The 61,704-nt window shown below is 45.3% G+C and overlaps 3 protein-coding genes across 4 annotated transcripts; 1 reads left to right on the forward strand and 2 right to left on the reverse strand.

The window, feature by feature from the left end:
- Positions 1-7,748: 7,748 nt before the first annotated feature.
- KDELR3 (KDEL endoplasmic reticulum protein retention receptor 3) lies at positions 7,749-14,923 on the forward strand. The gene is made up of 5 exons (XM_062012541.1): positions 7,749-8,236; positions 9,208-9,308; positions 9,849-10,007; positions 10,557-10,809; positions 14,079-14,923. The coding sequence occupies exons 1-5, from the start codon at positions 8,146-8,148 to the stop codon at positions 14,117-14,119; spliced, it is 645 nt and encodes a 214-aa protein (XP_061868525.1). The 5' UTR covers positions 7,749-8,145; the 3' UTR covers positions 14,120-14,923.
- On the reverse strand, positions 14,913-36,388 carry DDX17 (DEAD-box helicase 17). Of its 2 annotated transcripts, none has more exons than XM_062012525.1 (13): positions 35,910-36,388; positions 31,488-31,638; positions 29,398-29,497; positions 28,889-29,022; positions 28,031-28,096; positions 27,595-27,736; positions 25,476-25,636; positions 25,216-25,388; positions 24,778-24,888; positions 24,204-24,265; positions 23,282-23,341; positions 18,727-18,966; positions 14,913-18,045 (listed from the first exon to the last, which is right to left on the reverse strand). In XM_062012525.1, exons 1-13 carry the CDS (start codon positions 35,951-35,953, stop codon positions 17,522-17,524), a joined length of 1,968 nt encoding a protein of 655 aa, XP_061868509.1. In that variant the 5' UTR covers positions 35,954-36,388; the 3' UTR covers positions 14,913-17,521. The 2 variants fall into 2 exon arrangements, with proteins under 2 accessions (XP_061868509.1, XP_061868515.1); XM_062012531.1 differs by lacking the exon at positions 35,910-36,388 and adding an exon at positions 31,883-32,044.
- A 3,025-nt stretch (positions 36,389-39,413) lies between these two features.
- Positions 39,414-51,797, reverse strand: DMC1 (DNA meiotic recombinase 1). Its single transcript, XM_010198061.2, has 13 exons — positions 51,741-51,797; positions 51,070-51,114; positions 47,948-48,094; positions 46,644-46,726; positions 45,983-46,035; positions 45,083-45,124; positions 43,824-43,896; positions 43,101-43,192; positions 42,064-42,137; positions 41,841-41,955; positions 40,830-40,890; positions 40,166-40,282; positions 39,414-39,483 (listed from the first exon to the last, which is right to left on the reverse strand). The coding sequence occupies exons 1-13, from the start codon at positions 51,795-51,797 to the stop codon at positions 39,414-39,416; spliced, it is 1,029 nt and encodes a 342-aa protein (XP_010196363.2).
- Between the last annotated feature and the right edge of the window lie 9,907 nt (positions 51,798-61,704).

Below are 61,704 nucleotides of genomic sequence, written 5' to 3' on the forward strand. Positions count from 1 at the left end.
CCTCCCTCATTTTCACACAGCACCAGGCTTCCTCTGAAGTGTTTCAGGAGAAATGTTGCCATAGAAATAAAACAGCCGTCCAGATTGCGAGGGACAGGCCCGCCACCATGGTGGCAGGGGCTGGCGCAGGGGCCGGCAGCGTGGGGCTGTGCCGGGCCGGACAGTACCTCGTCCCCATCCTCCACTCCCTCATCTGCGGTGAGAGTGGCAGTGGCGCTGCCATGCCAGCGTGGCTGGTGCCAGTCCCGAGTGGCATCTCCTCCCCAGACACACCAGTGAGGGAATGCCAAAACCATCCCTCCAATCCGGCAGCCTGCCAGCAGGCTCCCCTGAGGACAGGCACAGAGGTGCACGGAGCTCTGCGGCGGTCGAGACAGGGTCGCACTGTATCCAGCTCCCATCCCTCCTCTGCCCAGGCCACATCATCCCCTTCACTGCTGGAGAATGAGCCTGAGAGGTCTGAGAACCTCTCCCTATCCCAAGCCCCTCAATGCTGGAGGATCAGCATCTCTCCTGAGGAGGTGCTTCAAGACCAATCATCTCCATTAAAGCCACCTAGTTTGTGGAGGAAAACCAGTACGGGTCCCTCCAGGGGTTCCACGTGAAGCTCCTCTGCTCTGGTGAGGGTCACAAGAGCAGCATCATCAAGGAACACAACTTTAGCCTGGCGGGGTTCCATGGCACCGCGAGGGAAGCGCAGGCAGCTTCGCTCCCTCCTCGCCATCCCCAGACAGGCGAGCGTCAGCGGGAGGGTGGGCATCGATCGCTGGGGCACGAGCATCCACCTATTGATCCCTGGCTGCGCTGCCGGCTGAAGCCAAGCCGGCACAATAATGAGGCAGGACAATGGGGACTAGCTGAGGGCAGATGGCCATTAAGCGCTCCGCTCTGCGTCTGCACTGATGTCAGCACACGGCAGGCGCAGGTGTCCAGCACCGTGTCCTCTCCCCTTTGCTGGCACCCTCCCGCCAGCAACACCTGCCCAGGATTGCAGCTGCTCCCAGCCCGATGGGGTGGCCGGAGGGGCCAGTAAGGATCCCATCCTGCCAGGTAGCTCCACCTTCTCACTTCCCAGCTTTCCGTGCAAACCATGGTGAGGGGGCACGAGGGGCAAGGACCGCACATTGCACTTCACACTCAAGGAGGGGGGGAGATGGGAGAAGAAAAAGGTGGAGGAGAGGGAGCCCGATTCCGTCTGGATCAGCCCTTTCCAGCTGGACATCCTCACCATCCCTGCTTTTCCCCACCACTCCCTGTTCCCACCAGGCTCACGTTTCCCTCCTAAGGCACGTTTTACTCCTGTACTTATAGTCAGCGGCTACAAACAAGGGTGACCACGAGCCATGGTGACTCAGGCATCTGTAGGCGCCACTTCCAATGGTGAATGGAGAGGGAGTACGTCCCCACGCACTTTCCTGTCTCCTCCTAAGCCCCAGGCCCCTCTCCACACCTTCCACAGATACCTCCTCTCAAAAAGCCAAGGAGGGCAAAGAGCAAGAGTCAAGGGTAGTCCTGGGGCCGTGTCACATCCCGCCACACGTCCCCGTCACCATCAGCCCTTTGCAGCCCATCTCCCAGAGGGAAGAGGCCCTGGAGCCACCGTTCACTTTGCCATGGGTGGATCTGGTGCTGGGCTGTGGGGACAGGAGACTCCAGGCTCTTGGCAGAGGGATTTGGTTGTCTGCAGGTGATTTGCCCGGGAGAGAGGGCATCAGGGGCTGAAGTGGCACCAGGGATGACCCGCCTATATCGTGCAAACCTATCTGCCTGTTCCTGCCCTGGCAGGGATGCCGGCCTTGCCTACAGTGAGCCAAAGCAGAGTTCCTCTGGTGTTTTGCTCATGGCTTCCTCTTGAGCTCCTTCACCTAAGCCCAATATCCAGAAGGCCCTTTGCACGGTGCCCATCAAGAGGATGTTAGACTACCAGTGGCAGCATCAGCTACGCTGGGAATGGAAAGCAAAGGAGAAGTAGGCAGGTCTGGAACCCGAAAACCTCTGTGGACAGCGGGAGAGCCAACATGACCACTTCAGCCCTGGCTGTGCCCAAGTGTTTGAAGAACAGGTCTCCAGCCCTGTTCTTCTCTGGAAACTGTCTGAGACCGTCACTCTTGTGGAGCAGGATAAATGAAAGATGCGTGAGACCCAGCCCTGGGCAAGAAAACACTAAGGTAACATAGGGAGCCAAAAAAAATGAAGGAGCTACCAAAGTCAGCGTGGCGAGGGGTGGGGAGGGAAGCTGGGGAGGTTTACAGGCAGGTGCCCACCCCTGCCCCTCGGCCCACAGCCGCCCCAGTAGCTGTGTGTGGACACACCGTGCACACGGGCAACTTTATTATTCGCTGGCACGCTCGCTCCCTAAGTTATATTTATAGCTGCTCCTCAGAGCGAGCGCACATGAAACAATACATAATTTTCCTAAGGGGAAAAAAAAAAAAAACCCCACCAAACCAAACCAGACCCAAAGCCAGAACGGCTTCCCGGTGTGATGCCTGCGAGGGGAGCAGCGCGCCCCGGCACCGCCTCTTACCCGGGTCCTGCCGCCTGCTCCAGCCGTGCCGAGCCAACATCAGAGGAAGGGGAAAGCGGACGGCTTCTCCATCTCACCATGAAACGTCTCAGCCGGACTGGAGGAATCAGGGAAGTCTCTCTGCAGCCCTCACTCGCTTCTGGCTTATATTTTTTTTTTCCAACCCCCTTCCAAGGAGCTACTTCTCTGCCACGACCTGCTTCTCTCCTAACTCTGCCCTGCCCACGCCAGTGCTCTCCTCCTGCCTCTGCCTCTCCTCACAATTTTTTGCTCCCGGGAGCGTCCATCCCACGGAGCGCTGATGTGCCTTCGTGGCTCGGCGATGGGTTCAGGTCTCCCCCTTCCTGCCCGGCTCCCTCCTTCCCTGGAATTATTCCCTGCCTTGCCCCTCACCGGCCCCCCGCTCCGCTCCCCAAATCCCCCCTCTCCCTTCCACTCTCCCTCCCTTTGCGCTCCGCTCCCTTTCCCTGGCTGCCTCTCCCCCTCGCTGATTGCTATGCAGTCTGTAGCTGAGAAGTCAGTAACTCTGTGGTAGGATCCAACAGCTTTTCCGCTACTTTAGCCCATCCTCGCGTGTGAGCTCAGAGCCGCGGAGGCACCGCTGCAGAGCCGCCATGGGGGAGACGAGAGCAAAACCGTCGCCAGCGGGAAGGGGCTGGCCGGGCCAGCCGGCCCCCGGGGAGGGGAATCCCCCCGCGGGCTGCTGCCAGGGCCTGGAACGGTTTTTGTTCTCACCTGGATTTGGGGCACTGGGCTGACACCTTGTCCTAAGGAAGGACCGGGCCGCCCCAGCTCCTGCAGAGCGTTTGCCGCTGGGCATCGCCTCCCCGCATCCGCAGCCCGGCCTCCCTGCCCCGCAGTGCTGGGGAAGCCCTGCTGCCTCGAAAAACGACAGCGGCAGGAGTAAGGGCAAGCACGGACCGGCCCTTTGGTCTCCTGGATGGTGCACAGCTGCCCTGATGGGAAACCTGTCCCAGAAACCTTCCCGAAGTCTCCATGGCCAGCAGCATCTGCGGGGCTTTGAGGAGGTCTCTTCTTGGTGGCAAGGTGAGGGGCCAGGAGACCCTGCAGCAGCAAAGCCTGAGGCTTGCAGAGACCCCAGACCCCACAGGCAGCGGCAGTGGGCACAGGCTCCCAGAGACAGCCCGGCGCCAGGCCAGCAGGGTCCAGGGGCATGACTTCCATCTCCCTGTTTCATCTGCTGTCCCCAGCATTAAATGTGTGCTGGAAAGTAAAAAAAAAGATCCAAACCTCACTTTTTTAGTGCCCCTTAGGTCCTAATCCTGCAATGATCATGACTCTCCCTCCCAAAACCACCCCAGGATCCCCTGGCACACGGGATGCTCCCTCACACAACGCGCTGTGGGGATCACCATCAGCATTGGTGAGCACCACCACAGCGAGCACAGCCTGCTCTCACCTGGCAAAGCCACTCCAAGGGAAGGACAGTGTATTTTTAGTAGCTCTCCATGCAGATAAGCAGCTGCAAACGGGGAGCATGTCAGCCCCCTGCACGGGTTGGCTCAACCCAGATCTCCACAGCTGGGGAGCTGCAGTGCCTGAACAGAGCGGGGCCAGCCCGCTGCCTCCGTACTCTCCACAGCTGTCCCCATGGGGACCTCATTCAGGTTCAGGGGGAAACTGCTTTCCCAAAAGCCTTGTCCCCGTGGCCTGTGGGGCTGTTTCCCAAGAGCTACCAGCTGGAAGCTGTGCGGGTGCCCCGTGGCAAAGCATGTCAGCACTCTGGCACTGCAACAGGCCTTTCCCCTCCATACAGCAAAGGGATGAAGATGCTGCTGGGGCACCTTGCTCCTTCCCCAGGGTGGACAAAGGACAAGCATTCATGTACGCTTCAAGTTGGGTTTCACCCACTCTGCCTTCTGCTTCTCATGGCCAGCCATGTTTCCCTCCACCCGGGCAGCAAGAAGATGAATAGCTGCAACTGCAATACCAGCACAGCCAAGAGGCAGCCATCATGGCTGAGGCCAGCAGGAGGAGCATGGAGACCTTGCACCAAGGACACCAGCAGCCCCTCGCTGCTCTCGTGCCCCGTGGGGTACGTGGCTTGGCCGCCCCAGGCCCACCGGCCCCGGCAGCGGGGTGGCTCACACTCGCCACCCCCGGCCGTCTCCACCAGCACTGTCTTTAATAAGAAGCGTGGAATATTTTAGCACCTATGGAAAAGCCACCACAGACGGTGGTGGCAGCCGTTGCCAGGGAGACGCTCCCAAAAATAGCCCCACTCCGCCAACCTTTCCTGATGCTGCTGTGGGGATGAGGGAGGCAGAGGGATGGAAAGGTGGAGGGATGGATGGAGGGATGGAGGAAAGGAGGGAGAGAGAGAGAGATGGATGGAGGAATGTTTGGAGGGATGGATGGATGGATGGATGGAGATGGAAGAGTGGTTGGAGGGAGAAACAGGAGCTCCTGGGAAGGTGAGCAAGTGCCAGCTGACCCCTCTCCTGCCTAGGGATGAAGACAAGCACTGTGCCAGCCGCTCTGGTTTGGGCACCTACAGTCCTGCTTTCCTGTGATACCAAGTCAGCACAAACCCTCAAGTGTTCTCTGCCCTGGGCAAATCTGACTTTGAGTGCTTAAACTAGACAACAGTTTTGGACTCCTTATGACCTGCCAGGCTCCTTCTGCCATTCAACCGTCTCAACTCTGTCCCCAGTGCTCCAGGACTGCTCCAGCTGAGCTGTCCTGGTCACAGGGGCAAAGGGAGTGAGAGATGGAGGTGGCCTATGGTGCTCAACCTTACCATGTTCCCCAGTGCCTCCAGGAATGCCAAATCAATTTCCTCTCTGGGACCATTCAGGGATGAACTCTGGAGATTGCCAGGCCTGCAGCAGAAATGGAGCACAGAAGCCTTCTTGGAGGCAGAGAACAAATGCTTTCAAGAGAAACTCCCTTCACCCTTCTTCTCATGCCATTGCCTCATAGGACAGGCAGAAGAGGCCCTCGCTGGAGCTTCTGCCACCTGGCCTCAGGGGCTCTGCAGTAGAAGCCTCCCAAACCAGTGAAGGCAGAGATGGTAACCCCAAAATAGAACTAAGGGGGGAGTGGGGGGAGGGGAAGAAAAAGAAGCCCAACAACCCCAATTCTCGGTTTTTAATGCCAAATCCAAGCTCGCTCGCCTCCCTGTCACCCTGGCGACATCCCTTGCGGTCGCCATGGGAACGGGAGGCATGGAGAGAGCATCACCGCGCGGGGCGGTGGCAGCACCCGGCATTATTTTGGGAGGCAGGGAGACACCCAGTGCAAAGCGCTTCGTGTTGTGGCAGGGAGGGAGGAGGGAAGGTTTATTTTTACTTGCTCCCACTCCATGTGCCAGTTTTTCCTTCCTTCCTTCCTTCCTTCCTTCCTTCCTTCCTTCCTTCCTTCCTTCCTTCCTTCCTTCCTTCCTTCCTTCCTTCCTTCCCTAAGTGCCTGGGTGCCCCTCGCCCTCCCGGCAGCTTTCCCAGGGCCCTCCTGCACAGGGATGTCCCACAGGGAGACCCCAGCCCCACCACGATGTCCCAGCTGGCTGAGCTTGGTTGGGCTGCTCCCACGAAGTCCCTCTGATGGTCACTTCAGCCAGCGGTGCCACAGCAGGAGATAATGTCATGGCTTGGGGCCCAATAGCTCTTCTTGGGAAGGTGCAAGATGAAGAGAATAAACCTTTAACAGTCTTACCCTTCCGCCGGAGGCTTCATCGCCTGGGTGGAACAAGACAATGCGAAGAGGAGCAGAAGGACAAGAGGATGACAGGGGCTCTCAGATGTTGTGCCCCAGGGGCTTGGAAGGGGATCTGTCAGAAGAGACAGCTCAAAATCTCTTCCTTCCCCTGAAATCTCCCATCCCCACTCCACGGCTCAAACTCCGCTCTGATGGCTGGAAACACAATTTCAGCCAGACTGTGTACCCCCACTCTTTTGCCAACGTGCTCCTTTGGTCTCACCTGCTCTTCTCCCTCCGTATCCTCTGCCTCAGTGTCCTGGACAGGGAGAGGCAGGGCCCTCCCCTGTTTCATGGGTGTTTTCCATCCTGGCCTGGAAACGTGACTGGAAAAGCCCCGGTGCAGCAGGTGCTGGAGCAGCAAAGAGGGAAAACGCGACAGCCAGCCTAATGGGCAGGGAGGAAATGCATGCAAATGTATTCAGAAAGGAATCTGGTGATGTTAATAGACTTCTTAGTCCTCTCAGTAAGCACCAGGAATAATACTTTTACACTTTAATCATTAAGGATTTTACTCCCCACGAGCCCATGGGATGGAAGGTGACAGCTGGGGACAGGGAGGGTGGCAGCCAGGGCTGCCCCTGGGGCAAGAGCTGGTGGGGGTCACACAGCCCTTGAGTAACCAAATTAGATCCTCAGCCAGATGCAATTTGCTCGGGGTCGAGGTGACAAATTGAAACATCCATTTGGTTGCATTAAAGCAAATGTATATTAGCAATTAGATAACGAATATCTAACGGCCCTGTCTCGACGCAGAGGTTGCCCCGACGCTGCCCTGAGAGCTCCCTGCATAACTGCTGCTCCAAGGGTGAGGTTTGCTCCAACCAGGGCTCTTTCTAAATATATTAAAACTTGATAACAGTTACTACTAAGCTCCTTTCTGTTAAATCTACAAAACCAGTAGCACCTACAAGCTTCTTTCCCTTAACATGTGTATTACATTGTTTGCAATCCACTTGTAGAAATCAAGGATTAATGTTTTCAGCAAAGTTTGTTTCAAACCAGCCCTTGGGAGAATCTTTTCTCCCCTCTGGGTCTGGGCCCCAGCCATGAGGGTGATGGGGTGAGTGAGGAGTGCTCTGGGAAGGGTTGAGCATCACCCGCTGCAGAAGTGGGGTAGGACACAGCCTCAGCAGCGCAATGATTCCAATCTCTTTCCCCCTTTTTCATTTGCTCCAAGAGACAAGGCGGAGCAGTGGGGAGAGGGTGCTGGTGGCGGGATGGGAGCAGGAAGGGCAGAGGGCAGGAGGCTGCTGACTGGGAGCGGAACAGAGGTTAATGCAACCACAGGGTGCATCCCAGGACTTTGCAGGAGGGTGTTCCCCAAGGCCAGAAGAGGGGGAAGGCTTTCTCCCTGCCTTTTCCCCTTTAATGACACTTCCGCGTGTAACTTGAGACAAGTCAGAGAAGAAAAAAAAAGAGAGGAAGGGAAAAAAAAGAGAAAGGGAAAAATCTCTCAGCTATTCCCGCCTCCTCCTCTCTTCCCTCCCTGGCCAGCCAGGAGCCACGTCACCCTCACCCAGCGCTGACTTCAGGGCTGCTCAGCAGGCTCAGCCTGGGGCTCTCCAGGGGATAAACCCCAACTTTTGGCCTGGGGCAGGGAGAGGAAGGCCTGGGGTGGAGGGAGAGAGAAAAAACACACCTTGGGGGAAAAGTAAGCAAAGAGGACGTTCAGCTTGAGCGCCTGGCAGGAAAAAGACACTCACAGCCACGGAAGAGGAGAGGCTGAACTTTCCTCTGCCAGAAGAGAGGGCTCCGTACTCGGTGGGAAAAGAAAAGCTGAGCCGGAGGAGAGCGTTTGCTCTGCTGAGGCTCAGGGCAGGAAAAGCCTCTCTGCCCTGGTCCTCCCTGCTGACAGAAAGCACTCACTCCCTTTGTCCCAGAGGAGCTCCCCCGGCACCATGAACGTCTTCCGCATCCTGGGGGACATCTCCCACTTGCTGGCCATCATCATCCTCCTGCTGAAGATCTTCAAGTCCAAGTCCTGTGCCGGTGAGTACTCCCAGGAAAGGAAAGGGGCAGTTTTTGGAGAGCGGCTTGGTGAAGGGTGCAAGAGAGATGAGAGACAAAAAGGCTAGTGAAGGCTCACACAAGCTGGCAGCCCTCCCCAGTGGGCTCTTCAAGGGAAGTCATCTTCCTCCTCCTCCTCTGGGCAGAAGGAGAGGGCTGCGTTGAAAGGATGTGATGTGGCAAGGCGCATGGCCTCAGGCAGGTGTTGGTCTTGTGGTGGTGAAGCAAAGGAGAGGACAGCAAGGACAGGGGGAGGTGGGAAATGAGCACAAGAGGTTGTGGCAGCACCAAAACCAACACCCTGGAGAGAACACTGCTTTAGGTCGGAGATCCTGCCAGAAGATAGGCAGGTACCAGAGGCTGCCCCATCCCAGGGTGAGGAAACCAGGACAGCAGCTTCTCACAGGAGGATTTGGTCCAAGTTCATGGTTTCCTCCCCAAGAGACTTTGGGGCTGGGCTGCAGCACCATGGCCATGATCACAGGTAGAAAAGTGGGTACATCTGGCTGCACGTCCCTGCGAGTGATGGCTGAGCTCCATCAGCATCCCTGGGCTGGTCCCTGATCCCAAAGCTTCCCCCTCGTGTGGCAGATGGCACATCACAAAACCCCTGGCGAGGTGGGCAGGTGAAGGGAGCAAGGGTGGCAAAAGAAAGGCGTTTTGATGACAATAAGGACTGAATTGGCCAAAGCAGTGATTGTGCTCACCGAGCGTCAGTCCCTACAACCCAAGGCTGGGCGCAGGGGCAGCAGCAGGAGCCTGCCCTGTCACTTGGGAGACTCAAAGCCTTTCTGGGATCCCCAGAGCTACCACAGCACCTCCACAGCAGACCTGGCTTATAAAGCAACATGCATGTGTACAACCGCTTCCAAATGTGGCCTAAGGGGAAACCACCATCCTAAGGGTCCTTCTTCTCAGCCACTCTACCGTCTTTTCTTCTCTCTGCCATTCAGGTATCTCTGGGAAGAGCCAGATTCTTTTTGCCCTCGTCTTCACAACCCGCTATCTGGACCTGTTCACGACCTTCATCTCTGTCTATAACACCGTGATGAAGGTAAGGAGAGGGCAGCGCAGGGGCAGAAGTTCCTCTGAGCTCGCTGTGGTTTCTCAGGGAGATGAGGGTACATGGTCACTAAGTTCTTCAGCCAGGAAGGGTGGATTAAGATGCTTCCTCTGGTGGCACTGGCTCTCCATTGACCAAAAACCTCCCACTATGGTCAGTGAGTGAGCTGAGCTCACCACAGCTGGTACTATCTAAACCAGAACAAGACACCAGGAGTCAAGCCTGGGTGTCCTTGCACAGCAGGAGGCTTAACAGACAGCTGCCAGCAAGTCAACCTCTTCACACAGAGCCCCAGAGGGCTCAAACAAGTGCAGTCCTCATGGAGGGGCAATCCTTAGTCGACTGCTGGTGTATCCCCAGCAGGAGCCAGTTCACACACCAGCACAGAAAAAGCATTCACCACTCTCTCGCCCTGCAACAGTCCCACCAGAACCAGCTTAACAGATTGAGACTTTGGCAAAGATGCCTTCTCCTCAAGCACAGAAAGCACAAGTACAGGTAAGGTCTTGCTGTCTCCCTTCCCTCCCCCAGGTCGTTTTTTTGCTGTGTGCCTATGTCACCGTGTACATGATCTACGTGAAATTCCGGAAGACGTTCGACAGCGAAAACGACTCCTTTCGCCTGGAGTTCCTGCTGGTCCCTGTCACAGGCCTGTCCTTTCTGGAGAACCACAGCTTCACTCCCTTGGAGGTAAGGAAAAGCTGAGGTAGGAAAGGGGAGGGGGAAGCAGCAGCCTGACGCCAGGCAGCAGACTGAGCCGCGGCTTGAGTAGCTGAGACTTTTAACAGCAAAAGCAGACAGGAAAGGCAAGGCTGGGGGTACCTTGAAGACTGTACCAAGGTCGGTTTAGGTTGGAGATGAGGAAGAATTTTTTCACCAAGGTTGCCAGACATTGGCCCAGGCTGCCCAGGGAGGTGGTGGAGTCCCCATCCCTGGAGGTGTTTAAAAGCTGTGTAGCTGAGACGCTGAGGGACGTGGTTTAGTGACAGGTTTGGCAGTGTGAGGTGAGTGGTTGGACTTGATAGTCTTACAGGTTTTTTCCAACCAAAGTGATTCTGTGACCTATGGAGCAGCTCAGTCTCCTCTCAGTGCCAGCACAAGCAGGCTCATTTCCCCCAGCTCCAGCGGTGCTACTCATCCCGCTCACACAACAGTGCTCTGCTGAAGGAAAAACTTTGGGCCTTAATGTGTATTAACTGGCGCCCAGACTCTCCACTGCCTTCACTTTGCATCTCACAGATACTCTGGACCTTCTCCATCTACCTGGAGTCCGTGGCTATCCTTCCTCAGCTCTTCATGATCAGCAAGACGGGGGAAGCAGAGACCATCACGACTCACTACCTTTTCTTCCTGGGCCTCTACCGCGCTCTCTACATCGGCAACTGGATCTGGCGCTACCACACCGAGAATTTCTACGACCAGATCGCCGTAGTTTCGGGGGTGGTCCAAACCATCTTCTACTGTGACTTCTTCTATCTCTACGTTACCAAAGGTAGGTAAATAGGTTGGTATGAATCAGAATCATTCACTCTGCGTTCTTACAACATACAGTGAAGCTGCATTTTGCCATGTGTTAACCCTTACCTGACTGACTTTCTTGCTGCATTTGTGATGAACGTTGTCCACCTAAAATCCAGTTGATCACCGTACCTGTTAAATGCAAGCGGGCATCTCTGCTCACGAGGTTCCAGCTGTGCACGTGAAACAAAGCAGAAATTAAACCAGAGCTAAGCCTGCCCAGGGAGGGTGTGAAGTCTCCTGCTCTGGAGGTTTCCAAACTCACCTGGACACGTTCCAGTGTGACCTGAGCGAGGGGAACCTGCTTTAGCAGGAGGTTGGGCTGGATGATCTCTAGAGGCCTCTTCCAATCCCTGCCATTCTGCGATTCTGCAATCCCACCTTGGCAAGTTAACAACCGAGGCGTGATCAATTCGTTTTGAAAGATTATGAATCATGAAAGCAAACCTTAGAGGGGGCAAAAAAATAGCTGTAGACAGGCAATGTACCTGAGAAAGCAACGGCAGAATTAAGCAGATATTATTAAGCCCACTTTTGATGGAAAAGAAGTAACGTTCTCAAGAACTGATGCTGTAGGAAGATGAATATCTGCACGGACACAACACTCCTTTCTGTTTCCTCAAATCGGATGCCCCTTGCCCTTGAGTGCCGTGCTTCAGTAAATAGCGAAGTGCCAGAGCACACATGGGCATCAAGGGCATAAATTCTGGTAGGAGATGCTACAGCTCGCTGAGGCTCAGCACTTTTCCGTTGAGGAGGATGAATTGGATGAAACCTGACTCAGTAAACAAGTATTTTCCTCCTTCTTCACATTCCCAAGCCAGACAACTTTCCAGCCTGCGTTTGGCGTTTCAAGGGTTGGATCATTGGAGGTTTCATGCAATATACCTGCTGACAGAGAGGTGACAGGAGTGCTGAGCAGGTGGCTGGTCTTGGCAGATTAAGACTTCCTTCTGTCATTAAAACATTTCTGCAGCCAGAAAAGCACTTTGTGAAACTGCCATCAAGGTGCTTCACGTCAAATCCTATTTTTCTAAAGCACTCAATCCCATTTTAGCTTCACTCAATTCCCGTGTCCCGTGTCCCTCTGTATTCTGTGAGGGATCCGTACCTTTTGTAGTTGCGGAGGGTGGAACAAAAGGGGTGAAAAAAACCACAACTGCTGGCTTTCAGTCTCACATGGCTAGTGCTAGAGCTTCCAAATTTAGATGATACAGGAGGCAGAAGAAAAAGAAAACATTTGTCCCTGGGACATCACAGCAGGATGAGAATTGCCTCCCCCCCACACACCCCTTTTTTCTTTTTACACAAACGTTCTGGATCATGGGAGGAAAAAAAGGTGCCTGAAGATATGCAAATGCTTTGCAGGCATTTATGAAAAGCAGCGATATCATAGCAGGTTGCACCTCTCTCACAAAAAAAAAACCTCATCTTTTCAAAACATTTCTAACACTGGAGAGCTCAGACAAAAGGGCACCAAGGCTGCGAAAGGAAAAAATAAAGCAAGCAAAGACATGTTATATAAAGAAATGTATTTAATAACACTTCAGAGCCTATGCCAAAGCACTGCAAAGGGATTTTTATAGAAGGCTACTTCTCTTTATCTTGTTTTCAAAACTAGATGAGAACCTTTCTATTTAGCATGAGGATCTGAAAGATACTCTGAGGAAGTTTTCAACTCCCAGAAGCTTCTATTTTGCAGGACAGCCGAGGTATGGAGCAACTGCCGAGGGGCAATCAGCTAATCCAGCCCTCTGCTCACAGCAGGGTCACTTAGAGCACGGTGCCCTAGGTCCTATCCTGTCAGGTTTGGAGTACCTCCAGAACGGAGGCACCAGAGCCTCTCAGGGCAATCTGTGCCAGTGTAAACAGATTTCCCTGTGCTTCAGGGGATTTTCCTCTTGCCCTGGCACTGGGCATCCTAAGCAGAATCTGGGTTTGTCTCCTTTATGTCTCCTATCATGCATTTACACATGCAGGCCAAGATCTCCCTCAGCCTTCTCCAGACTGAGCAGTCATAGAATCACAGAATGGTAGGGGCTGGAAGGGACCTTTAGGGATCATCCAGTCCAATCCCCTAGACCAGCAACACAGCCAGACAGGTCTTGAAGACCTCCAAGGAAGGAGACTCCACACTCTCCCTGGGCAGCCTGTGCCAGGGCTCCAGAACCCTCACAGTAAAATAGTCTTTTCTTATGTTTAAATGGAACTTTTTGTGTTCCAGCTTCATTCCATTGCCCCTTGTCCTGTTGCTCAGCCTACTCTCTCATAGAGGATGCTCTCATCCCTTAACCAGCCTCACAGTCTTTCTGGGCTTGCTCCCATATATCCCCCTCTCTTGTACTGGGAGCTTAAGAGCTGGACCCATGTCCTCAGCTGCAGCCTCACCACAGCTGAGTAGAGGAAGGACCACCTCTTGGACCAGCTGGCAATGCAGCTCAGACCATCCGCATTCATTGCCATGAGGGCACAGTGGTGGCCACTAGCGCAGCCAGGGCTGTTTGTGGCAAGTTGCTTTCCAGCTGGGCAGCTCCCAGCACACAGGCTTGTCCCATCCCAGGGGCAGGATGCGATATTCCCCTTTGCTGACCTTCATAAGGTTCCCGTCTGACAGTCTCTCTGACCCAACCTGATTCCTCCCTGTTGTGCACCACCAGCAAATCACTGAGGGTGTGACAAGAGTAGCGGTGTAAGAGGACACAGGAGCCTTTTCCTTAGCAGAAATAGGTTGTGGAGATTTCCCCCTTACAATTTTGTAGCACCTCCCACCCATCACGGACAACTTCTCCCCAAATGCAGTGTGAGATTCCTTCCTCTTACTCTTCTCACCAAATCCTCCTGGATGCTCCTTCCACAAAGAACAGGATTGTCTGGAGCTGTCAGCACTGGGTCCTAACCAAGGGCAAGCAGCTGCATTACCTGAAAGCAGGATAGCTCCATCCTTACCAGCCTGCAGTGGCACACGGAGGCTGCTCAAGAACCACCCCTGGGGATATTTAAAAGTTGAGGGACATGGTTCAATGGTGGGCTTCGCAGGGTGAGGTTATCCTAAATGTCTTTTCCAACCAAACAATTCCATGATTCTAAGGCCTATTGGACAGCCACCATCTTGCTGCCATTTGCTGACCTGGCAATTCGCTCTCTAGCACTCTGAACAGCAAGTTAAAAACAAGTTGCTGAAACAATGAAAAGAGTTTAATTCCTCTAAGTTCCTTCATGCCCTTCTCCTTTTCTTTTGCACAGTCCTAAAAGGAAAGAAGCTAAGTCTCCCCTTGCCTGTTTGAAGACATTTCGACAGAGAATGTAAGAAATCCTGAAGATGAAGCTCTTAAGATGACAGCTTTCCTTTCCAGGCCCTTTTTTGAGTAGCGGAGGGCTTGCTCGAGTTTCACTCCAGCGCCAGGAAGACCACGAGGCCTGGAAAGCTTTTCATTCTATGAGACTTTCCCTCAATCGTTGTTTTTTTTAAAGAAATTTCTCCTTACTTGAATTTGGTGCTAGTAAGTAGCACTGGCCAATACTCAAGTAGCGCGAGTTCTTCTCTCCCGGCTCTTCCCAGCATCTACCTTCAAAACACGCCTCTACCTTGACCCCGAGGCAGCACAAGGTGTTCGAGGGGAACTGTCCCTATCCTTAGTCCTTTGGTCCTTTAGCAAGTGCCTATGGAAAAGGGAACATGGTATCAATCCCCAAAAAACACCTCTCCAGAGGCCACTGACCCATTTTGCACAGGCTGACTCCGATGTAGCATACGATACAAATTTACTCCTAACTCTGGATGAACTAACATCCTCCTCAAAGTTGCCTCTGCTCAACTCTCCTTCCAGTCCTAGTGTTCAGGAAAAGCCACACTCCCTTTTAATGACACAAACCTTCCAGTTTCACAGGTATTCAAACATCCTCCTCCCCTCACTCACTCTCACTGGCAGTTCCTCCTACCCTACAGACAGGGTCTGTTTCCATTAAAAATGCCCACAGGTGTTTCCAACTCCTTGTATTCAACCTTTTTCTTAGGAACTGGGAAGAACAGGGGCAAAGACAGCTCTTGTACTCCAAAAATAAAGACAAAGTTCACAATTTATTGACAACAGTGTTTTTTATTTATACCTACAAAAGAAAACAAGATGGTATCAAAAGGACAATTTACAAACTAAGAACAGTAACATAGCTCTTCGTATCCTGTGTCTGAACACCACAGATCTATGAATCTCTCAATTCAAGTCTTCATTAATACAACAGGAATGTGTTCAGAGACCAGCAGGCGTGTGAAACGAGATGCTGATCCCCCAACAAAGCCACTGACCCTTCCATCCTTCAGAGAAGTCCAAACAGTAAATCGCTTCAGGAAGTGGGAGGGGAGGAGACACCCAACAACTCCCACTAACTTGTTACAGATCGGAAAACAACGCAAACAATACTAGATGCTAATGCTTTTATATCAACAAGGGCCCTCCAGCTGGGATATGGAACAGAGCAGCGAGCACCAGGTGGGACGGGGGCCGCACGTGCTGCGGTGCGTTGATAACTTCTGGAACTGAACCATGACCCTGGACTTCAGCTGACCTCAATGGCAGAATAAAGCACTGTGAGACTTGGCAGGGATCTTTACATGTGCACAAGTCCCGTCTTCCCCCAAAAAACGAAAAGAACTGAAAGCCAGAGCTGGCTGTAAGGCAGCTGGGGTGGTCCAGAGACCCTTTTCAACACCAGTCAGTGAGATGTCCTAACTCCTACACCCCTCAAACACATTTCTGCAGTCAACTCACATATTTTGAAAGGAAAAAAACCCACCAAAACCCAAACCAAATTAAAGCTCTGTATTTGCTTGTGAGAGAGGCCAAAGACACACCAGTCAGTGCCTGGGTAAAGGAAATGTTTCTGGCTTTCACTTAACACAAGCAAAGGAACTTCCCGCCCAAGCACTGAAATGAGTAGACAGGAGTAGTTATGGAAGATCTCTCCCTGTCCCCAATGTGTCAGCAACCTACCTGTGTACTGCACCAAGAAAAAAGAAAAACAAAAAAAGCAAAGCACATTCACCTCCCCAGATTTTACTTGGGAAGAAACTCAATTTAAAGGAGACGTAACTTCTGCATGAGCAAGCTCTTTCCCCAGGCTCTAAGAAATCCCACTCTGCTCCAAGAGCAGGAGGCTGCCTTGTCCATGCAACAGAAAAAGCCCCAACCCAAGATTCCACCTCACAGCCCACGAGACGTCTCCATTCTCTTGTCCCATTATCAGCTCAAGAGCAGCCAACTCCTGTTACCATCTACTGTCTTCTGAACCGTCTGGTATGAGAAATAACAAGTCAACAACATGCTTTACTAAAGGGGAAACCCCCTCACACCCACCTCAGCCTGTAAAATAAACAAGTTTTATTTAAGTATTGACTAAAATGTCACTCTTCTCTAACATTTTCTAAAATGCTACCTACCTGCGAGAGCTCAGCTCAGAGGGACCAGTGGAGCAGGGAAATGCACTCAAAAGCCAGAAAGAGCAGCAGTCAGAGCAAGGTATAAAAGAAAGCAAGCTTCAGAATTGAGATGTGCTAACCAGCTCACCGCTTACCTCATGGAGAGGAGATTTCAGGCAATCTCCTCCTTCCTTCTCCCTTCCTTCCCTTGCCCTCCCCCCACCACCCCCTGCCCCAAACCTCTTAAGTGTTGAAAACTCCGTCACATTTTATTCAGCGTAGCGGCGTTCAGAACATCCCCTGTGGCAACAGGTACCTCGTTGGTGATGAAACGAGACACGTTCCCCCATCATCTCAGCTCCATTTAGTTTCTGGGCTCACAAAGACTCCTCCCACTAAACCCAACAATGGCAATTTGAGAGCAGAAACTAAGTGATGAGTAACCGCGGCTCCGCGTGTTTGCCACGCTGCAACTGAACCACGGTAGGGAAAGGACTTGCTTGGCTGGTTCCAGCAGCAGGACCTGCAGCAGCTACCTGCTTTTCAGGTACTGAATCCAAGAGAGGTTTGGTCTCTGACACTGGGGGGGTTTGGTTTAACCCCAACTTCCTTACTGCGGGCTGCTGAGGGTACCAGAAGATAGAGCTGTACCTGGGGCATTACTCTGAACACCGCCCAGCTCAGGCAAAGGAGCAGAGTTTTCCTACAGAAGCCACCTACGACAGACTACAAGTGGTAAAAGTGAGCTATTTAATCAAAAAAGAAATTAAGATTAGGAGAAGTGAGCATTGCTCCCTTGCATTTATCATTTTCAATGAAGTGCTTTTTGGCTCCCCAGTTTCCCACCTCTCTCAATAACTTCCTGAAATTAAGTTCACATGTTACAGAATGGAAACTTTCTCCCCTCAAAAGCCAAGTTGTTTTCTTCCCCCGCCCCCTACAAACCTTTGACATCAAGACGATGGAGCTGGGACCTATCTGCCTTATACCCTTTAAGAGAAAATAAAATTTCCAATTTCCTCAACATGCAAGACAAAAAATAATACATTTTCCAGTCAACTATATATATCTCTTAAAAAAAAAAAAAGAAAGAACAGCAACAAAAAAAATGAAGAGGACAGGGTGAGTCATGTGGACTGGGGGCCGTTTTTTGATGGGCTCAAGGGATCTGAATGGTGAATTCTAAGTCTAACCTGCGTGAGAGAGACATCACAATGGGAAAGAAGAGAAAGAAAAGGTTCCTTTAAATGCAAGAGGTCTACACTGAGTGGTTTCATTTGCGGGTGGGGGGAGGGGGTGGAGGAGGGGGCGGGTACTGGTAGGTGGCAGTCTGTCCCATATAGCCCATCACATTAGTGGCAGGGGGCTGAGGAAACTGTTGTGACATGAGGGGCTGGGGCTGCTGGCCCGTGCGCCCCACCATCCCTGCATACTGCTGTTGGGTAGTGCTCTGTGAGGTTCTCCCAGCTGTGGCAGCTGTGGTGCTGGCACCATAGCCGCTAGCACTGTACTCTGCAGTGCCATAGCCACTCGTGCCATAGGCAGCTGCTCCATAGCTCCCTTGAGCGTAACCATACTGGCTCTGCGCCGCCCCAAAAGCAGAATTTGGGCTCCCGTAGGCACTGCCATAGGTCTTGTTGGCTCCGTTGGCGTAACTGTCACCACGCTCACGGTCTCTGAAGCCACCTGAGTCTCTCCGGCCCTCTTTCACTCCCCGGAGCCTCCTGTCACACTCTTCCTGGTACATCAGGTTAGGGTTGTTTACTGAACTGCTCGTTCGGTAACGAGAGCGACCTCCTGGCGATGGACACGTTAAAAGATTTAGTTCCCGGAACACGGCTCAGACAACCAACTCTGGTACAATTCCACCACCCTTCGACCCCCTCCTACAGCCACAATCCTGCCCAGGAAGAGCAAGCTCCTTTGACCAAACCCTAACTTCTCCACATAGCTTCTGCAAGGGCCTCTTCATTTTGCTCAAGGTGTCATTGCAAAGTTTGATTAAGTGTTCTTAATGCACGTGCTTGGAGACAAAGAGACTGAAGAAATTCGGGACTGACTTGGAGATATAAAGGAAACTCGTTATTACTTCAAGGAAGGGGAGGAAAATAGACCCTGAAGGTAAAGTCAGTGTATCCCCTTTGCCTGTTTTCAGTTTTGCACGTGCGTGCACATACATCCTCCTGCCTAAGAGCTGCAAACAATTAATCTGAGTAAAATTAGGTCTGTGATGACCTTATGAGGAGGAAAAAAATTCTACAGCTAAAGTGAAACAGTGGACTGCTGTCAGGCAGCAATACTAACAACAGTAACGGTATCAGTACTACTAATGGGTTGAGACCTAAGGTGCAAATCAGCTCTGTTACTAACCTGTTACCTCAGACCTGCAGTTACTACTTCTCTACCCTCCTCTACTCTTCCCTCCCTCAAAACCAAGGAACCTATTCCCTGCACAGCCCTTTTCCCATGTGCCTTTACCTCCACCGCCACCACCTCCTCCTCTGTGGTCCACAAGCTGCATCAGCTTTGGATTGATGGCTTGATTGGCTTCTTCCAACACCTTGATAAGCTCCCTGGCTTGTTTCAGGTTTCCTGGGGTGAAGAAGGTGTAGGCAGTACCTTTGTTGGTACTACGTGCGGTACGGCCAATACGGTGCACATAATCTTCAGAGCTGTTCGGATAGTCGTAGTTTATCACAAATTTAACGTCTTCCACGTCTTGTCAAGTGCCCAGGTGCGAAGCACAGTGAAGGGGGAGGGTTGAGGAAAGGGGAGAAGAAGAGAGGACGTGCCAACGAAAGGTGGGGAGCACGAATGCAGGTGACAGTAATAAGAAAAAAAAATACCAAGTTAGTAATCGCACAGAATAAATCCAAGACAGACTCATCCCAAAGGAGTACAAGACTTCAATTCCAGATCCTCAGGAACAAAGATCAGTGTCCTGAATAACAGTGGCAATTTTAAAGCAGTTTTGCCCTGCGTTCAAATCCATTCCTCCCCGGAATGCATTTCTCTGTCTCCCTGTGTCAAAGACACCGATGTTTGTCAACAAGCTGATCCAATTGCATACTTTTTTGGGGGTTTTTTTTCAGTTTTAAATAAACTACAATCTGGAAAGTGAAAATGTCACAGACAGAGCAAACTGGGGTGGAAAAAGGGCAGAACTGCCACAGCAAAGCTTTTACTCTGTTGGGAGAAGTCTAACAAGTAGTAACGGTAATGAGATCACTTACCTTCCACTCGGTAACATGAAATAAAAGGCAATCTTAAAAATATTTACTTTTACAGTCCTAATAAATTACAGTCAACTACTTTTCCCTAGCCTAAAGCTTAAGACACTCCAATTACATTAATCTTAATTCATTAAAAATTACTCATACCTAGCGTATCTCAACTCAGCTTGGTAGTTAATCACCAGAAGGCGTTGCACTAACACTTCACCGTGCTGTCCCATCCACTTCTGGCAAGCTTTTGTAATTTGGACCACCTTGAATTCCATTGGCGACTCCCTACTTCCCGTATCAGATGGAAGCAGGAAATTAAATGATTAGAAGATGCTTCGTATGCAAAAGAGGGTTAAAATTTAGGAGAGGAGAGCCGAGGGAAAACACTGCTTTGTAAAGGTACGGGACAGAAACAAAGTAAATGTTAGTGTAACGCTTCAGTGAAAGCGCCTCGAGTAGCAAAAGCACCTGTTTACTACAGTAGACAAGATTTCTTAAGTGCCCTGACAGCTCATTAAAAAAAACAAAAAGCATTAAAAAAAAAATCTGCGTTTTAGGAAGAATATTCTGAAAATATCCAAGATAAAACACAGATTTTTTTTCTTTGCTATTTCTTTTCATTGTTGGGTTTTTTTGTGGTGTTGTTTTTAAAGAGAGAAACATTCTCTGTTTGTTACCAGACCGATGCACACTCCCTCCTCCTGTGGGAAACCGCTGCAGCCGATCCCGTCTCTTTGCCTTTTATTTTTGGCGGCCTCCTTTCGAAAACTCCGCCCTCTGACACGGGACCACTGGAGCGCGGGGAGCATGCATCAAGGGTCCGTGGCAGTGAGAAGTCCCCACACACGCTCGCTCTGTGAACTGGCTTTAAGACGCTTCTCTGTAGCCCCATTTGGGTTGGGAAGCGCCGGAGAACCTGGCTTCTGGTATAAAAAGTTTCAGGTCCTCCAACGCTTTATTTTTTTTTTTGGCCCCTATTTGGGGGTTTCTTAGGGGCAATTGTTCAAAAAAAAATAAAACCAAAAATAAAGGAAGGTAGGAAAATGCCATCCAAAGGGTCAGACTGCATCTATTGCCCAGACTGCGTCAATTTCAAAGGGGTCGGAAGAAAAATAAAAACAAGGAGGTGGTGGTGACCAAGAGGGGGGCTTTATGTCTGTTTCTTATTACAGCAAAGGGGGGGCTCCTCAGTCTTTGCTGACTCCAAAGTCCTGAATCACACCAAAAAAAGGGAGTGAGAAGGCAGGTTTCACAGGGGGCTGCGCGAGTCTCCAGCTAGGGGTCCTTGGTGCAACAGTTTGGGGGCAGGTTGTTTTGGAAAAGGGAAAGTGAAGTAAAGAGAGGAGTATGTTATGACAGATTGCATCTTCACAGCCAGGGTGTGACTAGTCTGACAAGCTGCAGAGGCTACATGGCTCTCAGTCAGTCCCGTTTGGCACATCCGTCGGTAGCAAAGCGACGTGAATTACCACAGAGGACACAAAGACGTGCTTTCCCGGCAGAAAGCGCAGGGAATCACAGCTACCGACACGGGAGGAACTGACTCGGCTGGGGAGGAGCAGCAAGAATGGGAAGGCAGGAAGAGGAAAAGGCAAAGGTGTTTTTCAGATTAGAAAGTGGTCCTGGGTAGAGCACGCAGCTCGCTGAAGGAAAAGACCAGAGCGAGCACAAGACCCGGCTTTGTCCGGGCCGGCACGCTCCAGAGCAGCTGCGCGCACTCGCAATCCTCCTGCGCTTCCACAGGAGCAAGAATTGAAGCCGTCAACCACTCCTGACAGCTACCTGGGAAACATTCCCTTTGTCAGACCATCACAACACCCCATGGCACAGTCAGTCTCCCATCATTAATCAGGAGAGAGAGATAAAACTAGCAAACGTGCTAGTCTAGAGAGCTGTTTAGACCATCGAAATGTAGATGTGTCCCCACCCCTGCACTGAGAATGATCTGCAGCCGACACAAAAGCTTCCGTTAAACAAAACCAAAACAAACAAGTTCCATGTTTTCAGTTTAATCGACTGAACCAAAGTTTAAAAAAAAATAATTAAAAAAAAAAAAAAAGGATCAGTGCAGAGAGAGGACCTCACTCCAGGGAATCATCACAAAGAAGCCATTACGGGACTGAGAACTTACCTGGAAGAAGCTTTTTTGAAACCAATGTTCCATTAGGAAGAGGGAAAGCCCTGGTGACTCAGCCAAAAGGCGCGCGCCCCTGTTTTATGTTATTTAGGTAGAAGCCTTCACTTTCCAGGATCTTGGAGGAAGTCGTCCAGAAGTTTGCCAGTTAAGGGACTTATTTTAAGAAGCAGCAAACTCAGGGCCCCAAAACAAGCAGAGATGTTGTTCAGTAACAAGAAACAGACTCTGGCACCCTTCCCCCTCAGTTGAGGTGAAGTGGAGGATGGGAAGCGGGGAGACTGTTTTCTGAAGTGTTATCCAATTGAGTAGTTTTGGGGGGAGTGGGTTTGGTTGGGTTTTTTTTGAGTGGCGTGAGGCTGTTTTAAATGTCTAGGCAAGATGCACAAAGAAGCTACCAGCACATAGCAAGCCTGTTTAAAAAAATGCTGCTAGAGAAAGCAGCTCTCTTTCATACAAACTGGTTTCAGGCCTCAGTCCCTTCTCCCAACAGGCCCAAGTTCTAACTGCACAGGTCCAGACATGACCCTAGAGGGCAGAGACTCAAGTCCATATAATCACCTCTCTGAGGAAGTGTTGGACATTTTTTGAGGGGGGAGGGGAAGGAGGGGTGCAGGTTGTGTGAACAAAGGCTGCTGAGTCTATTGATGGTCTACGTGTATTAAAGTGACCATACGATGCACAGCACAGCCACCTTTTCAGCATTAGCAGAAAAAGAGAGAGCTCAGACAACTGAAAGATTTGTTAAAAAACTGGTTTGTTAAACCAGCAGTTTCTGAGCTCCTTTGCAGCAATTTTGTCTAAAATTTACTGCAATAACCCCCAAGTAGTTTAACTTCTATCAAACTCAGGGAGGGTAGAGTATTCAATGTCTGTTATTAAACTCAGAGCACTTCAGAAGCCCTCCTCCTCTTCTAGAGTGGGCAGCTGTGCCAGGAGTGCGCTCAGCACACTGTGTCTCACCAGACAGATCTGCTCGTTAAAATAGGGGGTACGACTGATGCATCCAGATAGATCATTCTCATTCCACCAGAACACAGCTGTGAGACTTTGGATTCAATTAGGCGTTTGGGTAAGACAATGTTAAAGGCCATATATCGTCTCAGTGGTCCTGCCTAGAAGGAACACAGAGGAGGGAAGGTTACATGTCAAAACCAAAGATCTGGAGCAGTGGGCTCTTCCTCAGATGCGAATACATCTGTGGGGGAAACATGCGTGTACACTGGGGTTGGTACGTTCAAATCTGTGGCGTGTCATACAGGGAGAATATTAGCTATTGGCTGCTGAAATGCTCTCCGACTACACCCTACTTGAACATTTATCTGACAGGCTCTGAACTGAGAGCAATCCATCCCTATCATCCAGCAAACAAAAGCTGGATTTGGGCAAGAAGTGAGTGTGGTGGAAGGGTTGGGTTGCATAATTGGACGTCTCTTCTCCCTCTTGGCGATCGATTGGTCATGCCTAGGCCTTGCTGCAGACCAAAGCCTGTTCATTAGGAGCAGGAAGAGACTTTGAATATGAAAGAAAAAAAAAAGATTAATGTTAAAAAACGTATTTCACATGTGGGGGAAAATCACGCTTTGAATTTTTTTTTTCTTTAAATAAAACATATTTCAGACCAAAGAAGAAAAAAATATGCAGCAGTAGGCAAGAGTGGTCTTTGTGTACAAACCTAGCCCACGAGATGCAACGTCGGTAGCAATGAGGATAGGAGCCTTTCCAGAACGAAACTCTGTAAAACAAAGCATGCTATGAAGCAAGACTCTTCACAAAGATTGTTACCTGAACTTGATTTACACTAAATGTTCATGTGGTAGAACCTAGGCATGATGGGCCCATTTCAGAAACCCCAGGACTCTGCTTCAGAAACCCCAGCGCCATCATGATCATCAGGGGACTGGAACATTTTTCACACGAGGAAAGGCCATGGGAACTGGGGCTGTTTAGTTGGGAGGAGACTGAGGGCGGGATCTCATTAATATCTACAAGTATCTAAATGGTGGGTCTCAGGAGGTTGGGGCATCACTTTTTTTGATGGTAGCTAGCAACAGGACAAGGGGTAACGGGATGAAGCTGGAACACAAAAAGTTCCACTTAAACACAGGAAAAAACTATTTCACTGTTCAGGTGAGGGAGCCCTGGCACAGGCTGCCCAGGGAGGGTGTGGAGGCTCCTTCCTTGGAGGTCTTCAAGACCCACCTGGACACATTCCTATGTGACCTGATCTAGGTGAGTCTGCTTTTGCAGGGGGGTTGGACTAGATGATCTCTAAAGGTCCCTTCTAACCCCTACCATTCTCTGATTCTGTGGTTCCAGCAAGTCAGGATATAACTTGCCCATTGTTTCTCAAAATCCATCTCTCTGGATTAAGCAATTTTCCCATTGTATTTTTGTAAAAAAAAAAAAAAAAAAAAAAAAAAAGAGGCAAATACAAGCACTGAAACTGACAGTACACAAGCAAAGGAAGTTCTTTTGGAATGTATCTATTGGGTGTAGAGACAAAAAACCAAAAAAGGCAGAAGACCAGAGAAAAGTGGGTCTCAGTAGATTATGTACAGCAGCCTGAGTTATTCTCCCCTCAGTGATGGACTCACCATTAAGCACCCAATCTCTTTCTGGCTGACTCTTGTCTCCATGGATACACATAGCTGGCCAACTGCCAAACAGAGATGCACATTAGTATAGACAGCAAGTATATACGTTAAAAGGCAACAGGAAGCTTTATTGGCATTTTGGTAAAAAAAAAAAAACCAAAAAAACCAAAAAAACCCCAACCCAACTGAAAAAATCCCTTGAGAAACATTTCATTCCCTGTCTTCCTCAGGCCTGTATCTACCTGGTAGGTATACTGGTTTGTTTCTTGCATGTTAAACCCGGTACCTACATAAAACAACTAGTTAAGCCACATCGCATCTGCTATGCTGATGGGGACTGTATCAGTACATCAGTACGCTGAGATGCTAAAAGCTGCACAGCTTACAAATACACTCTTGCACCAATGCTCTGATGTACTGAAGTCTTCTGGGAAACTAAGCCTCAATTCAGCCAAGAAAAGAACAGACAAGTTGTTCCCAACAATAGCATCATGAACATTTAAACCCTCCTGCTCTCGATTATAGTTTCTGTTTCTCACTAGAAAGGAGGGGAGGGAGGGGGGAAGTTAATCACCCATCTCTGCGCATCCTTCGAGTGAGATCATCACATCGCCTCTTTGTCTCCACAAAGATGATAGTCTTGTTTTCCTTCTCTGCCATGATTTCTTCCATCAGTTGTATCAGCCTAAAACAGACACCAGAGCTAAGATGTACATCCTCATATACAAGAATGTAGGGGTACACTCTCGGCTTACACTGAGAACATACGCAACACGCATAAATAAGTCAGTATCATTTAGGCAGAATTTAGGTCTGTTGTACAATCACATGGTTAGAACATCCACGTGAGATTAGGTCACTACAGGACTGACCTTTTCTGTAATACTCAAAGGTTAAATAGTCCTACAAGTTACTTCAATATTCAGAATTCAGATTTGGCTTACAAAGCAATGTAGATTTTTCAGTGCAATGAAAAAAAACAAACGGGGAAATGGTTGGAAAATCAACTTACTTATGGTCTTTCTCGCTTTCCATGCACACATCCACTATCTGCAGGATATTGTGGTTGGCACTCAGCTCCAAGTTTCCAACATTGATCTGAACATAGTCCTGCAGGAAGTCCTCTGCGAGCTGGCGCACTTCTTTTGGCCAGGTGGCACTCCACATCAGAGTCTGTCTGTCAGGCTAAGAAAAGGGGAAAATGGCTAATTTAAGACACTGGACTTCAAAGGGGACACCAAAGGAGGCTGTCCTTGTACAAGGGTCACTCACCCTAATCTGGTCAACAATTTTACGAATTTGGGGTTCAAATCCCATGTCCAACATCCTGTCTGCTTCATCCAGCACCAGGTACGTACAGCGGCGAAGGTTGGTCTTTCCTGCCTCAAGGAAGTCAATCAAACGACCCGGTGTAGCAATGCAAATCTCCACACCTTTGAAACAGAATAAGGAAAGAGAAAGGCTTTTCATTTGAATGTCAATCGGTATTTTTAGTCAGAATGAATCACCTTCCAGATCAAAACTGTTTTTTTTAAAAAAAAGCACCACCCTCACTCATACCCAAGATTGAGTCATTTCAGTAGAAGACCTAGTTTCTTTTAATTTTTTTCCATTGTGAAATTACTGTTATAGTGCCATTGGAATAATAAATGAGTATAGAAGCTAAAAGCTTACTGCCAGAAAACATCAGCTGTCCAAAAATCAGAAGTAAAATCAGTTTCTACTCAAGCCGGATCCACCTTGATCCAGAATTAATGCAGCCTATGAAAGAGCTATCTAGAAAAATAAGAGCAATCTCCAGCTAAACTTCAAATGTTAATCAAACAAGAAGTGCTCCTCTTGTTATACAGGTCAAATTACTTCCACCTTTTTTTTCTTTTCATTAAAAAAAAAAATCTAAAGCCAAAACATGGGCTTTAATACTGAGGGACTGCTTTCCAACAATTCCCAAATCTTAGAGGCGAGTCTTTCGGTGACACAACATCCCAAGGTAAGTTTAGGAAAGCAGAAGGGTGAAAAAGAGCAAATCCCAACAGCTTTCTTAATATTGCACTTAAGAGATGGAGAGTATTTTGTGGCAACTCAGATCTTTTTATCTGTGCCAACCTGGACCCCTCCAAGCTGCCAAAGGTGGGTATACTTTCAATTCCTATAAAGTTCATGCAATAATTAAGATTTTGCCAGGGAGACTGAATAAACTGCAATCTCTGTTGTCAATGATATACTTTTCCAACATACATTCACTAAATATCCCAAAGACCTCAAAAGTTTCTCAAAAAGAGTTTTTTAGACTCTTTCTATTCAACAATCTTTGCTACAGAAAACACTGAGCAATCATCCAAAGGCAGTCAGTCAGACCTGAAAGGACTGAAAGCACGGAAGCTGCCCACATCCGCTAACCAAAGGGTTTTCTTCAAAAGGAGACAGTTCTTTTATAGCCCTCTAGAAAGGGCAGCAAAAACCCACCAAGAGACCCAAGGTCTCTTCACCTAACCTTTCACTCTTCTGTCAAAGATGTGACTTTTGAAGTGGAATCTACCACCACTTTCTTGAACAGACCTATCCCATGGCCTTCTCCCTTGCATGCCTTTACCACATTACTGCAGTTTTCAATAATGACTTTGCAAACCACAGTGCTAAGGTACAAATTTCTGATTTCTTCAGTAGATCTGTACATATAAGCTTACCCTGATAACATTTCTTTCATCTTTCCACATAATTCTATTCTTTTAATCTAATCTAGTGAAGACATAAGCCACCAGCACATTCCTATGTTTGAAATGATTTGTAACTAGCCCTTGAAATGAAGGTTAGGTCACTTCAGTACTACTGTGTTACACTGGATGCCGTGCAATCATGGCTCCTAATCATTCCCAACTCCATCCCCTTGCTACATACCAAAAGGCAGGCACAGAACAGTATGGGGTACATGGAGAGAAAGAGAGCTTAAAAGAAACAAACCACAACAAAACTCACTGTCTAAAGAGGTCTATATATTCAGAAATTACATTTGATTATTTGCATAAGCCTAAGCAGAAAACTTGAAATCTGGCTTAAGTGAAATGATCCCTTAAATTTGCTGATACTGCATTTCCTCAAAATAACCTGTTCTCATTCTGCTAAGTTTCCTTTCCCCCTTCCCATCTCCAGAAGATCTTCAAAAATGGGAAGGTCAAAAAGAAAACTGTAAGGAAATCTTAATACTCAAGTAAGTCCCTATAAAACAAAGATGAGAAGCACCTCCTGAGCTACTCCTGTAGCTGGAGAAAGTGACTGTCTCTCAATCATGCACATCCCCTTCCAAACAGGTTTTAGAAAAAAAGTTTACTTTTCAAGAGATTTTACAATACCACCTTCTGCAGTAAACTGCAAACACCCATTTCAAAATTACCTCTTTCTAGATCTCTGATTTGGGGCCCTTTGGGTGCTCCTCCATATATGCAGGTACTCTTCAGCCTTGAACATTTGCCGTAATCATCAGCCACCTGCTGCACTTGCTGAGCCAACTCTCTGGTGGGTGCTAGAACCAGACACTGCAAAAGGAATGGATTCAGCATAGTCAAGCTGCACACACCCCCCTAACTTAAAGATTCCACAGAGGTACCATAAGCAAAAGTCAGACGATCTGCTCTTTATCAGCTAATACATTTAAGTATCTTTAGCCTATGTCAGCAATTGCACAGAATTTCAACTGAGTGGGATGTTCATATTGTGATAGAAAATATTTCCCTACTTACTATTCTGATATACCAACTGAATAAAGTACACATTTCATTAAGGATGCCATGTCATACACATAACAAGGAAGAGAATCCATAAGCACTTACAATTGGGCCATCCCCTCTCTCCAAATAGGGCTGGTGGTTAATGTGAACAATTGCAGGCAACAAGTACTAAAAAAGAGGAGAACTTTACGTCAGAACATAGAACTTTCATATTCAATGACAACGAACTCCCGCTATGACAACTGGGTCACAGCAAGAGCCCATTTAACCCAACATCCCTTCAAGAATATGCAAGGGACAGCAAGAAATCTTGGCTACATAAAAATCAGGATTCTGCAAAACCAGATACTACATTTATCCAACAGAAGACTTTCAGAGCTACTGACCAACTGTATCTGCTTTCAGGTGAACACAAAATACAGTTGCTCAGCACTTCTGAAAAGAAAAGTTCATTTAAATTTGAAGTCTATGTGAATACACATGAGCAATTTGGCCCTGATCAATCATTTTCAAACAGGATAAAATTCCTTCTTAATTGCTGCAGATAAAAATTAATGTATATGTTGAAGACCCAACCATTTTCTAACTTACATATCACAGAATAGTAGGGGTTGGAAGTGACCTTTAGAGATCATCTAGTCCAACTCCCCAGCAGAAATAAAAATGCTAAAGAGCACATACTGGTTTTTAAATCACAATGTAAGCATAGACCAGAAAAAGGTGACTAAGCATCGAAAAAGAAAGACACACACAAACTACTTGACTGTGAGTAAGTGTGGCTAGTTGAGTTGAGACTGGTCTCACCCATGAGGCAATAAAGGAAGCCTTAAAAATATATAACCATCTTGCTTTGCGCTTCTAGTACTGACAAGTCCCAAAATTATGACCAAATGGCCAAGGGTAATTTCTGCAAAGTGACTAGAAAAACTAAAGAAAGAAATAAAAGGGAAAAATACATACTGCCAGTGTCTTCCCAGAGCCAGTCTGCGCAATGCCCACCATATCACGACCACTGAGGGCTAGTGGAAAGCCTTGGCATTGAATTGGAGTGGGTTCTGTGAAGTTCTGGTCCATCAAGGCATCCATCACATACTCTTTAAGAATTTAAGTAAAGAAAAAACATTTAATAGAATCACACAATGGCAGGGGTTGGAAGGTATCTTTAGAGATCATCCAGTCCAACCCCCTGCTAAAGCAGGGCCACCTACATTAGCTCACACAGGAACATGTCCAGGTGGGTTCTGAAGACCTCCAGAGCAGGAGACTCCACACCCTCCCTGGGCAGCCTGTGCCAGGGCTCCCTCACCACAACAGTAAAATAGTTTTTCCTGTTTATATGGAACTTTTTGTGTTCCAGCTTCTTTCCATTAAAACTGGTCCTTGGAAGACCTTTTAGAAAACAGAGCAGGCTTAAAAAGTTATGATTTTTGAGTAATCCCTATCATCTTCAAGAATGGAAAAATACTTACGCGGAAAGCTACACTGGTGGAAAGCAAACACAGGCTTGGGACAGCCCTCCATTCCTCGAATTGTTATCTCCTTCTTTCGGCGCAACTCTTCAACCTCATACTATTCATGTAGGGAAAGAAATGAACAAAGACGTATACTCAATGTCAGCAGGGACTTAAAGAGTGCACATTTCTAACTATGAACTCACTTCACACCTCTGGCTAACAGCTTTGTCACAGAACTGAGACACATGTAAAAAGGACTGCTTTCCTAAAGATCTTAAGACTGACCTATCACATAGCTCCAATATCCAGAGATAAAAATCTACCTCTGTAGTCTAGAAGGTCTAACATCACACACCTTCTTCAACCAGACCTTTTTCATGAAAAGTGTACTACTATAGTATTTTTAAGACTTTGTTTCTGGCCTCTGTAAGAGGAGTTAATCAACAGTTACAAAAGTGAGGAGAAACAGACAATCAGATAAGGAATACGTTTTATGTGGCAGTGCTAAGAACTGAACAAAATAAACAGGCCCTCATATACTAGGAACAAGCAGAAAGTAGAGTAGTCCCCCTCCTTCGATTAACACATTCCAGGGGTGAGTAAAATACAAGCTCTTGCTAGACAACCTGCAACTCAGAAACGTTGCTTGGAGTCTTTTCAGAACCAGCACTCCCTTTCTGCCTGAAAGCAGCCCAGGCAATGTCATAATGATACTTTAAGACCTCTTTTTTTTTTTTTTTTACTCATGGAACTTAAAATATTTCTGAAAGGTGCACCCACATAAACATATTTTTTTAGATTAGAACAAGTGTTTTATCTTTGTCTAGGTTATCTTGTAAGTCCAACTGCACTGTGCAACGTGCTTCCGCAAGTCATGAGCATATTCTATTGCTCATTAAAAATCAATAGAAAGACACACATCAATACCAAACATGCACTTTATCCTAAGCAATAACTTGTGAGAATCTCTTGAGCTTGAACAAAAGGGTGACAAAAAAAACAATTTATGGGAAATACACGAAAATCCTTTTAGCTCTCTACAGCAAAGACAGGTACAGCACTAACACTACCTGTGGTTCGGTAGCTCAAGTTATTGTACCTTTAAAAAGCCAATGCCTCCTTCAATTCCTTTATAGAATCATAGAACGGTAGGGGTTGGAAGGGACCTTTAGAGGTTAATATCTCATGAATATGTCACAAAGATTTGTAATTGTGTAAGAACATTTCTTTGCATGATTCCTCACGTTAAGGAATTAATTTCTAAATACACTGAAGAGGAAAAAAACAATTCTGGACTCAAGTTGGGTTGGAAGGGGAGACTACTGTATTTACAGAGCAAACAAAGTATTGTGTCCTGTTTTGAGTGCAACAACAACAATATTTAAACAGGTCATGTCCAATTATAGGGGAACAGCTAGAGGATGGAGTACAGGCTGCAAGATGGAAGACTGGGAGTGCTGGATTTCAGCTTGGGAAAGAGAGGAGTAACTGCTACTTCCAACAGTTCCATGGGTCTCTATAGAAAAGAGGTTGCAAATTATTATTAGGGGGAAACAAAACCATGAGAAACCTTAAGCCCTGGGACAGCCACCCAGTGAGGATATAAACTCTTCCCCCACCCCTGGGGATATTCAAACTCAAAACCAAGCAACCTGCTCTAGTTGTGTAGTCAACCCTGCTCTGGTTAGCCCATGGCATCAGCCCAAATTATTCTTAGAATAAAATATTACTTTCAAACATTTCTCATGTATTTCTGCTACCTTTAGTTCATTCTTTTCAGTTCTTTTAGGGCTTCTCCAGTACTGCAGCTCTCAAGTTGCTCCATGTCATATCTACACTGACAAACAGCTAGACCAGACAAGCATTACTATGATGAATTACAAATGACCAAATCTAAACCATCTCATCAAAAACCAAAAACAACAAAAGCATCACCTTTGCTATTGTTAAATACTGAAGTCAACTACAACCAGTATCCTGCAGAGTACACATACACTAAACAAGCTTAATTAAGAGACTGTCCCAGGCTTGCTAGGACAAGTTTTTCCACTTGTGAGGTTTCTCTGTTGCAGGGAATATGAAAGAGATAGAATCTGAGAACTTACTGGAGTAAGCCTGGCCACTTCTGGATGCTCCACGTAAAAATTCTTCTCAAACTTGGGCAGCTCATTTAAATCCCATTTTTTCTTCCGTAAACGTTCCCCTGGATTACCAAATTTCTTTGGAGGAAGGGGACCTCCACGACTTGCTCCAAACCTGGAAATGTAATGTTATTAAAAAAAACCCCTGAGTATTAATATAGAATCTGCAGTTTCTTTAAGCATTTTTTGCTTCCTTTACCCCAAGCTGACACAGGAGAACAAAATTCTCATTGTCATTCCCCTCCAATCACTACGATGTCATATAACTTCTTGAAATAATATAAACCTGCTTTAAGTCGGTTCTGAACCCAAAACCATCTTAAAGTTTCCTTCCAGTAAAGCCATTTGTAAGTCACTACCTTAAAGCTCCCATCTCTATGTTTCTACATCAAGGTTCCCTCACTGGAGGCAATGCTGTGGCTACAGCTACAGCATTTCCCTTTTCTTGAAACCGACAGTACACTTAAAACATTGTCAGATCAAAGGGATGAGAAAAATCTCTAATCCCAAGTGCCTTGTATCTCTCTCAGGGTTAGTTTTTCACAAAAACAGCTACCTCACTGTCTCCCCTGTCTTCTCTCTTATCAAGCAGTATGCGTCAAATGATAAGAGTGAAGAACAGAAAGTAAACAAGTCCAGTCAAGCCTGAAAGTCTGTAATTCTGGTACCAAAGCAATCATTTTGTAATAAAAATTCTTTTAAAAACATAATTTAACAAAAACACACCCAAAAATATCTGGGGACAAAAACATATCCTCTCAAACACTATTGATCCACGAATTAAGAAGTTAACGTTTACTAAAAATTTCCTAAGTAGCAGAACAAACAGAACTTACTTTTCCCCCCCCACACCTAAGTTTTTCTTTTACAAGTTAATTTAATACACTTCAGAAAGTTAAGAACTAACTGTAATGGCTTGTTAATGCATTAGACAAAAGGTGAGCCGCTGGCAGTAACCTCTAAGAGTAACTGGAAAGTGAGTTGCATAAAATGATTATTTACTGTAAATATTACAAACCCTGTGTTTTAAAATGCTGTAAATCAAGTGACAGCTCTCTTGTTAGCATCATACAAACATAGCAGAAGCTACTTTTCCAAATGCTATCAAGTCCAGTTATGCCCTAATTCAGATTTAGAGTTAATAAGATGCGGCTTTCTGCAAAATACGGGTTCATGAGAAATACCAGTTTAAAACAAGCTTTTATTTAGATAGCAAACCCCAAAGTGTCTGCACTTTACTCAGCCCACTGTTAAACAAAAAACTGCTAATGAAACAAAGTGAAAGCAACAGAATATCCCAAAGCTATCTTCTTATACTAGAAACTTGGTGGAGGTGGTTTGCTAAAAAATAAAAGACCTGAAATAAATTTCTTCATTACCTTAAGTACAAGATTATCTGTTCAGACGTTAACTACATTTGCTCCTCAAATCAATTCCCAAGGGAAACTACAAATTAACAGTGATTAAGGGACCAAAAAAAACAGAACTCAAATCAACAGCGAAACAGGAAGAGAAGGGGTTACGTTGTTGGAAAAGCTAAGTATGGTAGATATAATTAACTTAAAACCTGCTAAGTAAGTTTTACAATACTTGCTTTGTGGCAACTGTTTCATTAAGTCTCTTCCCTCTCCTATAAATATGCCTCATTTTCCCATCAGGACCTCTATCAGATCCCCCCCAGACAACCTGCGTGATCAACAATTTTTATCGCATGAGAAGAGTGTGAAACACATCTTCAAAAAATTAACGTAAGCATTATGTTTTCTTTCAGGACAAAGTAATACATACTTTTTAAAAGGTACATATTTTCATTTACAGGGAAGATATATGAAGATGTCTGCCCCTGACCATGCTAAGCCGAGGTCAAGATGACAACTATTTCTGTATCCAAGTCATTCTAACAAAACCGGTTCTCCTACTGACCTGACCTGGAAGTTCAAGGGGTCAATGAGTTTTGTTATGAAACATGAAGAACTCACAGATCGGACACTGGAACAGCTGAGCTGTATGAGTATTTGTTCCACAGCTATCCAGAGGGAAGAACTGATGTATTTTACATAGAAGTCACATAGTTTCAGTTCTCCGTCCTTATACATCATGTGGCTCTGCATGACCTGAAAGGAGCCCTGCAGCAGTCAAATGCTGTCTACTGAAGTTTATCTACTAAACTCACAGCAACTGACACTTTACATTCCAACTGCAAGTAAAACAAGATTCCAGTTCCAGTTAAACTGATTTACATCCAAGATTATTGCACTGATTCACCAACAGCTCTCTTTTCAAGTGTAAATTCAGATTGACCCAAAACATTCTTCTCCAACACTGCTGTGCCATCATTTCTGGGACAGAACAGAGTGAATTTGTTGAATTTCAGTGCAAAACAGTACAATTTGTCATTCCTAGAAGTCAGCTACAACTTGTTCCTGACAGGAAGAAAACAGAAAGCCTGCCACCTCTTTAGTCTGTGAAAGAATCAGCACTGAGAAGGTGACAACTTTCAAATGGCATCTAAGCAGCATGCTGGGTGGCCCAAAATTTATTATAGGGGTCACGTCTTCAGTATGACAGTTGTTAATCATAGAATGTTAGGGGTTGGAAGGGACCTTTAGAAATCATCTAGTTCAATCCCCCTGTAGGTTCACCTAGATCACATCGCACAGGAACAAGTGCAGGCGGGTCTTGAAGACCTCCTAGGAAGGAGACTCCACAACCCCTCTGGGCAGCCTGTTCCACAAACATTGTCAAACCTTAAATAGACACATATAACAAATGAATTCTGATACATTAAAGCTTCAAGCTTTAATAATATGCCAAGACAATGATTTTTCATGCAAATGTCCAAAAACTTCAAAAAGCAACACATAAGCACTCCTTTTCTTGAAGCAAAACCCTGACCTAAAAGAGAAGCATCCGCCTAAAATCAAAGTATTTACACAAAACGAGAGTATACACACATTAAGGCACAAGTGTTTTGTCACAAGTGTTGTGACAATGCTTTGGCAAGCATTAAGTAACTGTATACAAAACTGCACACTCAAACTTGTTCACCAAACTTCAAAACCAGCTGTCGTCTGAACTATCTCAGACTTGACAAAAGCATTTACTCCAATGTATTTGCGTTAAACTGAGATGGAAATCTCATGGTGGAAAAACATCAGAATTCTCCTCTCTGTGGAAAAAAAAATAAAATGAAACTATCTTGTCACTTCAGATCGTGAAATGCAAGTGTAAGATAAAAGCAAAGACACAACTATCTCTCTCCAAAGATGACAAGAAACTACGTGCTAAAATATGCATTGCAACATATAAACAAAATATTCCTGAATCTCCCAGTGGACAAGGAAAATAAGGAGGGGAAAAAAAAGGACAAAAAAACCAAAGACTCATTAACTGAGATCTAGTCTGCCATATTAAGAATAACAGAACCATATGTTTATTGTTAGTCCCTGAAAATTGAGGCCTATTTGTTATCTAAAGTACAGAAAACACCACTCTCCTAAATTAGTTCTGCTTTTTAAGGAGGACTGGGGTGAATATTTTTTTACTTTTGAGCCTTCAACCCCCCCCCCCCCAAGTCCCAAGTTATATACAGTAATACCATTGTATTTATTCCTGCCAAGCTCAGAAGAAAAAAATAATAACCAAACCCGCAAAAAGCCTTTTCCAAGACAAGATTCCTTTAAATAGCAGATTCGAGAGTATCAAGCTCTAGGCCTCTGCATTGCCATAGGCAAGTCCTGACTGCTACGTAAGCTTGGTCAATACTTGCTAAGTGTGGTCCAGGGCCACGTCTACCTAGATGACCCTCCTGAGTATGCAAGTCCCTGGCACGACAGCAGTTTTCAATCCCATTTCCTCTTATGATAAACCTGAGAAGGCAACTTAGATAAAAGATCTTTCACCAACTGCCATATTTCCAGTAAGTCCAGAAGGAGCAATGACAAGCAGAAGGGCAGATCATTCAACCACCCTTGCCAGGGCCACCAAGACCTTTGTGGCTCGAGGGAGAGATGGTGGGGGATGGGGATGGGGGGGGGGGGAGGGGGTAGGGTAAAGAAGGCTGGCAGAAAATAAATTAACGGAAGAGCATTGAAAATACCTTAAAAATGAAAGCAGGGCACACACAAATGATGGAAAAGCTAAATTTAACCCCCGTAATAAATCGCTTTTTACTAACAATATTTTCCAGCTTCCCCTCCACAGGACAATTTTGGGGGGAAAAAGCTCCCTCAACATAACAAGCAGAACGCGTCTCCCCTCGTCCCCACGGCTCCTCCCCGGCCTTCCCTTCCCCCTCCCCAGTCCCCAACGCAAAGGCCCACCGCCCCGCTTCATACTGGCCCACGCCACGGCCACCCCCCCGCCCTCGCCCCAGCCCCCCCTTACCCGCCGCGGTCTCGGTCGCGGCCCCGGTCCCCGAAGCCTCTCATCGCACCCGGAGGGGTGGGAGAGAGGCAACGGAACGCCGGCCGTGGGGACGGCGAGGGACTGGGGGTACGGGGAGAGGGTCCAGCCAGAGGCGGCTGTGCCTCGGAGGATTCGCTTTGCGCCACCTCGCTTCTTTGGTGGGATACAAAAGGAGAAGAAGTGGTCAGTGGGTCAGAGACCCGCTGGACGTCAGCAGAGGGAACGGCGGGGCTCTCGGTCGGCTCCAGGGCCCGTGAAGTGTGGAGACACCAACGTCTTCTTCCTCCGGGCTCCCGGCACAAAATGGCTGCCGCCGCCCCAACCCGCTTCGGTTACGTTACGGGCGGCCCAATGCTGCGCAAACTGCGGCCCTCGAAAATATCTACGCCTATTCCCGGAAGCCAACTACGCCCTCAGCGCGCTGGGCGGGAATGCTACTCCGGCCGGCAGGCAGGCAGGCTACGGAAGATTCGTAGCGTTCTTCACTGAGGAGGCCCCCGCGTGAGGAAGGGAGGGAGGAGAGGAACGCTCTCGCTATTCCTCAAAGTCTGCTGCGCAAGGAGTCGGCCCCGTAACTCTTTCTGGGCGGTAGCGAAAGCCAAGGCCGAGGCGTACGTTACGTAAGGACGGGGCGTACGCAAGTTGCGTAACTCGGGCTGGCGTAGGGCGAGAAGCTCCTGTGAGTTTCGCGTAAAATTCTTCCGCGAGTCGTGCCGGCAGAGTTGGCGGAGGGTCGGCGGCTTACGTGAATGTTGCGGCGTAGCCGCGTTTGGAGAATACGGCCTTTCGCCTACGCGCCCGCTGCCCCGTGGGGGTTGTAGCGGGACCGAGGAGGACAATAACGGGAGCGCGGCGCGGGGGCACGGCCCCGCACGACGCCGCGGAGACGGCTCCCTCGGCTGCTCCGCGCACGCCGCACCCGTCCCGCGGGTTCAGGCTTTTTCTTCCAACCCTGGCAACATTGTTAATGGAATCTTGGTACGGCGCTGGGGTAGGAGCGGCAGTGATGGCAGCCATGATGTTTGGTTTTGCCTGAGCGCCGGCAAGACGGGAGAGAGCTGGAGAGCCGGCTTCAGCATGGGTCACGCCGGCAGCCCCCGCGGCTGCGGGAGGCTCAGCCTCTCCTGAAGGGAAACGCGGTGGGGTGTTACTGCAAGTGGTCGAAGAAACGACTTGAAGTACCACAAAGACACTGGGCATGGCATAGACCCTGTGTTTATGGCCTGCCAACATTTAACGTCCCAAAACAAAGAGGCTCCTAGCTTAAAACATAAAAACAAGCCACGAGGCAATGACGTGGCACAGGCTGCAAATCCTTCTGTTCCGTGCTGATGTTTCTAGCACCTACCAATGAGTGGCTAGTCAGCCCTGGCGCCAGGAGCCGTGTGTGGTGGGCAATCTCTGTGCACCAGCTAAACCAAGCCTTGGCCCGTGCCACGGTCGTGCTGCTGGCAGTGCTTTCTGGTCCACCGGATTACCAAAAATCAGTTACATTGGTGGAAGAGAAAGCAAGTCCGTTTCAAACCCTTGGAATAAGTAACTAGGCCTGGAACAAGACAAGTTGTTTACTGTTCTAGTTTTGTTTGCTGTATATATGTATGGCATATGTGAGAAAGCAAAAAGCAATCTTGGTGCTTAAAATAAAACATGGGAAGAAACTTGGGCCTTTCTAAGTGGGTGGAAAGGAGTCGAGTAAGACTGAAAGCTGTCCCTGTAAGCTCTGCCTGACACTCTGGTACTTGGCCATTAGGTAAGAATGCCTGGTGTGGGAAAGACTGGCACATGCAAGGAGCTAGATGTTATGTTAAATGACAACAGTGATCCATTCCTGGCTCTCAGATCAACCAGCCTCCCTGCTGTTGTCTCTCTAGACCTCTGTCTGCTGTAAAAAACAGTGCAGGAGCAATATCAAATATATGTTAAGAAACCACTCAAAGAAGATAAACTCTCTAGCTCTGTCACAAGGTAAACCATGGCTACAGTGTCAGGCTTTTCTTGGATGAGCTTCTGTCCATCGCTGCCTGTTTACTTCATGTTGTCTTACATGCATTAGTTAATCTAAACAAAAAAAATCTTGTATGGGTGAGGCCAAGCTTTCTAAGCAGACACCAAAGTTAGACCCATTCTAATGAACGCTTTTGTACAAGAGAACAAAGCAAGGCCTACTCTTAAAGCATTGTTACGTTTATTTTAAAGCAAGCAATTCCATGAGCCCTGGCACTAATGCAAACTGAATGGTTATCTTGTCCCCAGTCACCTATTTGTAATGGACATAAGCTGGAACGTGAAAAGTTCCACTTAAACATAAGGAGAAACTTCTTTCCTGTTCAGGCGAGGGAGCCCTGGCACAGGCTGCCCAGGGAGGGTGTGGAGTCTCCTGCTCTGGAGGTTTCCAAACCCAACTGAACACGTTCCTGTGTGACGTGGTGGAGGTGAACCTGCTTTAGCAGGGGGTTGCACTGAATCATCTCTGAACGTCCCTTCCAACCCCTACTATTCTATGATTCTCTTCAGTCCCAGATTCTCCTATTGCCCCTCTCATGACACACATCTCTGGCTGGTTCAGAGCTGTGCAAGCTGAGCAACAAATGCCTTTCCCTCAGTGTGTCAGTGTCAGCCCCTCTCCCCTATCTAGTCACTGGCTTTACTTTCTTCTGGTTTGTAATAATACTATTTAATAATAATCTTTAATATCCAAACTTATATTAAGAGACTGGAAAGGCCTTTATGTAAAGTTTGTTTCTTTAGAGAATTAAACAAAAGATTTTGAAACATTGGCTTGCACCTGGTTGATCTGTCTCATGAAAGATCAATGAGATTATTGAGAGCAGGGTTTGATTCAAAGCACTCAAACATAAGCAGAGGGCTACTCTAATCAATAACCTTTATTTTAAACTCTAATAAGAACAGCTTTAAAACATTCTCTCTAAAAAGTAGAAAATTATAAATAAAAGTACAAACATTACCCAGTCAAGCTAAACATGCCTAAAACCACATTATTTAAAGTAACTTGTTCCTCTACGATACATGAGGGTCCGTCAAGTTCTTGGACTGCTGCTCCCTGCCACTGCCTTTTCCATCTATCTGTGTCAATTCTGTAACTGAGTTTATTCTAGTTCTGTTCCATTTTGCACTGCTAAATCCTATCACGTGGACACTCTCTTTGAAGGAAACGCAAAGAGTATATTAATCTCACATGAAAGGACAGCTTTGATTTTCATAAAGTACAGGAAAAGGATTCTTTGAACCATTCACAAGCTTTTTTCTCAGATCTTTGCTGAAAACTCAGTTGAAAAACAAAGACTTTAAATGCACTAAATTCTGTTAAGATCAACATAACAGAGTTCATCCCAATGTTCTCCCAAAATACCTCAAATGGTTCTCAAAGGATAGACGTGCAGCCAGGCAGCTGGTGACCTTCCATAAATCTCCATCCCAGCTGCCAGGGTGGGTTTCACCTGTACATTTACATTGGTTTTCTGCCTATTCTTTGGCATCTCCAATCCCTCCAGCAGTTATTGCAAACGTGGCTTCATTTTCAGGCATCTCAGGGCTGGGGTGGAAAAAAGGAACAAGAAACTTGTGGGTTCCACCATGTGAAATGCAGTTGTGAAACAAGTCCCCAAAATAGTGCAAGGATAAGCAATGTGGAATCCTACATCACCTTTACATGCAAACTGTAGAACATGATCTGTATTATCAGGATGAGGAAATGTGAACTCCACCTCTTGGAAGGTGACAAACACGAGGGAGGGGAATGGAGAGGGTGCAGGAGAAGGAAAGATTCTGTTTGTGCAAACTCTCATTTTAATTTCTCAGTTCCTGACCAGAAACACTGGTCTCTCTGTGCAGTTCCACTGAGGTGGCTTAATAACTTGTGTCTGCCAGAGCTTACCAGGTAAAGAAATACTAATTGTGTCAGCAAAACTTAGTAATTTAACAGCTCTGGAATTTTCCTGCCAAGGGACCACCAGTCTCACCACAGTATTTGATGGTCTCCTTTAAGAGATGAGCATCTAGCAGGATTTGTGATGAAAGACAAGGTAATTTAATGTCTGCGATGTGCAAGAAAACGTTAAGTCTGTCTGTTAGTTTGTCCTGTCAGGTTTGCTCTTAACTCACCATCCAGAAACGTGATTAGTTTGAAAGCATGAACTGCCTGTCAAGCTGTGAACTTTGTCACCTTCTTGCTACTCCTAACACAGCTTTATTCCCGTGAAGGAAAGGTGATTTACCTGTCGTATATCTTTGCAATACGCAGCTCCCCTCTCCCTTTCCTCAAACTAATCCTGGTAGTTGAAGCATGAGCGAGAATGTGACCCCCAATGGGCTTTTTTGGGTCTGCCTGAAAGCTGAATTAGCAAGAAAATTGTGATGATTCACTGTGCAAATTCCAAAGGTAAATACTGTGATTAATTGTCAGATGAGGCATATTGAACTCAGTAGTGAATAACAAATTGATAAATATGTATTAAAAAGGACTTCAACACGTTTGCCTAATGATAGGATGTTTAAATGTTCAATGCTGGCATAATTTTCCTCTTGTTACATTCAAGAGGCTCAAGAAAGACATTCAAAGATAAGCTGCTCCAAAAGAAAATGGGAGGAAGGTGTGCTTTTTCAATGCTTTTTATGGCTTGTTCTCTTTTGTCTCACTGAAAGAACCCACCATGCCAGGCAGCAGATAACTAAAAAAAACCTCACTATGAAAACACAGAAACGTATAGGTGTCATTGATGAATGATTTGTTGAATCAGAGGGACCAATGACCAATCTGAACCTTCATTTTGGTGCCTCTTGCTCCACACAATCCCAGTTACTCATCCCTGTTAAGCATGTAATATAAAAGAGAAGGGTTTTTCGCTTGTTTGTTTTAATGGGAGATAAAAAGTATCTTACGTCATAGTTGCTCCCGGATCAGCAGTCATCTGGTTGGTCACGAACACAGCCACATTATATTCTGCAACAGAAAAGAATGCAAAAAAAGGTGGAATGTACCCAGTGAGAATTCCAAAATATATCCTCCATCTGTGGTAAAAGCGAAGCTGTTGCTGAAGCACTTCAAATTTCAAATGAAAGAGAAGCCAATATTCTTTATGTCTGATGGCTGGACTTAAATCAGGAGACAGCCTAAATTTGCTCCTGTGTGACTGCAGCTGTAATACTTATGCCAAAAATGAGTACTTTTCAGCATTCCACTGAACAAGTCTTTCTCAGTTCTTGTCTTCTCCGTTGGCTCCCGGCCTTCAGCCCCCTCTCTCTTCCTTTATCTGTTTGCTTATTCTTTTTTATTTACTGCATGAAAAAAAACTCATCAATATTTCTAGAATCCCATTCCTCCTGTCATCATCCCTCAGAGCACTGGGAATGTGGCAACAGGCACAGGTTTTTCACATGTCTGTGCCTTCACCCTTTCTCGTGTATGTAAACAGTCGAAATTTGGGGAAGACAATTTCTCTTACTGGATACTTGTCCAGTTCTAAAACATTTTCTCTCATTTAGGACTTGTCTTAACAGTATTTCTAGGAAGACTCTAAATGTTGAATAGTTCTAAAGATTCCTTAATCTGTCACCCTGAAATACTATCTTACCAGTTTAATCTTTTTGGTAACTGACAGAGGTGTACAGTGAGGAAAGATTCCAAGATGGGTTGTTGAGTCTCCTCCTCTGGAGGCATTCAAAACCCACCTCCACGAGTTCCTGTGTGACCTACTCTAGGTGGTCCTGCTCTGGCAGAGGGATTGGACTAGATGATCTCTCGAGGTCCCTTCCAACCCTTAAGATTGTGTGATTCCCGGGCCAATGCCTGACTGGTAACACACTCAGACTACTAGGTGGGTGTGCTAACCAATAGCTACTGTTTCAGTAACTCCAGTCCATGTTTTCCAAATTTTGCAACGTTTCCCTTACCTTCTGATATTTTTTGGAGCCTTGACAGCATCTGAGCGAGTTTCTGTTGTCGTTCAGCCAACTCTCCGCGACCACTGAAATCCACACGGAAAAGGGCCATTATGGAGTCAATGATCTGCATGGTAATTATGCCAGATAAGTAAACATAGTGAAAGAAAATAGGAAAACTTATTCTGAAAGCAGTAAGCTTACAAGCAAAAAAAAATTAAATTAAGTCTTGTACCAATAGCTTGAAGATACCAGCTTCCTCATGGAACTTGGCTGCTACGTAGTCAAGCAATTCCATCTGATGTTCACCTGATGGGAAGTACAGTTGCCAAGTGAAATTAAGGCCAGAAAGAGCTCTGAAGGAACAAAAGGCCTGAATTTTAAAATTCCACTTGAAGTGTCTGTACCATTTGTATTTTCTCTGCCAGCGGTTTTAAATCCAGTGCCCATTAATAAGCTACCTGTACAATACCCACCAGAGCCTGTGCTTCTGCAGGTTCCAGTTTCCAGCTGTCCAGCTCACAAAATTCTTTTGTGAAAAGCTTTACAACAAAACTATGCATGAAGAAAACTTTTTTTGGTGTCTTAAGAACTGAAAAGTAATATAAACATTTTAATCTAATGTTGAATGAAATGATACAAATTGTGTTAATCTTTGCTGTTCAGGTGAGGGAGCCCTGGCACAGGCTGCCCAGGGAGAGTGTGTAGTCTCTTGCTCTGGAGGTCTTCAAAACCCACCTGGACATGTTCCTGTGTGACCTAATGTAGGTGGACCTGCTTTAGCAGGGGGTTGGACTGGATGATCTCTAAAGATCCCTTCCAACCCCTGCTATTCTGTGATTCATGGTCATATTGTACTCTCAAAATAAAAGTCTAATTTGAGACTTCCTTGAAGTTTTAACACAGTGTTTTGTGACAGAGTGTGTTGAAGCTGTCTCTATTATAAAGTTCTAGTCACAAGACCAGTGAGAGTTTCTCAACACCATTTATAGAATTACCTTGCATACAGGCAATCCTGGTTACATTAATCAGTGTTTCTCTCACTAAGATGCTACACTGAGACTCATCCTATACCCAGCAGAGTTCACGTTACATTGGGCTAAGCTGGAAAACTTAGACTGAGCAAGTCTGCTCGGTGTTTGATACCAGAAGCAAAATGTAAGCAAGCTTACAACCTCTTTTGTTAGCAGCAAAACATTTTGGTTCTCAGTGGGCGGTCTCAGTTAATAAACTGGTAACTAGACATCAAGCCAGTGGCGGTAGCAGCCTTACTAGTATATGCACGTGCGTACAGCACATTGTCAAGTACCGCATCGTGGTCGACACTGAAGCGATCAGCAATGTCACGAAGACGGTCCGGGCGGCTGACAACAGTCAGAGTTAAGGACTTCTCTTTGTACAAGCCATGCTCTGAGAATAATAAAACTCCGTTCCAAAATAGAAATATTTTTTTGGGGGGGGAAGAAGAAGAAGAGTATATTTATTTTGATCCTAGAGAAGACTGATTTCACACTGTCCCACGTACCCTAAAGATAGGTTAGAGCTCAGGATGAGAATTGTTTTGTGTTTAGGGTTTGAGGCGGCGGGGGGGAGGCGACATATGGGTATCTGTGCTCTAGGAATTTATCTGTGAGCAAAACCTATTTATACACAGTCTACCACAGATACAAAACATTAAAAATAGCATTTGGTACTTAGATGTAGCTCTCTTGAAATAAACAGAAAACTTCCTATCACCTGCATCATTATCCAAAAGGTACATTAGATCTCAAAGCAACATTTAAAATAAAATCTGTAGCCTAACTCTAATTCTTCCACTTTGGATTACATCAAATGACAGAGAAAAAGGACTCAGTGCATCGTGGGCCACTGCAACGGGCTACCCAGGCTTTCTGGTTTTACATGGATGAAGCTCCCCAAAGCCTCCTGCTTGCTTATAATGAAACTATCTTTCCAGTCCATTCTACCTGTAGCGTTGAACAGTCCAAAAGATACAAAGTGTTTTCGGTATCAATGAAGATAATCTTGCCACCTGTGTAGCCGTTTGGTCCTGGAAGCTGAGCTGTCACTACAATGGATCATAGAAGACCAAAATGAAAAAGTAGAGAAACCACTTCCTTGTTATTAGTTTTCAATAGACTATGGCTGTTTATCCGTATCACAAAGATCCACTAGATTTAATCAAAGTGGAAATCAGGAGCGTCTCAAATCTCACTGCTATCTTGAGAAGAAACTCAAGGTGCTTTTCTCAATTGGAGGTCAGATGAGTTTTAATTAACGGCGTCAAAATTGTGTTTGACTCAGTGCTATCACTAAATCTATATATTTTATATTGAAAATAGGTAAGGATGTTATTAATAAACCCTTACACTGAAAGCATCCTCTTAATCCCCTGCCCAAACTAACGGTATTGATTTAGCAGGTGTTTGAGGGGTTTTTTTTTCCAACTGTAACTCATACGATCAAAAATTCTTTGGATATGGATTTTTCCCCATATGTAGATAGTTACTGATTGTGAATTTAGTCTCTTTGGAGTAATTCAGCCAGAGTACTCAATTGAGTTGTAATCATGCCCGTAAAAGGGTATGACTCTGCCGACCGTTAGACTGTAACTGAACAGAACAGGCCTTATTTTTCCAGAAGGTGCCATAATTTCCTTTATAACATAGAGTTCATTTAAGGGAATGTCTGGTAATTATATTCCAGCAGCATTAATAGTCATATTAGTTCTTATTTACTATTTACACATTGAGAGATATCGCTGGGAAATCAGTCTTGCTGTATTTGGCATTGCCCAAATACAGTGACTGCTAAAGTCTTTGTCCAGTTACTGTCAGACAACCTTTCAGTGCCCTTCCACAATGTCATATTCTGCAAAACCCGTTGAAAGCAGAAAATTAAAAGAGCTTCTGAGGAAGAATCTTGCTGTTGCCCTTTTCCAAGCACCTGTAACCCATATTTGTGCTCTGGAAAAGCTTCCAGATGGTGTGTTTCACTGGTTTCTCTAAAACAGTCTATGAGCTTCTCCCTCCTTATGGCAAAACCCACATCAGTGTGAGCAGCATTAAAAATTAATCATTTCTATGAGAGCTCTCTAACACAATTAATACAGATAAGAGTCACCAAGGTCTGTTTCACTACATTTCTGGAGAGAAAATATTACGTCTTGCCTTTATGTGTTGAATTCTGATATAGTTGCAAAGAATGTATTAACTGAGAAGAAACATCTCTCTCTTTTAAGGTATCAGACCTACCACAAAGTGTGTGAGATAGCTGGGTTTTGCCTGTCCGGAACTCTGTTAAATAAAGGGGATAAAAAAAAGGTCAGGGTTTCTGTTTCTGAGTTTGCCAGCTTCAGGAAATACTGCAGTTGGAAGCACTCTAACTTACAAAGTTCACCTCTATCTCTACCTTTTAAAATCATTTAATCCCAATTTATAAGTCATACTCTGTTCAGTAGAAATGTGTTAAAAACCAATATGCTTTGATTTGATCGTGCTCAACTGCAAAGGTCATTTATTCTTTCCTATGCAGCAGCTGAAACCATGTGGCACCTGTGGAAAAGCGTTAAGGAGGAAGGGGGAAGAAATGGTTGATTCCACTGACCTGACCCAGTTTCATTTTCAGTGAAATGATCAAGGAGAAGCTTATGAGTTTATTAAACTCATTATATCAAATCATTTTAGTCTCCAGTTTCTTTTCTAAAGGGAGGAGTGCTGTGTTATATGAACCCTCGTTGAAGTGTTAACCACTCACTGGACAAATTTACTCAATAGTGATTTCAAATTCTTATCTGAAAGATAATGTAGTCTAATTAAGTAAGATCTCTTTTGTGGCAGTTTTGTTACTGGAAAGGAACTCAGGTTACATTAGAGAGACCTTTCCTATACACCACATTAGTAACAGTATTAATAATGCTATGTTGTAGCTTGCTCCAAGTCTAATGATTACTCAGCTCAAAGGTAGTCTGCAAGCAAATTAAAAGGAAAAATGGGAAAACACTAAGAGAAGGGGATTATTTCTTTTTACCCTCATGTAGGTACTCATCTTTATGTTCCAATGTGCTGTTTGGCAGAAGTAATCCCCCTTGATTTAAAATCTAGCCAAGCTGCAATTTTTTGTTCAGTAGGACTCACTGAATGTGGTTTTCTCACCTCCAAAGGCCTCAGTGATTGCCATGCTTTCAATCCCACCACCCAGAAGTTTACTAGAGAAAGGGAGAGGATTATGATACAGTTAATCCCACAAAATCACAAGAGGGAAGTAAAAAGCAATCATTTATGCTACTTTAAGAGAAGTTATTTCTGCCCTAAAAGACCTTCACTTGATGCATTAAAGTACATGGCACTAAATGATCACTCATTTATAAAGAATTAACTCTATCTTAACCTCTTTTTCTCTGTGTAAAAGAAAGGTCTATAGAAATTATTACTGGAAAGAAGAGATAAAAGACATTTTAATGGATATTATCTTTTCAAAGATCTCAAGGGAAGTCTTGAAGATTTATCATTTTGCCCTGAACCCTGCAGGTTGTTTCAACTAGGTGGAAAAAAATATTATACATTTGGGATTTCTGGATGCAAGCTCCTTATTTACAATGCCAGTGCAAAGCCCAGTTTCCCCTCAGAAATGGAGCTGTTTTTGTTGCTTACTGATGCAGGCATCTTTGAGCCAGGACTAGCTCACATGCAAGGTAAACCTAGGTGTTCTAGCTGAATATTTATTCCTTTATGCTCTTCTGTCTCATCAAAGACAATGCATATAATTACTGGAACAATTTGGGATAAGGAAGGATTTAAGTAGAGATACGCTTACTCAAATTCCTGGCTGCCGGTAGTAATGTGAAATACCATCTTCCGTTTTTCACTGTACTCAAAGGCTGTCAGGAAGCCTGGTTCCTAAGGAAGACCAACAAGAGCACAAGAGGTTTATTTTAGCTTTAACCTGAAGGTAAGCTGCAAAGTCCCACAAAATATCTTCTCACAACCCTAGCCTCATTTACACAGGTTGGATATGAAAAGCACCACGGCATTCATCTGGTTGTTGGAGAGTATAACGTATTGGCTCTTTAGAGTAACAAGCAAAATAAATTTCCAAATTATCTTGGTGATGTGGCAAAAAAAAATCATAGAATCATTTTGTTTGGAAAAGACATTTAAGACCACTCACCTCACACTGCCAAGCCCACCAGTAAAACATGTCCCTCAGCATCTCAGCTACATGGCTCTTAAATAAATGGGGACCACCACCTCCCTGGGCAGACCGTTCCAGCATCTAGCAACACTCTCAGTGACAAAGTTCGTCCTAATCTCAAAACCAACCCTCTCCTGCTGCAACTTGAGGCCATTTCCTCTTGTCCCATCACATGTAACTTGAGAGAAGAGACTGACCTCCACCTCACTACAACCTCCTTTCAGGTAGCTGTAGAGAGCGATTGTGTCTCCCTTCAGCCTCCTCCAGGCTTAAACAGCCCCAGCTCCTTCAGCTGCTTCTCATCAGATGTGTGCTCTAGACCTCTCATCAGCTTTGTTGCTTGCCTCTGGACATGCTCCAGCACCTCAACATCCTTCTTATAGTGAGGGGCCCAGAACTAAACAGAGTATTTGAGGTGCAGCCTCACCAGTGCCAAGTACAAGTAGACAATCAGTTCCCTGCTCCTGCTGGCCACACTATTTCTAATCCAAGCCAGGATGCCTTTGGCCTTCTTGGCCACCTGAGCACACTGCTGGCTTATGTTCAACTGGCTGTTGACTAACATCCCCAGATCCTTTCCCACCTGATAGCTCTCCAACCACTCTGTCTGAAGCCTGTAACATTGCATGGGGTTGTTGTGTCCCAAGTGTAGGACCCAGCACTAGGCCTTGTTAAACCTCATACAATTGGCCTCAGCCCATCACTCCATCCTGGCCATGTTGCTCTGTAGAGCCTTTCTGCCCTCAAGCAGATCTACAAACCCGCCCAGCTTCACATCATCTGCAAACTTACTGAGGGTGCACTCGATCCCCCCCATCCAGATCATCGATAAAGATGTTAAATAGAACAGGCTTTCTGTTCAGAGAAATGTTGCATAGCATTTTGGAGAGACCAGCATAAGTTTATCAGGAAAGTGATTGGCTTACAATAAGTTTGTTTGCAGCTTCTTTAATCTTGTCCACTTTGGCCTCTGAAAGCCCTTTTACATTGCACAGTGCCCGTCTCGTGGTCATCTGGATCCCTTTGATCGTGCAGATCCCCACTGACTTCAGTTTTTTAATATCTGCTACATTCTGTTGGAGAAAGTTCCTCTCTGTGAGTACTTGTGACAGTTAACTAGAAAGAGAAGTAAACCTTTGAAACATTTTAGTATACATTCAAATGCATGTGTATTTTCATCAAGAAATAAACAAGATTTACAGTAAACTCTTGCTTATGTAGTTTGTGACAGAATCGCAGAATCTTAAGGGTTGGAAGGGACCTCATCTAGTCCAACCCCTCTGCCAGAGCAGGACCACCTAGAGTAGGTCACACACAAACTCGTCCAGGTGGGTTTTGAATGCCTCCAGAGAAGGAGACTCCACAACCCATCTGGGCAGCCTGTGCCAGTGCAAAAAGCACTGCAACAGCAACAAAAGAAAATCTGGAGTAACGTTGGTGTGAGGGATCAGGGTGGAGAGAACAGATCTTGGTGCTTTTGAGAGAAAAGCATCTTGAGTCCATTTGTATTTACCTATTGCTGTTCAGTCTCTCTTAGACCCAAGCTGGTAGTAAAGAAACAGTTTAGATTGTTTCAGATAGCCCAACCTAATAAACCCTGTAACACTCAGTCTGTCCTTGGTGTCTTACCACAGATAATCTATAAAGCAGATAATCTGCTTGTGGATAATTGGGAGCTGACTGTGCTGTTTCTATGTGTTCACAGACTTCCAGTTGAAGACACACGTGTCCTCCAGATCTGTCACTTTGGACTGGAATCAGCTAGTAGATTTGTTCATGAATTGAGTACAGCATGACTTCAGACAGCACCCCACTGACACATTTTGCCTCCCCTCACCTCATTTTATGACTCTGACGTCACTGGAAACTTAAAGGCAAGCAACAGATTACTCACAAGAATAGGTGCAATGTGAAAGGTGGAGGATAATACAGACATCTACCATTTCCAGAGTTTTTCTTTGGAAAAAAAAAAAAAGAAGCTATGAACTGGATGTATCATCTATTTATCTAGAGTGTGTGGGCGCATGGGACGTAAGAAGGGAGGAGGGCTATGTGAAAAATTAGTCATGTTCATTTGGAAGCTTATTTCTCATCCTGTGGTGGTTTTTGATTATTATATCAATAGGGATGGGTGAGGTAAAAATCAGTCAAGAATAAAAAGGAATCTTCCACTCAAAATAATATAACAATCAGCAATATAAAAAGGACTGAGCTGGTTTGTTGTGTTTGTCTATTAAGACAATAGACTACTGCTGCAAAGAACATTTTTCTAGACCAAAACTTTAAATGCATTACCCTGCTTCTGCATTTCTTCAGAGGCTGTCTTTCTGATCCGGTCACACTTCAGGCTGTTCTGCATTACAAAGCTCTGTGTGGTAGACCTGATTATCAAAGTTCTTGTTCTCTGCCACACAGATACACCTTTTACCAACAGCTTACATACCAGCCCAGGTCTGAGGATACAGGCCTCCTCAGACTAGAGCTCAGTACTAGGAAGCATTCAACAATACTCCTGGCTTAACATACTGACACACCTGCCCCCTCACACCAGCTGCTTGTCTTGATCCTCCACTTTCCACCAACAGCAGCAGACTGCAATTTACAAATGAAGAAGCTAACCCACATTTTTTTTTTGTTGGGGTAATTTTTAGACTAATGGATTGATAAACCCAGTTCACAGGGTTGGCCACAAAAGCTAATGTGCCAGAAGGGATAGCATGCCCTAGAGGCAGGAACATGCAGCAACAACTTTGAGGTCACAACACCTACCAAACACTTTTGGGCATCAAAACACAGCCTTGGTTGTGCTAACTTGATTCTCTTTGTAGTCACATATCTAGTAAATATTTCTCTACTTGTAGGGAAAAAAATCTAAATCCATAAAAACACTTTCTTTAAGAAAGTGAATTTAATGTATGGGCCCTCATATGTTCACACAAAGATTTCAACTGGCACAGCCAAGAACAAAAACTTCCCCTGGGGTGTGAGAATAAGCACTTGGAAAGAAGAATAAAATAAGAAAAGCAGCAGGAAACCCTTATTAAATCAGCAGAACAGCCTAAGTCATTATTCTTTATTTTCAGGATCTTTCATACCTGAGTATCATTTGCTACATACCATGCCTCAATTAATATTGACAGGCTCGTGCAGCTCCCTTCCAGCTCATTAGGTCTTAACACAAGAATTTGTGTATTTTTCCTGTGTCACCTCATAGTTCGAGCTCCCAACCTCGTGATTCTTTTTCAGAACTCTCTTTAAAACTGCCAATGAATTGCCAATTTAAAAAAGCTGACAACAATTACACAGCTGACACGCTGAGCCCAGCAACCATAGTGCTGACCAGTGCTGTCTCATTGTGTCTGCGTCATCCCCACCTGTATCTGCCTGTAGTCATTTATACTAGAGGTTAAATCTTACTAAAACAAACAAAAAAGAAGTTGGGCAAACCCAACTTTTTATTCTGCTTCCATAACACTGAATATAGGAGGGTTTCTATCCGTGAGCCAGTTCCTGAGTAAACATATAATAATAGTAGTTAAAATAAATAGGTGGTGTTTATGTGATAATGATGATGATGATGATTATAGGAATTCATATTGTATGAAGAAAACTAACCACTTATTTCTCTAGCTACTAATATTTCCCTCACTCCCACTCTATCCCCTTCTCCAGCAGGCTAAAAACATTACAGCAACAATTGTCACAGTGTGATTTCACAGGCACCCAAAATGCAGGAGTAATTACAAAGATTGGCAGGAACAGGAAGTAATCTATCACACAGTTTTCAAATAAATTAGCAAGTAGTTGGTTTTTCAAGAGTGCTGGGTGCTAAATACTTTGAATATCTTGCCACTTTATTTAGGAACATGATGGGAATGAGGTTTTTCTGAAAGCCTGTCTTATCACCAAAGGCAAAATTTTCTTTCACATGACTGATTTGGAATTTATTGCAAGGAGGAATTTCAGTTATTTGTACCAATGTGTATATGCTTTTGGAAATAAGATTACAATAGCTTTACATGGATGGTCCTGTATTGTAAATACTTACGATTCCGTGCTTCTGTAGTAGGTCAATGTCCTGAAAAAAGGATTCCTTAAAACAAACAAAAAACCCAGAAAATATTAAAATAGATTTTTCTTTTTCTTGTAACTACATCTCACTATGTGTCTGTTTAAATTTTTGAACATTTAAATGATTTCCCTTAATAATACATAACTTGTTGGACTACCCAAATAAGCAAAGCCACAGTGAGCCAAAAAGGCCTACACGTTTCCTATCACTTTCTTCATAAAGCATATCTTCACAAGCAAGCAATCCTCTGCTGTGCTAATAAAACTTGTGTTATTATCAGCAGCAGCATCTTGGGGTTTTTTCCATCACCGTTCCTTAGTATTTTCAGGCCGAAGACCATTCCTCAGAAGAATAAAATGAACTGATAATCCCCCCGCATGTAATACACAAGTATGAAATACAAAGAAATAATGATAATACCATTAAAAACTGTGCATAACTTTTGAAAGGTTAATGAAGAGTACTTAAAGAGCAAGGCTATTCAGGGACAAGGAGAATAAGATTTTCTTGGTATTAAACTGGAACAAAATGTTAAAGGCATTGAACTCTCTTGGGGACCTCTTGTCTGTCTATGGGTTTCCTAACACTATCAAAATACTTTCAAATAACATTTGCTGCTCATATTTTTCAATCAACTGTAAATTTACCTCATCATCCTGGTATCCTGGTTCTTCTTGGACTACTTGATCCTCCATGGCCTTCATCATAAAAGAGCAGGCAATAAAGTATTGATCACTACTGGAAAATGCAAACAAAGATACTATTGGTGTGGCAGTAAATGAATAAATGACTGTAAAAAGACTTTTAAGAAGTCCTTGATCTAGAGAACCTTTTGCTGCCAGCCCTTATCTGACTTGCCAGGCTAAAAGGAGAAAATCTACTACATTACTCTGAACCAGCTTAGCTAGAAAGCATTTAACAAGTATTAGGAAAGGATATCTCATTTTCTTGGGAGAATCGTGTGTCAGAGTATGAATTTGGCAGTGGGAATGTTCTGGTAACAAAGTCGAAGGCAGTCTATATTTTTATAACAAAAGCCAACGTAGTTGCAGACAGAGCAGGTAATGCAACATCTCTGCTTCCTCATCTTTATGTGACAGAAAGATGACAAAACAGTGTTATTGAGAAGGCTGCAACTCCTTAGTCATATATCTTGAAAGTAGACTATAAAGATGTATTTGTTTTCAAGTCCTTGATGGAGTTCAGAATACCTAATAAATGCTGTAGATGTGCAAGTAATGGCTGTAAGAAGTATGCTTGCATGAAGAGAATAAAAGAATGGTAATAAAAATTGGAGGCTTTTATTACGCAAAAATATCTAGAGAGAGCTTATTTCATGGTTTTTCATGGCAAACTTGCCATATCCATACTCCACTACAGTTTAATTCCCTTCTTTATGTGACCTCCTACAAACAAGGCCTGGAACTGGGATAGGCACTTACTGATAGCATGGTTAAATAAAGGCAAAATATGACCTCCTTAAATTTTATAAGAGAAACAAATACAAAACACTTCCTTAGAAAGATGCTCTTGTAACCTGCTGTGCCATTTTTGTGTTTTTATAAATGGATGGGTTGCCTTAGGAAAATACATGATGGGCTGTGACAGAGGATGTTGAAATTCAGACCAAATATCTGCAAATAGCACTTTTTTCCCCTTTTTTTCAGTTTCTAACACCTGCCCAACTTGCTTGCAAGAACCTTGAGCTGGTTTTGAACTGGCAGAAACTGGTAGCTGAGAGAGTATGGGCCCTGTGTGAGGGGACAGGAGACCGTCTGACCCACCCCGAGGGGACCACGGTGGAATTTCATATTTATTGACTCAGAGGAAAATAAACGGTTAATCATATATCAACACACAGATTTATCTGGCTTTTCCTTGCCAGCTGCCTTTTCAGGGGATGTAAATTTCTGTTCCCCCAATGGGTGAGGCACCACACAATGTCCCTCCCCTGCGAAGTCCCGAAATTCACCGCCAAAATGACAACAATAGTTAAAACTGCTCATCCCCGGTCACCTCCGGGAGCGCGGGGCTGCGAGAGGTTACGGGAGGCCACGGCGTAAGGAACTTTGCTCCCAAGGCAGCCCGAGGTGCAGCGGCAGCCGGCCCCGCTCCTCCTCCTCCTGAGGGAACAGGCTGAGCGGCCTTTCCCGCCGGCGGGGGCGGGCCCGCGGCGGGCCGGGCTGTGGGGAAAGCTGCTCTGCTGCCGGAACGTGGCGGCCCACGGGGGCTGCGGGCTCCTGACGGGAATAGCGGCTGCCCCTTTCCTTCCCCCCACCCCCCCCCCCGCCGTGAAATAGAATTGAATTATTGTCTTCTAATGTATTTGCCATCTCTAAGGAATATTGTATTACCCTTGCTTTACAGCATACAGGCAAAGACAGGTTTCTGTACAGCTCAGTTTTATTTCTGTCAGTGCCACATTCACGTCTCCCTGTGGCAGGTGCAGCCATCCCAGCAAAGACCAAAACCTCCCAGAACCCCTCAACCCTTCAAATCATAGCTCTCCCTACTGACTGCTGTCAGGCAGAGACTTTGGGTGAAAGGCAAGGCCCTCGTGCCAATAAGACACTTTGATTGAGGGAAACTTCTAGACTGAGAACCGTATATGCCCACAGGCCAGATTTGACTAGGGTACAAATGGAGCCCTGCTGGGGACAAGTTGAGTCAGTCCTCCTTGGAGCAACGGGTCTGTAGCCAGGGGCTGTCCCCCTGAGTGTAGAGATCTCCCACAGAGACTCCTTGAGGTTGAAAGCCCTCATCTTGTAGGGTGAGTGATTGTGCATTTTGGGTCATCCTTCAGAAGCTGAGGAATTCTGTGGTCAGTTGTGCAGTATTAATTCAGTTCGGCATTCTGAACCGGTAATTGATCAACATTGGTGGAGTTGTGGACAGTAGTTTGGGTAAAACATTGAATATGACTGATGTGATTAGAATAAATATCTCCTTTTTCCATTTTTTTTATTTGATTGTGTGTACCTTCATGATATCAAATTGTCTCAGTCGGCAGGATGTCAACAGAGGAATTGTTATGGAGGCACGGCTGTAGCCCTTCTCCTGTGGATATAAAATGGGCAAAAGAGAAGGGGTCCGACCCAGCAGCAGTCATGGAGAGGATAGAACAATGCTGTAGGAATAGTCGAGATGTTAACACAAAGGAATTATGTGTGCCATCCTGGGTGGCTGTTTAATCCAGGGACGAGATCATTACAATTATTCTGGATTATTAGAAAAGGATAATTTAAAGAAGCAGTTATAAATAGACTGTTTAAAAGGAGAACTGAAAACAGAAAGAGAGTGGACATGTTTGTTAGAGGAAAATATTGAAATCATGCTAGAACAAGCAAACAAAAACCCCAGTATTGTCCAAATGCAAACATTGATTGCAGGCAGAGATCCTGAAAATTGGGATGGGGGCATCTGGGGAGACACTGATGATATATCAGCTCCAATGAAGTAGAGGAGCTGGAAGAAAAGGACATGCAACCTCCTATTAAAACAGAAAAGTCCACAGACCCACAAGGCAGGTACCCTCAAAACTCTATCTGCACAATCCCCTGGACACCTACTGAGATCAGTGAGTTACAAGTTCTAGAGCAAGCCTGATGAAACAGGCTTGGAGAACCCCTGTGGAGGGTTTCTCTAACAGGAGGGGATGGAATACTATTGAGTGATGCCGAAGTGAGCAGGTACTGGGACCAGGGAGTGTTTGAGTGATGGGTTAGCAGGTGACCAGTTGATAACATCCCGAGTGGCTTATTGGGCTGGGGGTGTGCACCTCAAGGAGAGAGGGGAACCTGTCCTTATTAGGGTAAAGGGGTTGTCAGAGCTAATGGAAGAAGTGCAGAAGGCTGCATGTGTTCAAGCAATGTATGAAAGGAGACAGCATGGGGTATCAATGACTGCACCAGTGGACCCCTGCCACCTGAGACTTCTTATTAGAGAACTACTGGACATTTCAAAAATATATATCCTATCCCTTAGAGAAAGGATTCAAAGAGACATCAAACAATCAACAAAACTCTCAGAATCCACCTGTGCATGTGTTAACCTAGGCAGAGGTTCTGCAGAGCATAGTTGTTCACGGGCATGAGATGGGATGGGCAGAGCTGAGTGCTGGTGCAGGCAATAACAGAAAGTTCCAGCAAGCCAGTCGAAACTCCCCCACACAGCCTTCCCACTGGGGGTCTGAACCTTGATTTGACTGCCCCTCTGGGTCACTGCCCTGCTGGATGGGAGGGGTGTCAGGTGGAGAATGAATGGGAGCATAAAACTTGGCCTGTTTTAAGGTGCTTCTGAAAACTTCCCCACCCTCCACCAGTGGGATGTTAAGAGTGCATGTTAAGAGTCATCAGTTCCAGACAAGCTGGGAAACCAACCAACAAACCCCATAGCCCCTAACCATCATCAGGATGCACTTAAAGGGTCCCTATTTAGACATCAAGTTATTTATGTAAGTACCTACAGTCTAACCCTGGGTGCCTGGGGCTTTGTCTATACAGAGGAACTGTCTGGCACTGCTTTTGAGAACTGCATTATTCTGCAAGAACTACTCCAGAAGAGCACTTAGGCAGACAGTGCTGTAAAGACAAATTCCTTCACAAAGTACACTTGTATTCAGGCATAGAATGATCCTCCTGAATGGCTCTGCAGCAGCTAATGCCTCTGTAAACAACCTTCCTTCCATTATCCTTGTAAAATAGTTCTCAGAGGGGTCAATGAATGCAGAGAATCCAAAAATCATTTCCCACCACAAAGTGCTGCTTTGGGGGATAGATCACATTCTACATCTTCAAAACCATTGTGTGATTGTTCACTGCTGGTTCAGCTTCCAGCTGGTGCTCTGCAATAACCCCACATACCCCTTGAGGTTACACAGCAGCCAACTAAGCCAAGGCTCCCAGAGTTTACTTCTTACCCCTGACAGGTTCTGCAGCTGACCAGGTGCTGCTTCACCAGCTGCAGGTGAGGCGCTGGCAACGCCATACACTGCTGTGATCTGCATTTCCTCTCACTTGAGATCTTACACCAGTTTGCACAAGCCACAAGTCAAACCATTGCCATAAAAATACTAACCATCCAGCTGATTTTTTCATCATCACAAACCATTTTGATCCACAGTTGCCACAGGGAAATCATGTGGTGTTTCTTTGATTGGCTCATTTTAGTCCAGGTGTATGTGGCTGCAATGGACTAGAGTCAAATATGCATGCAAATGCCTTCTCAAAACTTTCAAATTGGCAGTTTGTCTCCCCTTAAACTGGACAGAATAATCTCACATTTGGCCTTCCAGAATTCAACTTGTGAAGATTCAGCCTGACATAGAAGTGTACATTGATGCCTGAATTGTTTTGGAAGAACTGTGTCTTCTGGTTTCCACAGGAATAAAGTTCACTTACAGTTGCTCCTAGACTAAAATTGGCACACCTGAAATCTTCCCAGAATTGCAGCACGCTTCTGGGCAAAGATGCAGCTCTTCAGCTTTCCCTTCTCCAGCAGCACTTGTTTGCTTTTGGTGTTTTTTCACCTGCAAAGTTGAAAACACATGGCAAGGGGAGGTGGGAGGAGAGGGGAAGGGAGAGAGAGAAAGAATATTGAATATTTCAAAGGCAATCCAAGTATTAACAAAACAAAGACTTTCTTGTGTCTCCTACAGCAAAGAAATATATAGAGTAAAAGTCCAGCACCACTTTGGAAGTGATGTTCTCTATTACACCCCCCAAATGACCCAAATCCACAAATCACAATAGCCTTGCATTGTTGTCTCCTCCCTTAGTCATATCTGAATTAACAATCACTGTTTCCAAAACAAAATCTGACAAAAGCCCTTCTTTGAGGCATCATCAGGTAGATTACATCTCAGTCAGCCTCAGGGAAAGGCCACACAGCTTTGTGTGCGCCATGGAATTTGTGCTAACTCACTACTGGCATCTCAGCTCACTCCTCTTTCTGCACCCCTGAAAGCTCTTCTGAAAACGTCTGTTAGCTGATGGCTTATACCTCTAGCAAAGGAAAGCGCAGCAGAATGAGATTCAGGTTATCAGAACATGGTAGGATGAATCCACACAAATCTTTTGTACTTCTTGCTTATCTTTCCACCATTTCTGTTCCAAATCCGTCATTTTACTATTTTACTGTGAGGGTGACGGAGCAGTGACACAGGCTGCCCAGAGGGGTTGTGGAATCTCCTTCCTTGGAGGTCTTCAAGACCCGCCTGGACATGTTCCTATGCGACCTGATCTAGGTGAATCTGCTTCTACAGGGGGGTTGGACTGGATGATCTCTGAAGGTCCCTTCCAACCCTACCATTCTATGATTCTATGATATATTATAGGATTAGAGAGCTCACTTCTGTCTCTCCAGATCTCCTCTCCAGATCATGGTTCAGTTTTGCAGCTCTAGAGAAAATGGTGAATTAAAGAGTTGCCAGGTCAAGTCAGGACCACAACAGGTTGGATGTGACCAGCAATGAAGAAAGGCCAAAGGTAACTTATAAATATCAAAACACTGACTAGAGAATTCAAGCACAGGTATTTTTCTAAATGAGAAAGAAATCATCTGTATGTCAACTACAAAACTGCAGTAAGTGATAGCAGTCCAAACCTCGTGGGCTTCATTTTCTTTGTTATCATTTTAAGAGGTGATTGTGAAATAAGTAATTATTTATATATAATGAAGGATTATAGGAATTTTTTTTTTAATGCAGATTGGAATAAACAAGGCCACTTTTAAGCTTTGCAAAACCTAAACCCAATTAGAGGCTTTCTGGAGATGCCTATCAGTACATCATACACAAAACCTACCAGAAAGAAAAAGGAGGTAAGAAAAGCAATCCCTTCACAGAATACACAAGGAGGGTTTTTAAATGCGAAAAAAAAAGAAAGCAAACTAGTAACAGAGAACAATAGGACTGGAAGGGACATCAAGATATTATCTATCTCGAAGTAGAATCAGCAAAATGTGGCAGATGTTTGTTTCCCTAGGGAGGCTGGAGATTTTCTGTGATCAGAGGTTTCTGAGAAAGAACCAGACAATTTCAGTGCTTGACTATCTTTGTCATTACCTTTGCTTTCCACCATTCGTCCACACGATGCAAGTTTGTCTGTAAAAATATGAAATATACTTTGAGCTAACTTCTAGTTTTAAAAGGTCAGATAACCAGAACTCTAGTTCTCGCTTTCTTGTGTTTTCTAACCCAAAGAGAAAAAAATGCCAGCATAACCAGCTCTAAAAAATTGCTTGAACCTGATGGATCATCTAATAGTGTGTACAGCTTGCTCTTACCTGCTCATGCCTTTTGGGGCTAAACCATTGTAACCATGTAGCCCTGTGACACAGTACTGCCATTCTCAGGAATTTGCCATAAGCTTTGTACTGCATTTGTAAGCCTCAAGACTCAGGCTCATCAAGCTTTGTTTAAACTTCCCTCGACCTTTCTGTACCCATTACTTGGTTAGCTGTGACAGCAGTTTCCATAATTGACCAAGTCTGTGGCCACTGTGCTTTACTTCTGTTTATCTGTGTGTGGTACAGCCATAATTTTATATAAATAGCAGTGGCTAACAGTTATTCTGCATAGAATGAGAGATTTACAACCAGCACAAGGACACAGTGTTGAGAAATACAGGCCTCATGCAATAGCAGAGCGAGGACAGATGAGTGGAGGAGTACAGGCAGGTGGAGATAAAAAGCACGGCATGGGCTTGGCACTGGAGACCTGATGGCTATAAACAACTTGATAGTGTTGAAAGAAATGCTGACCTGGAGCTGGATGAAACCAGATTTAGGAGTAACAAAGAGAACAAGAAACCAGTAACTTACATTTGTAATCAGCACCACATACCGTAAAATCCAATTTAGCACAGCGCTGACTGATGAAGGTGTAAATCCATGCTAGCAGACATGAAATGACACCAAGTGGGTACTAGAGCAAGAAAGGAGAAACCATCAACACCAAAATCACATTCTCCAAGCAAAGGACTCCAGATGCTGACAACTCTCCGTATCATCACTCCCAACACACACCGGAATGAAAGCACCGACCTTGCAACCCACAGGAGCAGTGGAAGGGTGAGGGTAAAACAAGGAAGAGGAGCAGAAGCCAAGAAGTGTATGTGTTAGCATTTTATAGAAGTACTCTAACTGCATTGTTATTCTTTCTCTTTCTGTAAGTTCTATCTGGATCAATAACCATTAGACTCTCAAGATTTCAATTACGCTAACAATAAATTCTTAGCTTTAATTATACAGAAGGTGTGCTTCCTCTCTGTCCATAGACAAGCTTTTGAATGTAGCAGCGTGTCACTAACTGGTGGCTGACATACCCACTTCTTAATTTCACTGGTAGCTGATAAATCAGAAGAAACCCAAGGACTGCCTGAGCTAACAAACAGACCAGCAGCAAAATGGACAGACATGGAATAAGGGTGTATCCTAGTTGTAGCTAAAATCCAGTCCTTTAAAAATCTAGCATTGAGCATATTTCTAACCTATGCTAATAGATTTTTTTGTTTGTTTAAATATATGTATTTTAAAGCAGCTTTTTCATTTTTAACCAAGTTATTCTTCCTGCTTGGGAGGCTGGTGAGGTGCCTGTCTGCAATTTATCAATCTCTGCACCACAAGAAAAAAAAATCTGTATTGCAAGAAAGGAAATGCAGTTGGGGAAATATATTACTGTGAATCATAAAATGTATATTTTGGGAGATGAGGGTCTTTTTTAAAACGGGAGAGCTTTCTAAATAGCTTTTGCAAAATTCCAAAATAACTGCTCTTGACTAACTGCACATACATAGATTTTCGTTCTGGAATAAGTGCCCCTTGTTCTGCTTCAGCTTATTCAACTTTCTGATGAAGAGGGATAACAGACTGATTATGAAATAAGCCTGGCCACATACATGGCTAAGCAGGAGTAGTAATTGCAATTACATAGATCTTTGTTCGCTTGAATTGACCTCCGAGGTCAGATAAAAGCAGGATGAAGAAAGCAATGGTAACATTTATTTGCTATGAAAATGTTACCAGTCTTCAAAGTCAGTGACACTGCCACTAACAAGCTTGCATTTGAATTAAAGCTAAGTCCTGGTGAAAGGTGGTTAAAGTCCATGAGTGAATTACCTTAGTTTCACTAAGTAAACCAGGTCTTGCTTTGCCATTTGGTGAACTCTTACCATTCCTGTAGACAGAGGGACTTCTCTAGGACTGAGTGCAAATATAGGAGGTAGAATTTGCTTGGCAGCAGCCGTACACATTGGTGCAAGAGACAGGGAAAGAGAGAAAAGCAACAGGAATTATTGCTTTAAGATGAAGCTGAGGCAGAAAACTTGATTTAACTACAATAACTCATCAGAAACAAAGTTTAAACAAGAAAATTGCTCACGGATGCATCTGCCGTGCTGCATGTGTATTCTTCACACCAAAGACATTCTGACTCCTAACACAAACAAGCTGGAAGTACTGCAAATATTGTCTTAACTGCAATGGCCAAAAGAGTCCTTGCTTCTCTAACTTATTCACAGACCAGCATTGAAAAGGAATCTGGAAAAGACACGAAGCAAAGCAGCTTTATCCACAAAACATAGGAGAGCAGAGTTTTCAGTGTTACAGCTAAAAGAAAGTTTAATTCATGGAACGTTGGGAGAGTGTTTTTTTTCTCCTTTAATACATTCCAGCTCACAGAAGCTGAGTGCTTCTGTTGTCAAATAGGTTGAATAATGACTTTGAGCACACTGCTCTGTTTTGTACTCAGGACAGCGTTTTCCTTGGCATGCTTCAGAAAGAAGAACGTAAAGTGCGGCTAACAGAAAATTTCTGATTTCCAGGTCAGATTGGAATTTATTGGTCAAGTCAAAGAATGGCGTTTTAGAATTTGCACTTGGAAGAGGTTCAGCACTGGTATTCGGGACATTTCTCCACTCAAAAAGAAAACCAGACCTAAAGTTTGAACGGTTCTACTTGAAAAACTAATCATTTCCACAGCGTTTCCACATACTTTACGAGTTTGGAAAAGTGAAGGCTTTCAGATCAGCCTCTCTTTTCTTTTAAACCAGCCATGCTGCAGAACTGAACATGCTCTTCTTTTGGACAGTTTTCTACTCCTGGCTCTGCCTGCAGCTTCTGCCAGTGAGTTTGTATGTAAATCACAGAGAAAAAACCCTTCCATTTTTTATTCCATATGTTTGCCAGGCTAGTGGCCAGAAGAGATCATAAGCACTTTCTTTTTCAAACCCTAAAACTTGGATAGGCGTCAACTGCATCATCACACAGATATTTTTAGCTTAGAATAATATTTAGAGCTCTCAGGAGTTGTAATTAGCTTTAGAATGCCGTGTTTCCTTGATTTTGCTACACATAGAGCCTTAATTTTCAGTAATGGTCCAGCTAATAATTTTCTTCAATCTTGTGCCTTTAAACTTGAGATTCATCAGCCTCATTATTCTTGTTTTATCCCTTGCTCCCTTTTCCTTGGATGATCGTGGTTTGTTTTGTGTCTATTTCTTAAGCATTTCCTCTGTCCGTATCTAAAGAAAGCTTTTAATCTCTCCTCCTCATGGCTTTTTTGGGTTTTTTTCTCTAAACTGGTGATCATAAATGACACAGGGGTTTCTCAGA

The sequence above is a fragment of the Colius striatus genome, chromosome 1 (assembly GCF_028858725.1).
Source record: "Colius striatus isolate bColStr4 chromosome 1, bColStr4.1.hap1, whole genome shotgun sequence".
NCBI lineage: Eukaryota > Metazoa > Chordata > Aves > Coliiformes > Coliidae > Colius > Colius striatus.

What these genes read in the sequence shown, in the direction of transcription:
- KDELR3 (XM_062012541.1), top strand. Translation starts at nt 8,146, where the DNA reads ATGAACGTCTTCCGCATCCTGGGGGACATCTCCCACTTGCTGGCCATC. An exon ending in ACAGCTTCACTCCCTTGGAG is followed by an intron (nt 10,008 to 10,556) that starts GTAAGGAAAAGC and finishes TGCATCTCACAG; the next exon opens with ATACTCTGGACCTTCTCCAT. An exon ending in CTATCTCTACGTTACCAAAG is followed by an intron (nt 10,810 to 14,078) that starts GTAGGTAAATAG and finishes TCTTTTGCACAG; the next exon opens with TCCTAAAAGGAAAGAAGCTA.
- DDX17 (XM_062012525.1), bottom strand. Translation starts at nt 35,953, where the DNA reads ATGAGAGGCTTCGGGGACCGGGGCCGCGACCGAGACCGCGGCGG. An exon ending in CGCGACCGAGACCGCGGCGG is followed by an intron (nt 31,639 to 35,909) that starts GTAAGGGGGGGC and finishes TTACATTTCCAG; the next exon opens with GTTTGGAGCAAGTCGTGGAG. An exon ending in GCTCTGGGAAGACACTGGCA is followed by an intron (nt 28,097 to 28,888) that starts GTATGTATTTTT and finishes CCTCTTTTTTAG; the next exon opens with TACTTGTTGCCTGCAATTGT.
- DMC1 (XM_010198061.2), bottom strand. Translation starts at nt 51,797, where the DNA reads ATGAAGGCCATGGAGGATCAAGTAGTCCAAGAAGAACCAGGATACCAG. An exon ending in AAGCTGCAAACAAACTTATT is followed by an intron (nt 46,727 to 47,947) that starts GTAAGCCAATCA and finishes GGTCTTCCTTAG; the next exon opens with GAACCAGGCTTCCTGACAGC. An exon ending in GCTATCTCACACACTTTGTG is followed by an intron (nt 43,897 to 45,082) that starts GTAGGTCTGATA and finishes GATCCATTGTAG; the next exon opens with TGACAGCTCAGCTTCCAGGA.